This window comes from Aquarana catesbeiana, linkage group LG03 (assembly GCF_042186555.1).
Source record: "Aquarana catesbeiana isolate 2022-GZ linkage group LG03, ASM4218655v1, whole genome shotgun sequence".
Lineage (NCBI taxonomy): Eukaryota > Metazoa > Chordata > Amphibia > Anura > Ranidae > Aquarana > Aquarana catesbeiana.
Window position 1 is genome coordinate 719081027 of NC_133326.1, and position 72089 is coordinate 719153115.

General features: G+C 45.6%; 1 protein-coding gene across 1 annotated transcript; it reads left to right on the forward strand.

The window, feature by feature from the left end:
- Positions 1-8965: 8965 nt before the first annotated feature.
- Positions 8966-29729, forward strand: LOC141133713 (C-reactive protein-like). Its single transcript, XM_073623233.1, has 3 exons — positions 8966-9090; positions 16932-16993; positions 26601-29729. The coding sequence occupies exons 1-3, from the start codon at positions 9032-9034 to the stop codon at positions 27245-27247; spliced, it is 768 nt and encodes a 255-aa protein (XP_073479334.1). The 5' UTR covers positions 8966-9031; the 3' UTR covers positions 27248-29729.
- Positions 29730-72089: the final 42360 nt, after the last annotated feature.

A 72089-nucleotide genomic window follows, 5' to 3' on the forward strand; every position in this document is an offset into this window, starting at 1 on the left:
TCAATAAATATTACTTTTTCATTTTTAATCATTATCTGATGATTTTTGGATAGTCCCTACATAGTCCCAACACCAAAGGGTCATTCTTTTGGCCAGAGTTTATCCCAACCCCTTAATCCATTTCCATAATAATACAACTAATGTCCTCCTTATTCATTTCATAATTATATTTTATGTATACATATAATGTGTGTGAATTGTGGGCTCATGTAATGAGGACATCTAGTAGCCAAATCATTTAGTGTATTTTTTTTTCAGAAAGATTTTATAAAGATATAAAAAGCAAAGCATAATAACAAAAGAAAAGCATTTGTAAGGACATTTTTTACAAAGTAATTTGAGGTAACAATGTAGCAATCTAGGGGTTGTAGACGTTTATACCAGGGTGAGGTAATTAAAGCAGATGTACATAGCACAACCGGGTAAAAGTTATCAACAAAAGAAGATACCTGGATGGATCTGCGTAAATTAGCTATATCAGAAAACCCCTATGGTTGCAGGAAAATGCGAGGGGGGAACAGCTGGAATTGGGAGGGGTGGGTGGGGTGGAGTAGAGGGGGTAGGGAGGTGTAATAAGTAGTGTTAACTTCAACTTTAAAGTAAGGAGGGGGGCTCCATGACCGAAATGGGAGTTTAAGGTGAGATTCTGCACACTGTTGGTAGAGATGGATGGTTTAGTCGGGTAGACATCCTGAAGAGAGATTTGCGTAGCAGGCCGAAGCTGGAAAGAGCTAGAGACCATTGGTTGTGGGTTTCCCAATGGGAGGGTCCATGGCCTCTAGATTTGGGGTTAAAGTTCTGCAGTATGGGAAAGTAAATTGATTGAGGTTGGCTTGTTCCTCTGGGGAAAGAGCTGAAAGCATAAAGGTTTGCCATCTGGAAAAGAAGCAAGAGCAGGATTTGACATGGTTGAAATCGGTGTTGAGACGATCCTTAAATAGTAGAAAAAGGAGCTTTAGTTTTATTTAAGCAATGGTAGGAGAGTGAGAGGAAGTCCAGCATTTCAGTATAGTTCTCCGTGCAAGTAGGAGACAGAAGACCAGTCCTTGTGGGAGACGGGCTCTTTGGGGATTTCACTGGTATTCGTTTTGGTAGTTTGAGACCATGACAGCAGTTGAGGGTCCCAATGACCGAAGATGAGCAGCAGTTGGTCCTTAGGTAGCTTTAGTAGGGTAACTTCAAAAATGTAGGATAGGACTTGGTCCCAGAAAATGGATATGGAGGAGCAAGTCCAGAAGGGATGTGTCAGGGATGGTCTCGGTTGGTGGCAGAGGGGGCAGAGGGGGCAGAAGGCTTTGCTCTGATCTGTTTTGATGGCTAAGAAAGGTATGTGGGCTCGATGTGTGATCTTTAGTTGAGTTTCTCTCCATACTTCATTGGGGATCAGCTGATGTATTTTGTTAAGGCCTTGTAGAATTTTGTGCACCAGGTCCGGGTCCAGGAAGTCTTTTTTCCAGTTTGTTACAGATGAGGAAGTCAGAGGGGGGACGATCTCTCATAAGAGAGGTTGGTAGATGTCAGAAATTTTATAAGAGTCGTCCAGGAGCGTTCGGTCCGTAATATTAGGTTTGAACCTCTTGTTTTCCTCTTTGCATGCGGCCTTTAAGAATGCGATGCATTGACCATAGTGGAATGCATGGGCTTGAGGAAGAGAGAAAGATTCTGCAATGGTTGAGAAGGGGAGAGGACGTCCTGTTTTCATGTCACATAGAGAAGAAAATTTTGTGAGTCCTTTTTCCTGCCAGATGGTGAAGGGTTTATGGTCCATCCCAGGGGGGGAAGCAGGGGTTCCCTTGAATTGGTATTTGGCTGGACATGAAGGGAGACAGTTTGAGGAGTTTTCGGGCTTCTCTCCATGCTATAGCTGTGTCTCTCAGGAGGAGGTTGTGTTGGTAAAGAGGGGGGACTGATTTCCATTTGCAGTGAAGAAGGGCCACTAAGGAGTAGGGGTGAGCCATTTCAGTTTCCATGTGATAATTGGAGTAGCGGGAGGAACATGTTATCCAGTCCAAGCTGGTTCTTAATAAGCATGCCAAGTTATAAGTTCTAATATTTGGGAGACTAATTCCCCCATCGCGTCTGGGAAGATTCAAAGTTTTTAAGGCTATATGTGGTCGTTTGTTTTGCCATAGGAATTTTGAAATGGCTGAATATAGAATTTTGATATCCTTGTGTTACAAGAGTAGGGGAATAGTTTGCATCGGGTATAGCAGTCTTGCAAAACTAATCATTTTTACTAGATGACATCTTCCCAGGAGCGAGAGGGGCAGATCCATCCAGTTTACCAGTTCCTGAGATATTTAAGAAATCAGTGGGGGGTAATTGAGGAGATACAAAGAGGAGGGTAGTTTCCCTATTTTGACTCCTAGATAAGTGATGTGGGACTTGGCTACCGAGAAGATGGAGTGTTGAGTCCAGGGTGGATTGGAGAGGGTACCTAGAGGGAGGATTTTGCTCTTGCTATAATTGATACGCAGGCCTGAGCAGGATCTAAATTCATCGAAAATCTTTTTGATGGCGGGTATGTCAGAGGAGGGGTCGGATGAGAATATAAGAACATCATCCGCAAAAAGGGATGTGCGCAGGTCGTGTTTACCAATTTTGATGCCATGAAGTGTGGCTGGTTGGGCTAGATATCTGGATAGTGGTTCTAGTGCAATGTTGAAAAGGAGCGGGGACAGTGAACAACCTTGCCGCGTTCCTTTATGGAGCCGAAAGTTTTCTGAGAGTAAGCCTGCCGCCACCAGCCTAGCTGCAGGGGCTGTATAAATGGTATTAATGAGATGGCAGAAGGGGCCTGTGAATCCCATTTTTGACATTGCCAAGGAGAGCCATTCGAAGCTGACATTATCGAAGGCTTTCTCCGCATCTAACGTGATGATGGCATAATCTCCGCTTGGGTTATATTTTGCATGTTCTAAAGCTAGCATGACTTTGCGTATGTTCAGGGTGGCGGTCCTGCCTTTTACAAAGCCAGACTGGGCTGGGTGGATCAGTGAGGGGATGATAGCAGCGAGTCTGGTGGCAATGATCTTAGATAAGATTTTGACATCCAGATTCAGCAGTGAAATTGGTCTATATGAGCCTGGCTCTTGGGGGTCTTTGCCTTTCTTGGAGAGTAATTTGATGATGGCCTGATTTCCCGTTTGAAGGTATGATTCGCCGGACCAAATACCGTTGTATACCGATATGGAGAGTGGGTTCTATGATTTTTTGTAGAGTTTTGTAGAATTCGCTAGTGAAATCGTCAGGTCCAGGGGCCTTGGAAGGAGTTAGGTTGCGGATGGTGGTTGAGATTTCTGGGAGAGAGATGGGCGCATTGAGAGTTTCTAGTTGTAGGGGAGTGATTTTGGGCATGTCGATTTTCTGTAAAAAAGACTGTGCTATTTGTCTATCTCTGGGATCAGGGGTGTATAAGGCTGAGTAGTATTTAAGCATGGCATTGTTTATTGGTTGCGGTGTGGAGTGTATGTTACCGGTACTGTCTCGAAGAGAGGTGATATGGGTCAGGCGGAAGGGACCCTTACAGAGTCCGGCTAACAGTTTGCCTGCTTTATTTCTGAATTTATGAAGAGTGGCATCCAAGTGTGCTTTTTTGGTAGATTCAAGGGTTTCCGCCCATAAATCAAAAGCTCTCTTGGCTGCCTGCTATTCGTTTCTACTGACAGGGGAGTCGTTGGTAATCAGGGAGCGTTGTGCCTGATGTAGTCGTGCGCTGGCTGATTTGTAGTTTGTTAAAATGTTTCGTTTGAAGGAGGTGGCATAGGAAATGATCCGTCCCCTAAGATATGCTTTACCGGCATCCCAGAAGAGATTCGGATCATTGATGTGGGGTGCATTGGCCGTGGCATATTCAGACCAAGCTTTCTCAATGAACTGTTGGAAATCAGTGTTGTTGTGTAGGTAGGAGGGGAAGCGCCAGATATTGGGGTGGGGAGGTAGATCTAGGTTGCCGAGTGTTACCTCGATGGGCACATGATCAGAGATGGCAATGTCATGTGTGGCTGCCCCGGACAGCATAGGGATTAGGTTGTCGGAGCCAAAGATGTAATCGATCCTGGTGAGGACCTGGTGGGGGTTAGAATAAAAAGTGAATTCCCGGTCAACTGGGTGCGAGAGTCACCAAAGGTCTTGGAAGCGAAGAGATTCCATAGAGGATGCGAAATGCGTAGGGGTAGTGGGGATGGATCCTGCCCTGGGACGTTTGGGTGGTGATCTGTCGTCAGTCTGGTGGAGAATGTCATTTAAGTCTCCTCCTATTAAGTGTGGAAGATGTGTATTGCTAAGCAGCCATGTAGAGAGTTTGCTATAGAACTGTTTGTTGGGGTTATTAGGGGCATAAACATTAGATATTACTAGGTCCTTGTTGCCTATTTGAACATGTGGTGAAAGGAGACGACCCTGGGTGTCTGCTGTTACGGAGAGAACTGTGCAAGGGAGATTTTCGTGTATTAGCAGAAGAACTCCTGCTTTACGCCCAACTGCATCTGAGCCTATGACTGTGCCCACCCATAGCTTTTTCATACGGTGGAAGTCTTGGGACAATAAGTGGGATTCCTGGAGTAGGGCGATGTCAGCTTTAAGTCTTTTAAGATGTCTAAGGATCTTCATTCTCTTGTTAGGGGATCTGAGGCCGTTAAAGGCCTCAGATCCCCTAACAAGAGAATGAAGATCCTTAGACATCTTAAAAGACTTAAAGCTGACATCGCCCTACTCCAGGAATCCCACTTATTGTCCCAAGACTTCCACCGTATGAAAAAGCTGAGGCCTTTAACGTTCCAGGAGACTATTTTCATATTGGGGGGGTGGAGAGAGGGATTTGGGCTGCTGTTCTAGATTTATCAATGTGTAGGCGGTCAAGTGAAGTAGTGGTTAATTTGATATCAGGATGGTAGATTCTGGTCTTGTGATAGTAGTGTAGTGGATGGGAGTTAAGGGTAGTGCATGAGCCCCGGGTTTTTTGGGGAAGGGGGGAATAGAAGTAGGAGGGGGAAACCTGGAAAGAAAACATAAAAATCAAACATGTGAACTTCTCTTTTTTCCGCATGGGGACACTGTGTAGGTCAGCTCCCAATACAAGACACTAGTAGTGGCATGTGAGCCCCCACTTTAGCGAGAGGAGTATGCTCGGCTGCCTCGGGTCATGTACAGGTGGGGAGATAAAATGTGAAAAGAAAAAAAAAAAAAAAGGTACACAGTGAGGCCAGGAGGAGAAGTAGAGCAAACAGAAGCATTTTATAACCAAAATAGTATTAATTGCTTAATAACATAACATGGAGCATAGTAGTTGTCATGTGGTCGCCTAGGAGCAAAATGGTGGTTACCACACAAGTAGAGCTTGTAGGCGCCCTTGACGGAGAGAATGACAGAGACATGGTATGTGACTCCCTTTCAGCGAGGGGTGACACGATGGTGTTCTGGGGCTGAGGCCCTGAAGCGTTTAGGGGAATCCTTTTGCGGGCTCCTTTGGTCCAGGGAGCGGTTGAAAGGGGCAGCCTTGGAGGGGGTATGGGGGTGTAAGTCTGCATGCTGACACCGTAAAAAGGCTTCCGCTTCAGAGGGGTCTTGGAAAGATAATTGCTCTCCATTTGGGGTCTTGAGGCGGAGGGTGGCCGGGAATGCCAGTGTGAACTTTATTTGTTGTTTTTGCAGTTCTGTGCACACCTGCTGGAAAGCTTTCCGCTTTTTTGATACCTCAATTGAGTAGTCAGCAAAAATCAGCACCCTTATTCCATCAATTTGGAGTGAGCGGGTTTGTCTGAATTTTTGTAGGATAAGGGCTTTATCTGAATAATTCAGGTATTTAGCGATTATTGGCCAGGTGTTTTGCGTTCAGTGTTAAAGGATCCCATGCGGTGGGCCCGTTCCACGGTGCAGGGGCCTGGAAGGCCTAGTGCTTCAGGGATGCGCCTGGCGCAGAATTCAGAGAGAGCCTGTGTTTGCAGCGATTCAGGGACCCCCACAAATCGCAAGTTGCTCCTTCTGGACCTATTCTCTAAACCATCCAAATTTTGGATAATATATTGATTGGTCTTGTCCTGCGTTTCTTCAGTGGCCTGGGCCTGGTAGAGCTTCTCTTCCACGCTAGATAATCGGTGCTCCAAATCGTTTAATCTGGTGGTATGCTCTCCTAACTGGGCCTTGATTTGCTTCATCCCTGCATTCACTGCTTTCTCCACAGAGGCAGCAATCATGGGGGATAGCAGAGCTGCCACAGCCTGTGCTATGCGGTCTGTGTCACTGTCTCCTGTGAATTGTGAACCAAGGACCTGTGGATAAATGGCCTGTGGAGTGGAGGCATGTGGTATGGAGGCAGGGATGGATGAGGCATGCAGGGAAGCCTGAGGGGCCGAGCAGCAGCTTACCTCCATTGCGGACGACTGTGTTACTCCAGGAGGCTCCGTGTAGGCCGAAGCCAGGGCCTCGATTTGCGATCGGTTGCCGGTTTTCTCCACAAACCGGTCCATGTGTGGGCGGCAGTAGCCTGGAGGATCCTGTGGATGATTGGGGCGGCTCAGGCTGGTCTTTTAGGCCGATTTAGGGTCTTTCTGCGGGAGCCGAGGAAAGGAGCAGCTACTCCATGCGGCGCCGGAACCGGAAGTGTTTCAGGTTTTAATCTCCAATATAAAGAGGTGGAAAGGATAATTAAAACCTACTGGCCAATATTACAAAAAGACCAAACCCTTAGAAAGATCCTTCCTAACAAACCTAAGTTTATTTATAGAAGAGCCCCAGGTTTACGCAATATGTTGGCCAAAAATGTAATCCGGCCCCCTAAGAAACCCCCCACTTTTTTGGACCGCACTGGGTTCTATAAATGTAAGAGATGCAAAGCATGCAGAATTACTAGGGACAAAACTAGGAAAGCAACTAGCTTTCCATCAGTGGTTACAGGTGGGGAATATGACATTAGGCAGTTCATCACCTGTGACACTAGATATGTTACTTACCTGCTCATGTGTCCATGCAATTTCCAATATGTTGGCAGGACCACTAGAACCATGGCCAAAAGAGTGGGAGAACATATAGATAATATAAAAAATGGGTTCAAACACCACAGTGTATTGAACCACTTCAGGTTGATGCACAATAAGGACCCCTCCTTACTCGGGTTCTTCGGCATTAATAGGCTTTGCCAGCATTGGAGAGGAACTGACATGACCAAAAAAGTGTCGCAGATGGAAACGCAGTGGATATATAGACTTCAATCTCTCCAGCCTTTGGGATTAAACATCGTTATTGATCTAAAATGTTTTTTAACTGATTATTGATTGCATTAACATATTTGTTTTTAGCAAGTTTGTTTCTTTTAGATTAGAGCCCTGGTTTCTCAGGGTTTCTATCTTAATACCCATTTTTTAGTTAATGTATTTTCAGAAGTTTTTATTGATATTATATAAACTGTCTTTGTGTATTATATATATAAAAAAAAAAAAAACTTTTTTTGATCTGTTAGTATAGGCGTGGTTGTATTGGCAATTTTGGCCATATGGATTTTCACCACTAGATGGTGTTGTTCTAATTGTCTCCTTCATATAGAAGATTAGAGGCATGGTTATTTTGGTCATTTGGATATTCACCACCTGATGGTGCTGTCCTAAGTTTTTCCTTTAAGCCTCAATACACCCATTTGACCTTACTCAGCTCTATATTGCATCCATGCACCCAAATAGTCCATTTATCACTGTTTGGGTGATGGTTGACTTTAAATACATTGTATGTATTAGTTTATTCATTAATCCCTTTGTAAGGTTAGCTATTTATGTGCAGTGTGGGCAGCGTGTGTGCATCGACACTCCTTGGAGGCAGGTTCTGTATTATGTTTTTGTCTTCTCCTCCATTTTGGAGGAGCCCCACCAATAGCAGCCTTTCCATTCACATAAAAGCAAGCAGTAGGTGGCGCGCCATCACTTCCTGAAGAGCCATTCACGGCAAAACATATGTCAGAGTGGAGGCTCCATCATTTCCGGGTCCATTTTTTGATACACCACACCAGGCTTTGCACCTTCGGAGTGAGACCTGGAACGCACCCTACCTCCAGGGATCAGTTGACTCACACACGCTGTTTACACCTAGTGCCAGGCCAGGCACTATCGCATGTAAGTGTAACTGTTATTATTGCTGCTGTTTTTATTCCATTAAAAATTACTACACTATGAGACTTTCATCTGTGTCTCCTGTGGAGTCTTATTTTATATTCTAGCTCCTTCCTGAGTGGCCATTGGAGTGGATTCATGCCATTAGTGGAGCCAATTTGGGGTTCCCAAAGTGTTTCTTGACCATCCTGTAAAAAGGGGTCAAACAGCTCTGGTGAGTGGCCATCTTCATATTGAGCACTCGTGGTGGAAGATCTAGAAGTTTTATCTCAGAGCATTTCGTTTTGGTGTTGGGATTTATTCACCTAAAGACTTTATGCTTGCTTATTTTCTCATTTACGTGCACATTTGACTTTGATGCAGTGTTTTCTTTGTGATAGTTTTTTTACAGGAACATGTATAGTGCCTTATTCTTTATTTTGTAATTTTGCACATCTTATAATGGAATTGAAGGAATGTTCCATCCTAGGAAGGGCCGGAGAGTCACATCCTTTAATGGAATTGGAGGAATGTTCCATCCAAGTTTGGGTCAGAGAGTCACAACTAATATAGGAATTGAAGGGATGTTTCATCCTGGGAAGGGTCAGAGAGTCACATCTTCTAATGGTATTGGAGGAATGTTCCATCCTAGGAGGGGCCGGAGAGTCACATCTTCTTATAGAATTAGACAAATGTTCAGTTCTAGGAGGAGCTGGAGATTCACATCTTTTAATGGAATTGGAGGCATTTTCCATCCTAGGAGGGGCCTGAGAGTTACATCTTATAATAGAATCAGAGGAATGTTCCATTCTAGGAGGGGCCTGAGAGTTACATCTTATAATAGAATTAGAGGAATTTTCCATTCTAGGAGGGGCCGGAGATTTACATTTTATGATGGATTTGGAGGGATGTCCTATCCTAGGTGGGGCTGGAGAGGAACATCTTAAATACTTGTAATGAGAAGTGTGTGCACTCTTTTGTCTATGGTCCCGTATTCCAGCTGTCTGATTTTCAGGTGAGACTTGACTTTATTTGAAACACTTTTCTGTAGTCTTTGTCTATTATCCTTTTTTCTGCGTATAAGTAGATAGAGTTCTGGTGCTCTGCAGATCTTCTGCAGAACATTCCTCTTCATGGAGATGGGTGGAACATGAAATAAGGATGATGATTATCTGGTGGAGACGATCATAAAGAGTAATACTTAACCACTTGCTGACTGGGCCATAGCCGAAAGACGGCTGCAGCGTGGTCGGCTAGTTCTGGGTGGACGTCCATGGGACATCATCCCAGAATCCTGCTCTCGCGTGCTCCCTGGGGCGCGCACCCGCGAACTTCCGTGACCACCGGGTCCAGAGGAACCAGCGCATCACGGATCACGGATCACGGTAAACGGCCGTTTACCATGTGATCACTCCGTCAAATGACGGAGCGATCACATGTAAACAAATGACATGACGCCGGTTCCTCCCTCCCCTCTGTGTACCGATTGGTACAGTGCGAGGGGAGAGGGGGAATGATCGGATGGTAGCACTGCTGTGGGCTGCATGTGTAGTGCCCACAGCGGTGCTCAGTGACAATTGCAGTCACATCCATCCATCCCTCCATGCTCAGCCATCCCTGCAATATGCCCAGCACTACTCTGCAATATACCCAGCACTACTCTGCAATATACCCAGCACTACTCTGCAATATACCCAGCACTACTCTGCAATATACCCTGCACTACTCTGCAATATACCCTGCAATATACCCTGCACTACTCTGCAATATACCCTGCACTACTCTGCAATATACCCTGCAATATACCCTGCACTACTCTGCAATATACCCTGCAATATACCCGGCACTACTCTGCAATATACCCGGCACTACTCTGCAATATACCCGGCACTACTCTGCAATATACCCGGCACTACTCTGCAATATACCCGGCACTACTCTGCAATATACCCTGCACTACTCTGCAATATACCCAGCACTACTCTGCAATATACCCTGCACTACTCTGCGATATACCCTGCACTACTCTGCAATATACCCTGCAATATACCCTGCACTACTCTGCAATATACCCAGCACTACTCTGCAATATACCCTGCAATATACCCTGCACTTCTCTGCAATATACCCTGCACTACTCTGCAATATACCCTGCACTACTCTGCAATATACCCTGCACTACTCTGCAATATACCCAGCACTACTCTGCGATATACCCTGCAATATACCCTGCACTACTCTGCAATATACCCTGCACTACTCTGCAATATACCCTGCACTACTCTGCAATATACCCTGCACTACTCTGCAATATACCCTGCACTACTCTGCAATATACCCTGCACTACTCTGCGATATACCCAGCACTACTCTGCGATATACCCTGCAATATACCCTGCACTACTCTGCAATATACCCTGCACTACTCTGCAATATACCCTGCACTACTCTGCAATATACCCAGCACTACTCTGCAATATACCCTGCACTACTCTGCAATATACCCTGCACTACTCTGCAATATGCCCTGCACTTCTCTGCAATATGCCCTGCACTTCTCTGCAATATGCCCTGCACTTCTCTGCAATATGCCCTGCACTACTCTGCAATATGCCCTGCACTACTCTGCAATATGCCCTGCACTACTCTGCAATATGTCCTGCACTACTCTGCAATATGCCCTGCACTACTCTGCAATATGCTCTGCAATATGCCCTGCAATACTCTGCAATATACCCAGCACTACTCTGCAATATACCCAGCACTACTCTGCAATATATCCTGCACTACTCTGCAATATACCCTGCAATATACCCGGCAATACCCTGCAAAATACTCTGCAATATACCCTGCAAAATACTCTGCAATATACCCTGCACTACTCTGCAATATACCCTGCACTGCTCTGCAATATACTCTGCAATATACCCGGCAATACTCTGCAATATACCCGGCAATACTCTGCAATACACCCTGCACTACTCTGCAATATACCCGGCACTACTCTGCAATATACCCGGCACTACTCTGCAATATACCCGGCACTACTCTGCAATATACCGGGCACTACTCTGCAATATACCCTGCAAAATACTCTGCAATATACCCTTCAATACTCTGCAATATACCCTGCACTACTCTGCAATATACCCTACACTGCTCTGCAATATACCCTGCAATATACCCTGCAATATACCCGGCAATACTCTGCAATACACCCTGCAATACTCTGCAATATACCCGGCAATACTCTGCAATACACCCTGCAATACTCTGCAATATACCCGGCACTACTCTGCAATATACCCGGCACTACTCTGTAATATACCCGGCACTACTCTGCAATATACCCGGCACTACTCTGCAATATACCCGGCACTACTCTGCAATATACCCGGCACTACTCTGCAATATACCCTGCAATATACCCTGCAATACTCTGCAATATACCCGGCACTACTCTGCAATATACCCTGCAATACTCTGCAATATACCCTGCAATACTCTGCAATATACCCTGCAATACTCTGCAATATACTCTGCAATACTCTGCAATATACCCTGCACTACTCTGCAATACCCCGCAATTTTTAACCAGTTCCCACCCGCCGTCATATGACGTCCTTGACTTTGTGTGGGGATATCTGAATGATGGGTGCAGCTACAGGCATCATTCAGATATCAGCTTTTTTAGCCGGCGATTCCCTACACCATAAGAATGATCATAGCGGCTGTTCCACTGCTTGATCATTCTTATGGGAGGCGAGAGGGGATCCCCCCCTTCCCGCCACCCTCCGGTGCTTCTACTGACTCACCGCTATGATCAAAGTCAGGATCGTTTTTTTTTTTTGTTTTTTTTTATTTCACGCTTCCCAGCCTAGAGGTGAGATGTGAGGTCTTCTTGACCCCATATCTCACTGTAAAGAGGACCTGTCATGCCATATTCCTATTACAAGGATGTTTACATTCCTTGTAATAGAAATAAAAGTGATCAAAAAAATGTTTTGGGGGGAAAAAAGTGTCAAACTAAAATAAATAAAGTAAAATGAACAATATAAAAAAAAATTTTTTAAAGCACCCCTGTCCGCGTGCTCGCATGCAGAAGGGAACACATACGTAAGTCCCGCCCACATATGAAAACGGTGTTCAAACCACACATGTGAGGTAACACTGCGAACGTTGGAGCGAGAGAAATCATTTTGGCCCTAGACCTCCTCTGTAACTCAAAACATGTAACCAGTAAAAAATTTTAAAGCGTCACCTATGGAGATTTTTAAGCAGCGAAGTTTGGCACCATTCCACGAGCGTGTGCAATTTTGAAGGGTGACATGTTAGGTATCTATTTACTCGGCGTAACTTCATCTTTCACATTATGCAAAAACATTGGGCTAACTTTACTGTTATTTTTTTTTTTTTTTAAAGCACAAAACTGTTTTTTTCCCAAAAAAACGCGTTCGAAAAATTGCTGCGCAAATACCGTGCCATTGTATTCTCTAGGGTCTTTGCTAAAAAAAAATATATATATATATGTTTTGCGGTTCTATGTAATTTTCTAGCAAATAAATGATCATTTTTACATGTAGGAGAGAAATATAAGAACTGGCCTGGGTGCTCCAGAACGCCTAGAGGTGCTCCCTGCATGTTGGGCCTCTGTATGTAGCCACGCTGTGTAAAAGTCTCACATGTGGTATTGCCATACTCGGGAGTAATAGCATAATGTGTTTTGGGGTGTAATTTGTTGTATGCATATGCTGTGTGTGAGAAATAACCTTCTAATATGACAATTTTGTGAAAAAAAAGAATAAAAAAATCTTGATTTTGCAAAGAATTGTGGGAAAAGATGACAATTTCAAAAAAACTCACCATGCATCTTTTCAAATACCTTGGAATGTCTTCTTTCTAAATAGGGGTCATTTGGGGGGTATTTGTACTTTTCTGGCATGTTAGGGTGTCAAGAAGTTAGATAGGCCGTCAGTACTTCAGGTGTGATCAATTTTCAGATATTGGCACCATAGCTTTTGGACTCTCTAACATTCACAAAGACCAAATAATATACACCAAGTTGTACTTATTTTTACCAAAGACATGTAGCAGTATAAATTTTGGCCAACATTTACGAAGAAAAATTACTAATTTGCTAAATTTTTTAACAGAAACAAAGAAAAGTTCATTTTTTTACCAAATTTTCAGTCTTTTTTCTTTTATAGTGCAAACAATAAAAAACCCAACGGTGATTAAATACCACCAAAACAAAGCTCTTTTTGTGTGAAAAAAAGGACAAAAATTTCATATGGGTACAGTGTTGTATGACTGAGTAATTGTCATTCAAAATGTGAGAGCACCGAAAGCTGAAAATTGGTCTGGTTAGGAAGGGGGTTTAAGTGCCCAGTGGTCGAGTGGTTAAAGTAAACCTATCATTAGACAAATGCAATACCAACCACCAATGAACTCTTCTTCTGAAAATTCTAATGCCCCGTACACCCAAGCGGAATTTCCGTCAGAATAATCTTGGATGGTTTTTCCGACGGAATTCCGCTCAAGCTTGGCTTGCATACACACGGTCACACAAAAGTTCTCGGAACTTTCGACCATCAAGATCGCGGTGATGTATAACACTACGACAAGCCGAGAAAATAAAGTTCAATGCTTCCGAGTATGCGTTGAATTGTTTACGAGCATGCGCCGGAATTTTGCACGTCGGAATTGCCACAGACGATCGGAATTTCCGATCGGAACTTTTTCCTTCAGAAAAATAGAGAACCTGCTCTCAATCTTTTGCTGGCGGAAATTCCGCCAGCAAAAGTCCGATGGAGCATACACAGTCGGAATTTCCGACCAAAAGCTCACATCCGACTTTTGGTGGTGGAATTTCCGATCATGTGTACGGGGCATAATTGACTGGCTGTATGATCAGTCCCTAGTTTTTAGGAAAGGTCAGAAATCCTTATCTGAATACTTATACCAGGCCAGTGACTCAAAGTATTAAAGCCAAACGATTATAATCAAGGCAAAGACTATCATTTTCAGAAGGTCAGCATGTATATTGCCCACAGGTTTCTTTTGAAGGCACAGTGCAAAAACAAAGGCAGCCTTGGAACAATTCTATATTAGATAATTCTCTGTGACTATCTATATTAGGTCATTTAAAATGATATACAGTACTAATAAATATATACAGAGGAAAGTGTATCTAGGCGCTAGGGATGAGCTTCAAGTTCGAGTCGAACTCATGTTCGACTCGAACATCTACTGTTCGCCAGTTCGCCGAACAGCGAACAATTTGGGGTGTTCGCGGCAAATTCAAAAGCCGGGGAACACCCTTTAAAAGTCTATGGGAGAAATCAAAAGTGCTAATTTTAAAGGATTATATGCATGGTATTGTCATATAAAATGTTTGGGGACCCGGGTCCTGCCCCAGGGGACATGGATCAATGCAAAAAAAAGTTTTAAAAACTGCCGTTTTTTTGGGAGCAGTGATTTTAATAATGCTTAAAGTGAAACAATAAAAGTGTAATATTCCTTTAAATTTCATACCTGGGGGGGGGGTGTCTATAGTATGCCTGGAAAGGGGCGCATGTTTCCCGTGTTTAGAACAGTCTGACAGAAAAATAACATTTCAAAGGAAAAAAAGTCATTTAAAACTACCCGCGGCTATAATGAATCGTCGGTCCGACAATACACATAAAAGTTCATTGATAAAAACAGCATGGGATTTCCCCACAGGGGAACCCCGAACCAAAATTAAAAAAAAAATGATGTGGGGGTCCCCCTAAATTCCATACCAGGACCTTCAGGTCTGGTATAGATATTAAGGGGAACCCCACGCCAAAATTAAAAAAAAAATGGCATGGGGGTCCCCCCTCAAAATCCATACCAGACCCTTCAGGTCTGGTATGGATTTTAAGGGGAACCCCGCACCATTTTTTTTTTTCTTAAATGGCGTGGGGTCACCCAAAAAATCCATACCAGACCCTTATCCGAGCACGCAACCTGGCAGGCCGCAGGAAAAGAGAGGGGGACGAGAGAGCACCCCCCCTCCTGAACCGTACCAGGCCACATGCCCTCAACATTGGGAGGGTGCTTTGAGGTAGCCCCCCAAAGCACTTTGTCCCCATGTTGATGAGAACAGGGGCCTCATCCCCACACCCCTTGGCCAGTGGTTGTGGGGGTCTGCGGGCAGGGGGCTTATCAGAATCTGGATGCCCCCTTTAACAAGGGGACCCCAAGATCCTGGCCCCTCCTGTGTGAATTGGTAATGGGGTACAAAAGTACCCCTACCATTTCACAAAAAAAGTGTCAAAAAGGTTAAAAAACACAAGAGACGGTTTTTGACAAGTCCTTTATTTCTTCTTCTTTCGGCTTCTTCTTCCATCTTCTTTCTTCTGGTCTTCCTTCGGTGTTCTTCTTCTTCCTCCATCTTCCTCTTCATCTTCTTCTTCATCTTCTTCTTCCTCCGCTCTTCTTGTCCCGCATCTTCCTCCAGGCTTCTTCTCCGCTCTGTCCACACGATCCGCTTCAGTGGGAGTCTTCAGCCGTGTGACGCTTCACTTCTTCTGACATTTCTTATATAACGGAGGGTGGGGAACCCGGTGACCCTGCCCTCCTCTGACGCTCGGGGAATTCACGGGACTTCCCTGTGGCTTTCCCTGTGTTGTCAGAGGGGGGCGGGGACTCCGTTATATAAGAAATGTCAGAAGAAGTGAAGCGCTACGCGGCTGAAGACTCCCACTGAGACGGATTGTGCTGACGGAGCGGAGAAGAAGCCTGGAGGAAGATGCGGGACGAGAAGAGCCGAGGAGGAAGATGGAGAAGAAGAAGAAGATGGAGAAGAAGAAGAACACCGAAGGAAGATCAGAAGAAAGAAGATGGAAGAAGAAGCCGAAAGAAGAAGAAATAAAGGAATTGTCAAAAACCGTCTCTTGTGTTTTTTAACCTTTTTGACACTTTTTTGTGAAATGGTAGGGGTACATTTGTACCCCATTACCAATTCACACGGGGCGGGATCTGGGGGTCCCCTTGTTAAAGGGGGCTTCCAAGTTCCGATAAGCCACCCACCCGCAGACCCCCACAACCACCGGCCAAGGGTTGTGGGGATAAGGCACTTGTCCTCATCAACATGGGGACAAGGTGCTTTGGGGGGCTACCTCAAAGCACCCTCCCAATGTTGAGGGCATGTGGCCTGGTACGGTTCAGGAGGGGGGCGCTCTCTTGTCCCCCCTTTTCCTGGGGCCTGCCAGGTTGCATGCTCGGATACGGGTCTGGTATGGATTTTTGGGGGGACCCCAAGACATTTTTTTTTTTTTAATTTTGGCGCGGGGTTCCCCTTAAAATCCATAGAGAAGTCTGACCCTGGACCATGGGGTGAAGAGGTTTATAGAAGAAAAACATGGTTTGGTGAAAAGTTTATGGTTGTGGCTGGGTAGAGGAGATGGGGTGGTATCTGATAATGGACTATGAGGAAAACAGAAGAGAAGAGGAGCTTAACATGGATGGGGACTGAGTGGAAAATAAGTGCAGTCTGGGTGAAAGGAGGTGAGAATTAATCTTGGACAGAGGAGAGAGCAGGCAGTTTATGATCTGACCATGGCACGTGAGGAAAATAAGTTGAGAGTGACTGAGTATGGTTAGGGGAAGAGGGGTAGATGTGGTCGGGTGGAGTGAGCAGAATTGTATTATGGCAACCATGTTGGTTGCTGGCCATGTCTAAATAACGAGCTTAGTCTGGAATTTCTGATCTCTGATTGACTATATCCAGCCACAGTACTAGACAGCTCTCTATTCTGCTAATATATACTGTAAATATGGCTGAGCGGAGATTCACACCATTCCAGCCAATAATTGATGTTTGTTATTCAGGGGCATGGAGCTACGTGTGCTGCTATTCCTAGTGGTTATCCCAGCTTCTTGGGCACAGGAAGGTAGGTGATATGACTGAAGAAAAATTACTGTTGTCGATAACATGTCTCTAGCATAGGAAGGTGGGTGGTAAGACCTAGGCAAAATTACTATTGGTGATCCCAGGGTCTTTGGCACAGGAAGGTAATTGCAATGGTCTGTGGAAAATTACTGCTGTGTGTATCTTAAAGAGGGTAGAATCAGTCCTTAAGGATTTTATGATACAATTGGAGTTCAAAAGGCCAACTGCTTGTGCTGTCAAGAGACTAATAAGAAGATGTGGTGAGGCTCTTCATAATCTGCAGGGAGGTGGGGAACACAATACACCTTTCCAGACTTCTATTCAACAGTCAATAGCTTAGCCCTCATTACCTAGTTATGTATGGCAGCAGCCCCCTAACAACCAATGTGTCCCAGAAAGGATGACTGTGAAAAGGTCTTGGCTCTTCACTCCTCCATGGAAGAATATGAGTTTTGCCCAGACATCTGCTCCCCACTGCATATCACCTTTTCAATAATTAATGGCCATGAGCCCCCACTAAGCGCTCTATATAAAGTGTTCTTTGGCTGACATCAAATGACTCATTGCTATGGCACCAGGAGCCATGATTATTATGGTACTATAAAATGATGGAACCACACTGCTTGAAGCCGTCTTTATAGAAGAGAGAGCAGAGAGCACTGATCTCTACACAACCTAGTCACCAGTGATTGGTGGTGGTGGGCTCTTGGGATTGGAGCCTGCAGATGGCCAAGCCTAAGAAGTTTTGTTAGACATGTGTGGGAAGTGTAAGGAGATCTGTCTTTGATCAGAGACACCACTTACCCTGAGGAGTATTAGACTGAGCCCTCAGTTAAAAGTAGTACGATTTTTATAAGAGAAAGTTGATCCAGGCACTCTTGGATTGGTTGCTCTCTTCACACCAGGCTAGGAACAGTTAAAGCCGACCACTTAATATGTCCAGAGTGTTTTCTCAGGGTGTTCAGATCTTCTTCTGCTCACCTGTTTAACTCTTGATGGGTTAGTATCATTTTAACCCTTAACTTTCCAAGCTCAGTCTTTCTATCCTCATTCAATACAGAATTCTTCCTGAAAGATAAATGAATCCATCTTCGAACCCAAACTATTCTGTTAGAGCTCACTGAAAACAATAGTGTCACAGGGAAGACCCCAGTTCTATCATGTCATTGGGGGGGGGGGGGGTCAGAGCCTCACTCTGTGACATTAATTTTGCTTCCTCCTCTAGCAGTATCTTCCTTCTATCACCCTCTTTATTGGATTAATATAAATAATGATTGTCATTAAATCTTCCCTCTGGCCTTCTCTTCAGTCTTGCACAGTTGTACGGCTCCTCTCGTGGACTGAAATGACTTACTCTGATTCACTGCACACTATGAGCTTTCTCACAAAGTGCTTTGGAAGCTGCAGCAATGCAGATAGAACCTGCCTCATTTCCTGGCTGGAAATCATCAACCCCCAGGCTGTGGACCGGTGCCAGTCCTTGGCCTGCTTGGAGCCAGGCTATGAGGCAGAGGTTGGTGGCAGACAGAACAAGCCAAAACAACCTGCGCTGCCCCCCTCCAACCACAAGAAGGCACCTACTCCCCTCCTACTAGCACCACTACTTCCTTCCCTCTCTGTGGTCATGAAGGAGAAGGGGAGGGAGGTAAGCCAGGCCAGGGACAGGATCTAATAGCACTGGTAAGACCCAGGCTGCACCACCAAACCCCCCCTTTGCCCCCAGGTGACAGGCTGCAACCACCACAAAAATGACCAGCAACTCTCCCCTCAGTCCATGGGGGGATTGACTTCTGAGCGGCCGGTCCCTGGTGCCAGGGAGGTTGGGGACCATTGATGTAACTCTTTCCTCCTCAGCCTGACTGCCCTGGGCCACTGTTTTTATTTCGTGGATGTCAGTTCTGTTGTTAATGGAAGCAGAAAAAAGTCGCCTCTAAGTGTAGAAGTTAAAACAGTTTAATATCCCCAGTGGTATTAAAAACACTTACAAAATCAGAAGATGAAGAAAGCACATCATGGAAGATGGTTGGATGGTTGGTTATTTAGCATCAGAAGGGTTCACAGCAGAAAGATATCCCAGAACTATTTTTTGTGTTGTCCCACCGAATCCAGTCAAATTCAGCAGTGGATTATCCAGGACGCTGGGGACACCGGCAGAAATTAAGTAGCCCGAGACCAGGAAGAGGAGATATAGTAAAATAGTAACATAGTTAGTAAGGTTGAATAAAGACACCAGTCCATCCAGTTCAACCATGAGACCCGGAAATGATGTCAGCAGTGAGGGACAGCAACCAGCCTGGACTGCAAACCGGATGTGGTCACAAGAAAGGGACGCGTTTTGGAACTCCATCTGGTTCCTTTATCAACCTATGACTGCAGAAATAACCATACATAATTTATACTCTCTGGGCCGGTCGTGGGTGGGAACAGGAACAAAAAAGGGAGGAATGGGCAATTATATACATCGTTCTTACCATTTGATGCAGATCTTACACATCACTAAAATAAATCAATGGAAAAGAGGAAATATATATTAAAAAGTAAAAGAAAATGTATATGTGAGTACATAATAAAGATAAAAATATATTAATAAAAATATAAGTGAGAATATATATAAAACACCAGCAGCAATCAGTTAAATAAAAAATGTGTAAACAGATATATTGTGCAGACTCATGAAAATGATATATATTAAAGGTATATGTATATATGAAAATGATGTATGTTATGGGTATATGTATATATGTATATATATCTCTCTAAACTTCTGCGGGCAGGTGTGTTCAGCATCCACGGTCGCATGCACACAAGTCCTGTAGTGCCTCCTGGAGGAAAGGATAGTATATGAGGTCTGAAGTATATAAAGTCTAAAGTATAGCACTAATTTCAAAATCCTCATTTAACCCTCCAGGGGCCAGAACATTTCACAAAAAAATCCAGTACATTTCTCTGTGACAGAGCCTCCTAAAAAGCTCAGCTGGAGGGTGCTCCCTAGACATTGCCTCAATGACCCAGATCCTAAGGCCATCTGTAGATTTGTCATGATGTTGGAGGTAATGCCTGGGGACACTATGATTGTCCAATCCACCAGTAATGAAACGCGATGTTCACTAAAGCGGCTGAATGGTTCGCCCCACATAAAAAAGGCCACAAGGGCATGTGGGGCATAGGGATGAGCCGAACACCCCCCTGTTCGGTTCGCACCAGAACATGCGAACAGGAAAAAAGTTCGTTCGGACACGCGAACACCGTTAAAGTCTATGGGACACGAACATGAATAATCAAAAGTGCTCATTTTAAAGGCTAATATGCAAGTTATTGTCATAAAAAGTGTTTGGGGACCTGGGTCCTGCCCCAGGGCACATGGATCAATGCAAAAAAAAGTTTTAAAAACGGCCGTTTTTTCAGGAGCAGTGATTTTAATAATGCTTAAAGTTAAACAATAAAAGTGTAATATCCCTTTAAATTTCGTACCTGGGGGGTGTCTATAGTATGCCTGTAAAGGGGCGCATGTTTCCTCTGTTTAGAACAGTCTGACAGCAAAATGACATTTTGAAGGAAAAAACTCATTTAAAACTACCCGCGGCTATTGCATTGCCGACAATACACATAGAAGTTCATTGATAAAAACGGCATGGGAATTCCCCAAAGGGGAACCCCGAACCAAAATTTAAAAAAAAAAATGACGTGGGAGTCCCCCTAAATTCCATACCAGGCCCTTCAGGTCTGGTATGGATATTAAGGGGAACCCCGGCCAAAATTTAAAAAAAAAAAAAAATGACGTGGGGTTCCCCCTAAATTCCATACCAGACCCTTCAGGTCTGGTATGGATTTTAAGGGGAACCCCGCGCCAAAAAAAAAAAAAAAAAACGGCGTGGGGTCCCCCCAAAAATCCATACCAGACCCTTATCCGAGCACGCAACCTGGCAGGCCGCAGGAAAAGAGGGGGGGACGAGAGTGCGGCCCCCCCCCCTCCTGAACCGTACCAGGCCACATGCCCTCAACATTGGGAGGGTGCTTTGGGGTAGCCCCCCAAAACACCTTGTCCCCATGTTGATGAGGACAAGGGCCTCATCCCCACAACCCTGGCCGGTGGTTGTGGGGGTCTGCGGGCGGGGGGCTTATCGGAATCTGGAAGCCCCCTTTAACAAGGGGACCCCCAGATCCCGGCCCCCCCCCCTGTGTGAAATGGTAAGGGCCCTACCATTTCACTAAAAAACTGTCAAAAATGTTAAAAATGACAAAAGACAGTTTTTGACAATTCCTTTATTTAAATACTTCTTCTATCTTCCTTCATCTTCTGGTTCTTCTGGTTCTTCTGGCTCTTCTGGTTCTTCCTCCGGCGTTCTCGTCCAGCATCTCCTCCGCGGCTCTATCTTCTTCTCCTCGGGCCGCTCCGCACCCATGGCATGGGGGGAGGCTCCCGCTCTTCTCTTCTTCTTCATCTTCTTCTCTTCTTCTCTTCTTCTTTTCTTCTCTTCTTCATTTTCTTGCGTGGTTGCGTGCTCGGATAAGGGTCTGGTATGGATTTTTGGGGGGACCCCACGCCGGTTTTTTTTTTGGCGCGGGGTTCCCCTTAAAATCCATACCAGACCTGAAGGGTCTGGTATGGAATTTAGGGGGAACCCCACGTCATTTTTTTTTTTTATTTTGGCCGGGGTTCCCCTTAATATCCATATCAGACTTGAAGGGCCTGGTATGGAATTTAGGGGGACTCCCACGTCTTTTTTTTTTTTATTTTGGTTCGGGGTTCCCCTTTGGGGAATTCCCATGCCGTTGAACTTCTATGTGTGTTGTCGGCAATGCAATAGCCGCGGGTAGTTTTAAATGAGTTTTTTCCTTCAAAATGTCATTTTGCTGTCAGACTGTTCTAAACACAGGAAACATGCGCCCCTTTACAGGCATACTATAGACACCCCCCAGGTACGAAATTTAAAGGGATATTACACTTTTATTGTTTGACTTTAAAGCGGATCTTCACCCATCTAATGTTTTTTTTTTTTTTTTAGGAGTTCATTCAGAAACTTTTCTAATCATGATAATTTACTCACATGTTCTGTGAAGTAAGTCCGATTGTGGGCGATTTCGTTACAAAGAATAACTTTTAAAAATCACAGACAGCGGTTCCCATCTTCGTTGTGGGCATTTGAAACCCACAAGCACGAAATTCCGGGATGCAGTGAATGCTGTCCTCCCAGCATTCACCGCTCGTTCCCACGCATGCCCAGTGTCATCGCCGTCTGATTCTGGGATGCCATGACAACGGGCGGCGTCGTCGGAAGTTCCCGCCCCGTTGTGATGGCAACCAAAAAGTCTCACGAGATTTGGCGGAGGTTATCCGCAATGTCTCCTGGGATGAAAGACAATGAGATCCCAGGAGACATTGCGGGGAACGAAGGATATGACGTCAATACCCGCAAAGTCCACGCCCACAGCCGCAGGGACAGAAAAAAAGAAAGACAGATAACGTAAGGTAGGTAAAAAAAAAAAAAAAAAAAAAAAAGCTCCATATGGCACTCGGTGTTGCTTTTAGAAGCCACCGAGATGCTGATTTAAAAATGGGTGAAGATCCGCTTTAAGCATTATTAAAATCACTGCTCCTGAAAAAACGGCCGTTTTTAAAACTTTTTTTTGCATTGATCCATGTCCCCTGGGGCAGGACCCGGGTCCCCAAACACTTTTTTATGACAATAACTTGCATATTAGCCTTTAAAATTAGCACTTTTGATTTCTCCCATAGACTTTTAAAGGGTGTTCCGCGGCATTCGAATTTGCCGCGAACACCCCAAATTGTTCGCTCTTCGGCGAACTTGCGAACAGCCAATGTTCGAGTCGAACATGAGTTCGACTCGAACTCGAAGCTCATCCCTAGTGGGGCAATAGACAACATGGTCAGAGGAACAAGTGTGGAAGCCCTTAATTTGATATGTTTTTCCTTTCACACAAAAATCCTTCTGGCCATGCATCACAAAAGTTTTACATAAAGGCTTGCGATATTGGTACATCCCAGAAATAGCTAAACAGGTAGGTATAAAATGACTGGGGGGGTTCTCCTTGAGTTTGCTAGTTGCTATTTTAGCTATTTCTGGGATGTACCAATGTCGCAAGCCTTTATGTAAAACTTGCCGTTTTGTGATGCATGGCCAGAAGGATTTTTCTGTGAAAGGAAAAACATATCAAATTAAGGGCTTCCACACTCGTTCCTCCGACCATGTTGTCTATTGCCTCACATGCTCTTTGTGGTCTTTTTTTATGTGGGGCGAACCATTCGGTCATTACGTAAGCGCTTTGGTGAACATCGCCGTTTCATTACTGGTGGATTGGACAATCATAGTGTCCCCATGCATTACCTCCAACATCATGACAAATCTACAGTTGGCCTTAGGCTCTGGGTCATTGAGGCAATGCCTAGGGAGCTCCCTCCAGCTAAGCGTTTTAGGAGGCTCTGTCACAGAGAAATGTACTGGATTTTTTTGTGAAATGTTCTGGCCCATGGAGGGTTAAATGAAGATTTTGAAATTAGTGCTATACTTTAGACTTTATATACTGTATTTATTGGCGTATAACACTCACTTTTTCACCATGAAAGCTGGGTGCAAATAGCGTGTGCGTGTTATACGCCAATATTTCAATTTTAGCTGCCTTGGAGGGGACAGGGAGGGGGGCGGGACAAGCGCCATCAGATTATATACAGTGAGAATCTCCTGTTTACTTGGCAGCCTCTGTAATAGGAAGTCCCGTCTCCTGGGCTGCCATTGGACCACTGTTCTGCCTATCATAGGAGATTCTCACTGTATGTAATCTGTCGGCACTCGTCCCGCCCCACTCCCTGTCTCCTCTAGGCTGCAGATGGGCATTGTTCAGGCTGCACTGATGGCAATGGTGAGGCTGCTGCATTGATGGCACTGGTGAGGCTGCATTGATGTGGACTGATAAGGCTGCATTGATGGCACTTGTGAGGCTGCAGACGGGCATTGATCAGGCTGCATTGATGGCAATGGTGAGGCTGCAGATGGGCACTGACCCTTATTTTGCTTCAAATTTTTTTTAAAATTTAAGTTTTTTTCCTAAAACTTCCCTCTTAAAATGAATGTGCGTGTTATACACCTGTGCTTGTTATACGCCGATAAATACAGTACTTCAGACCTCATATACTATCCTTTCCTCCAGGAGGCACTATAGGACTTGTGTGCATGCGACCGTGTATGCTGAACACACCTGCCCGCAGAAGTTTAGAGAGATATATATACATATATACATATACCCATAACATACATCATTTTCATATATACATATACCTTTAATATATATCATTTTCATGAGTCTGCAAAATATATCTGTTTACACATTTTGTATTTAACTGATTGCTGCTGGTGTTTTATATATATTCTCACTTATATTTTTATTAATATATTTTTATCTTTATCTTTATTATGTACTCACATATACATTTTCTTTTACTTTTTAATATATATATATATATATATATATATATATATATTTCCTCTTTTCCATTGGTTTATTTTAGTGATGTGTAAGATCTGCATCCCTTGGTAAGAACACTGTTCATAATTGCCCATTCCTCCCTTTTTTGTTCCTGTTCCCGCCCACAGCCGGCCCAGAGAGTATAAATTATGCATAGTTATTTCTGCAGTCATAGGTTGATAAAGGAACCAGATAGAGTTCCGAAACGTGTCCCTTTCTTATGACCACATCCGGTTTGCGGTCCAGGCTGGTTGCTGTCCCTCATTGCTGACATCATTTCCGGGTCTCCTCTTCCTGGTCTCGGACTATGTCATTTCCGCCAGTGTCCCCAGTGTCCTGGATACTCCGCTGCTGAATTTGACTGGATTCGGTGGGACAACACAAAAAACAGTTCTGGGATTTCTTTCTGCTGTGAACCCTTCTGATGCTGAATAACCAACCATCTTCCGTGATGTGCTTTCTTTATCTTCTGATTTTGTAAGTGTTTTTAATCCCGCTGGGAATATTAAACTGTTTTAACTCCTACGCTTAGAGGCGCCTTTTTTTCTGCTTGTGTTTTATAGAGATGGCTTCTAACTGTAAGTTGCAGCCTTAAGTATTGAAGAAAAATTATTATTATCATTGCAATCGCCATCATCATTGGACTTTTGCTTTTATAGAGACATTGTCTGTTTAATCTCGAAGCCCTGAGCGCCCTTTAATTTTTTGCATCTGTTGTTAATGGAGGCTCACATGCGGGTTTTACTTTGGGCAGTCTGAATGCGAATACAACCTGCATAGGAAAGCCCACTCATCCCACTCATAACTCCAATAGCCAACCCACTGCTTGCAACAGGGTTGTGGGCTCTTGGGAGGAGTACTGAGGCTGGGTGCTGTGAAGTTTTCAGGAATCTATGCACCCTGCCAGCCCCTCCCACTAGGCATGATCTGCCTCCAGCGCATATAGAAGCACAGAGACTCTTTGATGACATCACTGGATCTAAGATAAGGTATGTAACCCATTTAAAGGGTTATTAGCATGTTGATAGATGAAGGAGGAGCCAAGGAAGGCAAAATATAAGCTGATTAAACTTCAGTTTTACAGCCCAATACTTCTAACAGTAAATCTCCCCTCCATGAGCTCCTCACACATGTTCAATTAAATGAGGTTCTGGAATCCCCATATTAACCTGACCTGCAATTTTCCTTATCTGTTAAGCATACAAACTACCCATTATAATAAAATCTACATGGGAATATTATGGAGTGTATTGTATTTGGTTCTGCAAGGTAGGCATGCTTCTCTTGGGACTTGGCCAGCACTAGTGGAGGGGTCAACCAGGGTTGCATACACACAGGTATTTTAACAATATAAACTTATTCATGGCACTCCTCATTCACCAACACAGCTTTGTAGGACCAAGCTCCTTGTGGCCTCCAAGAGTTGGTTGGCCACAGAGAACTGTCCCTATAATATCGACATATACAGTAGCTCAGAACATAAACCATTCACCCATCAGCGAGGTTCAGCACTACCTCACACACCTACACTGACAACAACAGAAGGCTTATGCCGCATACACACGAGCGGATTTTCCGTCGGAAAAATCTTGGATGGTTTTTGCGACGGAATTCCGCTCAAGCTTGCCTTGCATACACACGGTCACACAAAAGTTCGCTGAACTTTCGACCGTCAAGATCACGGTGACGTACAACACTACGACGAGCCGAGAAAATTAAGTTCAATGCTTCCGAGCATGCATCAAATTGTTTCTGAGCATGCGTAGGAATTTTGCACGTCGGAATTCGTACAGACGATCGGAATTTCCGACCGAAAAATTGAGAACCTGCTCTCAATCTTTTGCTGGCTGTAATTCCACCAGCAAAAGTCCGATGGCGCATACACACAGTCTCATTTTCCGACCAAAAGCTCTCATCGGACTTTTGCTGGCGGAATTTCCAATCGTGTGTACGCGGCATAAGAGAAATCTCTCAACTGTCTAAGAGGAAGCGATATCCTCACAGAGATTTCAACCATCCACACTCTATCCATAATGGACAAATAACAATTTAGGCTTTAGGTACACTTAAAATGTATACATTGGCTTGCAGCAGTAATGTGTTTTATGTTTTTCTTTGTTTTCCAGACTTGGAGGGTAAAGTGTTCATCTTCCCTAGAGAAGGCAGCTTAGATCATGTCATTCTGAAACCTACAATTACAAAGCCATTGCAGAAAGTCAGCCTCTGTCTAAATGTCTACAGTGATCTTTCACGTGCTTATAGTCCCTTCTCTCTCACTACTACAGAAAGTAGAAATGCTTTTGTATTCTTGTCAAAATCTCCAAACCTCTATTTTGTAGCTGTAAATGGACAACAAGTCAATATTAAGACAGACTCGGATTCCTTGAACTGGAGACACATCTGTGTGACCTGGGATTCTGACACTGGTGTGGTCCAATTTTGGGCCAATGGAAAACTCTACCCCAGAAGAGTCTTATCAAAAGGATCTTCTATCAATGGTGTAACCAGCATTGTTCTGGGACAGGTTCATAATAATTTGGGGGAAATTTCTGCTTCTTCTTATTCATTGTTTGGAGAAATAAGTGATGTCCACATGTGGGATGTTGTTCTGACTCCAAGAGACATCCAGAAAGTCATCTCTGGTGACCGCTATGGAAATGTCATTAGTTGGAAGTCTCTAGTCTATGAAATGAAAGGGGAAGTTCTTCTTCAACCTAAACTTCAATGCAAGTCTTGCGGGTCCGTCAGCTCATTATGTACACCATGTTATTAAAGTGTAAATAAAAATCCACAACTTTTTGGGGGTTTGGATAGAGTAGGAAAGGGTTAAAATAAACATCAGGTTCTTGTTGCTGCCTGTGTCCTGCTGGAAGATTTATCTGCACTTCCTCCCTCAGAGAAACAATAGGAAATGTGAAGAAATCTCCACATAGTCACCAGAACATTGGTGCCCATTGGAAGATTTCCTCTTACCTCTTGCTCTCTAAAATTCCAAAAACAACGTCCACCAGGACCAACACAAGGAATGAATCTCCCCAGCGGAGATACAGACAGCCATGAACACTTGTTAGAGGGTCTAACCCTTCCCCACTCCATCCAATACAAAGAAAATGTTTTGTCTTCACCTACGCTTGAAGTGGTGGCAGGTTCTGGAAATTGGCATGGGTTTTGTGGGTATCAGTTTCTGAATTAAAAATATTAGCATGCAAATAACAATCACAGATAACAGCTATTCCAAGCTTTGTATACTTAGGATGCATCATAACCTGAATTAAAGATGTAATATTCGCTTATTGACCCTACTCCTCAATGGAACCACCAATCCCAACACATAACCATGATATGAAGGCTGTTATTGCTGATCCACTGAAGAACAACTTATTATGGATCCAAAATTTACTGCCTACATTTACATTATTGTCCCTATAAGGAAGTATTGGGCTTCCTTCCTAATTGCTCTTCTAATAAGGTATATTGTTACTTATTAGGGCAGTGATATCATACAGGGGGTGGTGATGACATCACGGGAGGTTGGGAGTTTCTCTGAATGTTCTCAATGGAGCAGCCTTTTTGTCCTTCTCACAGTGCTGATCTTTTGGACTATAAGGTCACTCATCCAGGTGAAGTGAAGTTTGGCTGGTTGGCCCTAGCTTATGTCTGCTGGGACTTAAATGAACCGGCCCACTCATCTCTATGAAAAATCTCGGGGTCACTGACCAGGAGCGAACACACAGCATGTGACCTGATCTGCATGCTTTCTCCAATGAAAGTTTTTAAAGTTGAAGTCCAAGTATGGGTATTTTGCATAGTTATATTGGTCCAGCTTGAGCAAATTGAAAGTATACATGTATCACACCTGTGGGTTTTCCTGTGGAAATGGACAATAACTTTAGTATCCTCCTCTAATACCAAGATCCCCCATGCCTTCTGGGTCCCGTGCTGAGTTTTTACCCTGCTGCATATCAACCACAGGGGGCCTCTCCCTTGGCACGGGCGGGAATTCACAGAACGCCCTGTATTTTCTCAATGAATGCAAAACATTCTCTGATTGGACATGAAGGGGATTATTATATCATCCTCCTGTCTACATGCCTCATCCAGTCAGAGAACTTGTATTTATTGAGGAAAATGCATGGTGTTCTGTGAATGGACCCATTAGATGGTGGGATCACTGCAATAGTGGTGAATACAACCATGGCTGCTGTTAGAAATCACAGGGCCCAATACAGCTTACCAGACAGCCCCCCCGGCCCAAAAGTGACTGAGGACATAGATTTATCATTCCCTTTCTCTACAGCCCCGGCTGCACAGATGAATAAATAGGAAGCGCTCTGAGGCTTCCTGTTCATTTACAAACTGAATCATAGTAATCACAGTACTATGATTCAGAGATGAATGGACACAGGAGCGATTGGTACCGATCGCTCACTGTGTTCATTCAGGAAAGCAAGGGGCCAGTAAATTACATTCCCCTGTGTGCCTGAAGCAGCTGCCGGCAGATAAGGAGGGAAGCAGATGGAAGGGGTGCATGGGCTAGAAATAATCCCCTTGCAGTGCAGCCGGTGGGACGGAGAGGAAGAGAAGCTGTCGGTGCTGCAAGGGGAGACAGAAGAGGATTGGCATCTGCAGTAAGACAGTACAGCAGGTCCTCCTACTCAGCAGGTGCCTGGGTCCCCATTTTGAACTGATGGGTCCCGGGCACAGTACAGGAGGGCTGGCTGTACTGCCTTATTAGAGGCCCTGACTACAACACTGATTTTCACAGGTACTACATATGGACCAATGTAATGTGCAATAAAATGACAGCCAGGGCAGTGATCAGCAATGGCAGCTTTTGTAGTCATAATCCACCAATAACAGGAACATTTTTAAAAGCTGTACTCTACCCACCTCCATTCCAGCTATGTACATGGGCTGTCTCATTTACGTCTTTGAGGTTCAATATCTTTACCATCTTGGTCAGGCTGGGGGGTGACATATCTCCCACTCATGTGCAAAGGTACTAATTTGCCCCAGCACCCAGCCTATGCCAGGAACATATGCCAATCTGCACACGCGCTCATATGGAGCTCAGTATAATCAATCCCTGTCATTTAAAACACGTGGACCATTCCACACACTAATAGCAGCAAGACTCACTATAACCAGCCTCTGGAAATCCAGGAATGCACCCAACTTATCGACGGTTATAGCCAGAATCAATGCACAGGCCCAGTACGAATTAATGCTGGCTTATAAAAACTACTCCACCATTACATTCAGAAAGAAATAGATTGCTTGGTTCTCCCATCCCAGAGCATTCAAATACTTAAAAAGAGTGTAATATGTAATCTATTGACTAGTTTGAAGTACACTGAAGTCATATATATGCATACTCCAGATGTAGTATATCATCCTGGACCCACTTTATTAATCTACAGTGGGGAAGGAAAATATTCAGACCCCCTTAAATTTTTCACTCTTTGTTATATTGCAGCCATTTGCTAAAATCATTTAAGTTCATTTTTTTCCTCATTAATGTACACACAGCACCCCATATTGACAGAAAAACAAAGAATTGTTGACATTTTTGCAAATTTATTAAAAAAGAAAAACTTAAATATAACATGGTCCTAAGTATTCAGACCCTTTGCTCAGTATTTAGTAGAAGCACCCTTTTGATCTAATACAGCCATGAGTCTTTTTGGGAAAGAAACTACAAGTTTTTCACACCTGGGTTTGGGGATCCTCTGCCATTCCTCCTTGCAGATCCTCTCCAGTTCTGTCAGGTTGGATGGTAAACATTGGTGGACGGCCATTTTTAGGTCTCTCCAGAGATGCTCAATTGAGTTTAAGGGTCATTGTCTTATTGGAAGGTAAACCTTCAGCCCAGTCTGAGGTCCTGAGCACTCTGGAGAAGGTTTTCATCCAGGATATCCCTGTACTTGGCCGCATTCATCTTTCCCTCTATTGCAACCAGTCGTCCTGTCCCTGCAGCTGAAAAACACCCCCACAGCATGATGCTGCCACCACCATGCTTCACAGTTGGGACTGTATTGGACAGGTGATGAGAAGTGTCTGGTTTTCTCCACACATACCGCTTAGAATTAAGGCCAAAAAGTTCTATCTTGATCTCATCAGACCAAAGAATCTTATTTCTCACCATCTTGGAGTCCTTCAGGTGTTTTTTTTAGCAAACTCCCTGCGGGCTTTCATGTGTCTTGCACTAAGGAGAGGCTTCCGTCTGGCCACTCTGCCATACAGCCCTGACTGGTGGAGGGCTGCAGTGATGGTTGACTTTCTACAACTTTCTCCCATCTCCCGACTGCATCTCTGGAGCTCAGCCACAGTGATCTTTGGGTTCTTCTTTACCTCTCTCACAAAGGCTCTTCTCCCTGATAGCTCAGTTTGGCCGGACGGCCAGCTCTAGGAAGGGTTCTGGTCGTCCCAAACGTCTTCTATTTAAGGATTATGGAGGCCACTGTGCTCTTAGGAACCCTAAGTGCAGCAGAATTTTTTTTGTAACCTTGGCCAGATCTGTGCCTTGCCACAATTCTATCTCTGAGCTTTTCAGGCAGTTCCTTTGACCTCATGATTCTCATTTGCTCTGACATGCACTGTGAGCTGTAAGGTCTTATATAGACAGGTGTGTGGCTTTCCTAATCAAGTCAAAAAAAATGTCAACAATTCCTTGTTTTTCTGTCAATATGGGGTGCTGTGTGTACATTAATGAGGAAAAAAATGAACCTAAATTATTTTAGCAAATGGCTGCAATATAACAAAGAGTGAAAAATGTAAGGGGGTCTGAATACTTTCCGCCCCCACTGTATGTAGCAAGTTTTGTTCAGTTATTTTAATTATATATTTTTTTCTGTTTTCTTTATAATTTTCTGTATTCAACTAATTAGCGCAATAGGTGGCCTATCCATGCCTACAGTTTGAACCCAATAAGGGTAGGCTGGTATAGACTATCAAATACTGTATCTTTATAAGAATAATCTTATGAACCAATGTAACTAAGTTGGTTACAATGACTATGACAATGTTAATCTGTATTGTTAAGAAAATTCCTTCAATAAAAATCTATTGTTTAAAAAAAAATAAAATAAAACACGTGGACCAGGAAGATTCACCTGCAGAGAATGTGTGAAGAATGTCACCTCCTCTGTATATGGCAGGGGTTAGGCAAGCTCGGCCCTCTAGTTGTGCTGAAACTACAAATCCCATCATGCCTCTGCCTCTAGGAGCCATGCCTGTGATTGTCAGGGTCTTGCAATGTCTCATGGGACTTGTAGTTTCACCACAGCTGGAGGGCCGAGGTTGCCTATCCCTGGTATATGGCATAGTATGTCTCTTCTGAAATATTAAAAAAACCTTACTGTTTATATATATATATATATATTTTTTTTTTTTTCTTTCACCTAAGTTTGTACGCCAAATCCTTCTACTGTAACACAAGCTGTACAGCGACACCAAATAAAATGCATGGATCCAATGTACAGATAGTGTGTCCTCTGTGAGCTTTCTTCTCCAGAGCGGTCAAAAGAAAGAAGACATTCTGTACCAACCAGTCAGAAGGTTTCTTTTGTCTTCAAACCTGAGCAGCTTCAAATTTGATTGGCTGTTACAATATGCCCTCCCAGTCCCGTTGCACATGGCTGGCAGCTCACGAAAGTTAAATAAAATAAAAGTCTATATAAAGCCCAACAAATGGCAGTTTATTCATTTGGGAATGCGATGAGTTACTATAAAAGATTGGTTTGACATATGAACATTGTTACATTGTGACAGATGGGTTTAATTTGTGAACTGCTGCATATTCTGGTCATCTTTCCTGGCTCCAATCTCCGTCCCGGCAGATGTCTGTGTCCGGTGCACTGGCCTTTCATTCTGGGCTCTCTGGTTGGCCGTGAATCCTGGTGATAATTGTAGATAGCAGGAATATTAATATGGCCACCCCAACATAAGGGGAGGATCCATGATCTCCACCTATAATCATGCACCAATCCTGATATTTTACAGCATTTGTCAGTGGACTTCAGTGTCCATATCTGTGGTGAGGAACATTTACTGTAGGACACACCCGGGACTACATCATCAGGGGACACAATACCAATGGCCATCACATCAGGGGACACAATGTCAATGTCCAACACATCAGGGGGCACAATGCCAATGTCCAGCACATCAGGGGACACAATGTGAATGTCCAACACATCAGTGGACAAAAAGCCGATGTCCATCACATCAGGGGACACAATGCCAATGTCCAACACATCAGGGGACACAATGCCATTGTCCAACACATCAGGGGACACAATGCCAATGTCCAACACATCAGGGGACACAATGCCAATGTCCAGCACATCAGGGGACACAATGCCAATGTCCAGCACATCAGGGGACACAATGCCAATGTCCAGCACATCAGGGGACACAATGACAATGTCCATCACATCAGGGGACACAATGCCAATGTCCATCACATCAGGGGACACAATGCCAATGTCCATCACATCAGGGGACACAAAGCCGATGTCCATCACATCAGGGGACACAATGCCAATGTCCAACACATCAGGGGACACAATGCCAATGTCCAGCACATCAGGGGACACAATGCCAATGTCCAGCACATCAGGGGACACAATGCCAATGTCCAGCACATCAGGGGACACAATGACAATGTCCATCACATCAGGGGACACAAAGCCGATGTCCATCACATCAGGGGACACAATGCCAATGTCCAGCACATCAGGGGACACAAAGCCAATGTCCATCACACCAGGGGACACAATGCCAATGTCCAGCACATCAGGGGACACAATGCCAATGTCCAGCACATCAGGGGACACAAAGCCGATGTCCATCACATCAGGGGACACAATGCCAATGTCCTTAACATCAGGGGACACAAAGCCGATGTCCATCACATCAGGGGACACAATGCCAATGTCCTTAACATCAGGGGACACAATGACAATGTCCAACACATCAGGGGACACAAAGCCGATGTCCATCACATCAGGGGACACAATGCCAATGTCCAGCACATAGGGAACAAAATGCCAATGTCCATCACATCAGGGGACACAATGCCAATGTCCAGCACATAGGGAACAAAATGCCAATGTCCATCACATCAGGGGACACAATGACAATGTCCAACACATCAGGGGACACAATGACAATGTCCACCACATCAGGGGACACAATATTATTGTACAAACAAATCGCAACTGCCCCAACCCATAACTGGTCTTATCAGCAAGGAGCACATAGAAGGGTGATGCATGTCAAACAAAAACAAATAGAAATTTCCAGCTCAACTTACCAGCAAGCCTGCAACAGAGTTGTCCTGTCTAATGCCCCGTACACATGGTCGGACATTGATCAGACATTCCGACAACAAAATCCTAGGATTTTTTCCGACGGATGTTGGCTTAAACTTGTTTTGCATACACACGGTCACACAAAGTTGTCAGAAAATCCAATCATTCTGAACGCGGTGACGTAAAACACGTATGTTGGGACTATAAACGGGGCAGTAGCCAATAGCTTTCATCTCTTTATTTATTCTGAGCATGCGTGGCACTTTGTCCGTCGGATTTGTGTACACACGATCGGAAATTCCGACAACGGATTTGGTTGTCGGAAAATTTTATAGCAAGCTCTCAAACTTTGTGTGTCGGAAAATCTGATGGAAAATGTGTGATGGAGCCCACGCACGGTCGGAATTTCCATCATGGTCCTATCATACATTTTCCGTAGGAAAATCCGACCGTGTGTACGGGGCATAACAGTTCTTGTTGAAAACAAGGGGTTTATTTTGCACACATTTGCAAATACATGCTTAAGCTATAGAGGCCGGGACAAGGCACTCCAGTACTATCCGTAGTTCTAATTTTGAGAGCCTCCATAGTAGGAGCTCATACTGTATATAATAATGGATGGATTGAGGACAGGTATGCCGGGAGAGAGCTCAATCCTCCTTAAAGGCACAGGGATGCACTGGACACCCAGCAAATAGCACAATGGCAGCAAAGGTGTCCAGTGAGCCCCATAACTGAGGAGGAGTGGACTTCCATCCAGGCATATCTGCCCTTGATCTATCCATTATTATATATGTGCTCCTACTATGGAAGCTCTTAAAATGTATAAAATTAGGACTGCATATAGTACTAGGATGCCTTGTCGTGGCCTCTGCAGCTTACGCATGTATTTCAAATGTGTGCAAACTAAACCCCTGTTTTTAATGTGAACTGCTGGACAGGACAATTAGGTTTGTGGCTGGTAGGTTGAGCTTGGAAATTTTCTTTGTTGTTGTTTGACACATAAAATTGTCCAACACATCAGAGGACACAATAGCATTGTCCATAACTTTGGGGGACACAATGCAATCTTCCAACACATCAGAGGACACAATACCATTGTCCAACACATTGGGGAACACCATGCCACCGTCCAACATATCGAGGGTCACAATACCATTGTCCAACACATCCGGGACACAATAACATTGTCCAATTGGGGGGACACAATAGCCGTTTCAAACACATCAGGGGACAAAATACCCTTTCCCAACACATTGGGGGGCACAATGCCATTGTCTAACATATTGGGGGGCACAATGCCATTGTCTAACATATTGGGGGGCACAATGCCATTGTCTAACATATTGAGGGGCACAATGCCATTCTCCAACACACTGAGGAACACAATACCATTGTCTACTATATGGGGGGACACAAAACTTTTGTCCAACACATTGGGTGACACATTACTATTGTTCAATTCATCGGGGGACACAATACCAATCTCCTCGAAAGTAGAGAACATGATGCTAAGGTCCAGCACATCAGGAGACACAATGCAATTGTTCACCACATTGGGGGAGACTGAATGTCATTGTCCAGCATACATTATGTCCTATATAGACCTTCACTCACTGAGATTATCTGATATCTGCCACCAGTTATTAATGATGGCCAGTAATGGACCGTTATGTGTGGAGAGGTCAAGGATCTTCACCCCCACTAGTTGGGATCCTATTCATGTCCTCTTTGTCATATGTCATCTCCCGATATTCGACTCGGAAACTAATTGTCTTCACAGGGGGATAGGATTTTCTCTTCCTTCCCTGGAGCTGCAGCTGAGATAATAAAAATGACACACAGAATGAAAATATAATACTCTCTTTTACTTAATATATCAGAAGCATCAACAATATACACTCAACGGCCACTTTAGCTACACCAGTTCAATTGCTTGGTAACACAAATTGCTAATCAGCCAATCACAGGACAGCAACTCAATGCATTTAGACATCTAGACATGGTGAAGACGACTTGCTGAAGTTCAAACCGAGCATCAGAATGGGGAAGAAAGGGGATTGAAGTGACTTTAAACGTGGCATGGTTGTTGGTGTCAGATGGGCTGGTCTGAGTATTTCTGGGATTTTCACACACAACCATCTCTCGGAATTACTAGAGAATGGTGGGAAAGGAGAAAATATCCAGTGAGCGGCAGTTGTGTGGAGGAAAATGCCTTGTTGATGCCAGAGGAGAATGGGCAGACTGTTTGGAGATTATAAAAAGGCAACAGTAACTCAAATAACCACTCGGTACATCCAAGGTATGCAGAATACCATCTCTGAATGCACAACACATCCAACCTTGAAGCAGATGGGCTACAGCAGCAGAAGACCACACAGGGTGCCACTCCTGTCAGCTAAGAACGAAAACTGAGGCTACAATTGGCACAGGATCACCAAAATTGGAATAAGAAGACTGGAAAAATGTTGCCTGGTCTGATGAGTCTGAATTTCAGCTGTCACATTCAGATGGTGGGGTCAGAATTTGGTGCATGGATCCATCCTGCCTTGTATCACCGGTTCAGGCTGGTGGTGGGGGTGTAATGGTGTGGGGATATTTTCTTGACACACTTTGGATCCTTAATACCAATTGAGCATGGTTTATACACCACGGCCTACCTGAGTATTGTTGCTAACCATGTCCATCCCTTTACAGTGTACCCATTTTCTGATGGCTCCTTCCAGCAGGATAATGTCACAAAGCTCCAATCATCTCACCACTGGACAATGAGGTCCCTGTACTCCAATTGCCTCCACACTCACCACATCTCATCCAATACAGCACCTTTGGGATGTGGTGGAATGGAAGATTGGTATCATGGATGTGCAGCCAACAAATCTGCAGCAACTGCGTGATGTTATTATGTCACTATGGAGCAAAAATCTCAGAGGAATGTTTCTAACACCTTGTTGAATCTATGCCACCAAGAATGAAGGCAGTTCCCAAGGCAAAGGGGGGTCAAACCTGGTACTAGCAAGAAGTAGCTAATAAAGTGGCCAGTGAGTGTACATTTTACTATTGTGACACATTATAATATATTATCTATTCTGCTGCTAAGAAATAAGAAAGAAGGGTGTGAAGTCAGGGGCATTGCTGAGGCCCTAAAAGACCTAGAATTCCCTGGACACCTAGACTGATATATTGGGTGATAAGGAGTGAGGTTAAGGGCATTGCTTGGGTTCTAAAATACCTGAGGCCCCTAGACTGAAATGTGGAGTGATAGAGGAATGAGGTAAAGGGCATTACTGGGGTCCTAAAAGATCTGGACCCCTCCTGACATTTAGACCAAAATATGAGGTGATAAGGGGTGAGGTCAGCGACAGTGCTAGGTTCTAAAAGACCTGTGGCCCTCAGGACATCTAGTACAAAATGTGGGGTGATAAGGGGGTGAGGTCTAGGGCATTGCTGATGTTCTAAAATACCTGACGCCTCTAGGTCACCTAGACTGAAATATTGGGTGATAAGCAGGTTAGATCAGAGATTTGCTAAAGTCTGAAAAGACTAGGGCCCCCATAACTTAAATATTGGGTGATAAGGGGGAGGTTAGTTGTTTTGCTCGGGTTCTAATAAAAACTGGGTTCCTCAGGGCACCTACAGTATACTTAAAAAATAGGGCGATAAAGGCAGAGAAGTCAAGGGCATTGCCTAGGTTCTAAGAGACTGACTGAAATGTGGGATAAGGGGGTGAGGCCAGGGCATTCCTGGGTTCTAAAACACAGAGGGCCCCCAAGATACCTATTATGAAATATGGGATAACAAGGGGGGTAAGGTTAGGGGAATTGTTGAGGTCCGAAACAACCTGGGGCCCATAGGGCATGTAGCCTGAAATATGGGGTCCTAAGAGAGTGAGGTTAGGGGCATTTCTGGGGTCCTAAAAGACCTGGGGTCTGCAGGAGCCTAGACTGGGTTGGGGTGATAAGGGGGTGAGGTTAGGAACAATACAGGGGTTCCAGGGCACCTAGACTGGAATGTGCTGATAAGGGGTTGAGGTCAAGGGTCCCTTGGGGCACCTAGACTGGAATGTGCTGATAAGGGGATGAGGTCAGGGGTTCCTTGGGCACCTAGACTGGAATGTGCTGATAAGGGGATGAGGTCAGGGGTTCCTTGGGCACCTAGACTGGAATGTGCTGATAAGGGGATGAGGTCAGGGGTTCCTTGGGCACCTAGACTGGAATGTGCTGATAAGGGGATGAGGTCAGGGGTCCCTTGGGCACCTAGACTAGAATGTGCTTATAAGGGGATGAGGTCAGGGGTCCCTTAGGCACTAATGCCGCGTACACACGAGCAGACTTTACGGCAGACTTTGCCCGGTGGACTTTTCGACAGACTTTACGACGGACTTTCTGAATGAACGGACTTGCCTACACACAATCCACCAAAGTCCATCGAATTCGTACGTGATGACGTACGACCGGACTAAAACAAGGAAGTTCATAGCCAGTAGCCAATAGCTGCCCTAGCGTGGCTTTTTGTCCGTCAAACTAGCATACAGACGAGCGGACTTTTCGACCGGACTCGATTTCGACGGCTTGATTTAAAACATGTTTCAAATCTAAGTCCGTCCAACTTTTGAGAAAACAAAGTCCGCTGGAGCCCACACACGATCGAATTGTCTGACGAAATCCAGTCCGCCGGGCAAAGTCTGCCGTAAAGTCCGCTCGTGTGTACGCGGCATTAGACTGAAATACGGTGATCATGGGGTGAGACTATTTCCATGTTTTTGCTCTTACCGGCCAGCCGTAGGCGTACAACCAGGATGACCAGGAACAGGACAATAGCAATCACTGTACAAACCGCGGCCGTTCTCCTAATCCTGGAACCTGAGGAAAGGCAAGGGAACATCATTTAGGAGGGAACATGACAGTGTCTGCTGTTTACATTGTACTAGAAAAAACCGTCACAGAGGTCCAAGCGCTCAACTCACTGGGAGCTATCATCAAGTCAGGAGACTCAGATGACTCAGATGGGAGTTATAGTCACCCGTATATTGGCACATAGACCTATCTGATCTCTGTAAGGTCACACAATTGTCACATCCAGAAGATTAATAGTTAATAATTCTACGATTCCCTGCAGATTGGAGAAAATGGCTGTCCCCTTATCTGGGGTCTCCAAATTCAATGGATTTCCTGTGCCCCCCCCTTCTTTCTCAGGAAGGTTAAGTGAGAGTCAATAATTTCCATTTCTTTCATTGAAAAGTGACTGTGACAGAACTAGCCTCTTGCCTTTCGACTATGGGCCCTGGATTTTAAGGGAACAATAAGCTTTGTGAGGTGTATGCCTGAGGACCCTGAACTAATGTTACTTTGGATTCAAGTCCATGTCCCCCCAAAACACAAAGCTCTGGGAACCCCATGTGTGCCATATTATAAATACTGACTGCTTCACAATGTTGTATATATATTGTGTGTTGTCTCATTCTGTTGTGTACTGTTTGCTGTGCTAGTTTGGGGTGGGGCTGCATTCCAATGTTCTATTGTGGTTGTCTGCCTTGGATCACAGGATGTGTATTTCTATGGAGGGAGGAGGGATTCCTCCAGCAGCTCTCCTTGCTGATAAGACTTTGTGCTGATGAGACATTGGACACACCTGACCTGTGTGTCCATTGTCATTGGACAGTTTGGCCCGCCCGATTTTCCAAGGGTGGGGAGAAAGAGTCTCTGAGTTATTTTATCTGTTGTGTCCATGTGTGAACATAAATGAGTTGATTCCTGCTTGAAACCTCAAGACAGAGCATCTTGTCTCGCATTTTGAGGGAGAATTATTTGTATGATTTCCTTGTTCGGCTGATTGGAGTGTTCGGTAGCTGCCTTTGTGTTTGGGTATGAAATGTCCTAAACGACTTTAACCCCTTTCATACTCAGGGTGTCGTTACAACTGGTGATAGCGGTGGGATCATTCCCACAGCCCAGAAGGACAGCTACAAGAGGACACAGGACAATGGAAGCACAGTATGAACGACTAAAGCTCTCTTCCCTCAAGGACTTACTGGAGAACCGGGGCCGACCGGTCAACAACCGTAAGAAGAGTGACATTATCACAGAACTAGTCAAAATGGATAGAGCGGAAAGACCCAACATAACCGAAAGGCGCAGCATACTAGACAGGACACCCGAAGAGGCATGGTTTGATCGGGCTGTTAAAATAAGACTGGCACATTATGGTCCTAACCCTACAGCGGAGATCATAGACCTAGTTATAGCGGCTGTGGATGCAGATTGGCACAGCAAAGAGGTGCTGCAGCAGCAGAAGTCACAGCAGCACCAACTGAAAGGAGAGGAGAGGTACAGATACCAGCCGCCAAGGAAGAGGAATTCAGAAGGAGGTTGCGAGAGATGCAGATACAGCATAGAGGACCAGTATCAGAGCAGGTCCTACTGGGATGGTATGATTCTATCTGATGCAAACTCTGGAAGAAAGTGCTAGCCCGTGAGCAGCGACACCAGGGAAAAGTTCTCCCTTCCATCCATGTAAGGTACTAGTCGCAGTATGAAGTATGAATGCTGTTATTGGGAGAACAACCGAAGCAGGAGTGGACAGCTGAGTTAAGCAGGCTATTCCAGGCAGAGAAGCAGTTGGATGAGAGCTACAGAGCCCTCCGGTGGTATGTAGCACAAGAGTGCCCGTGGTCAGCGGATGACAGCCCCACGGAAGGCTTTGACTATGATGGCCTGGGATTGTTGTATTGGGGCCTGTCCAGGGACCCTGACTTTGGGAGTGATCGGGAGTGGCGTTTGAAGGAAATAATGGAGCGCAGAGAGCGAAGACTGAATGTCTCGGAAGCACACTGGGCACAGGAAGATTTGGAGTTTCTGACCGTTCAGGAATGGGAGCTGGAGATCGCCTACAGACAGCTGCTAGACTCTGCTTAGCAGCAGGGTTGGGCTCCCTTTGCCTGGGACTATCAGGAATTACCAGCTGACAACTCTGAAATCCTGGCTGAAGAATCGGCAGTGGAAAATTTGGAGATTGCCATCCCCAAAGCTGAAGTACTTACAACAGGGAAGAGTTCTGCTAACCTCTTCCCAGCACTGATAGCATCTTCCGGGTTCCACGGCATGAGATTGTGAACTTCTATCCCCAGACACCAGTTGCAGAGACAGGGGATTTGATAGACTTTTCTGCTGAGGAAGAACAACCTGATGAGCCTCCAGCAGAAGAGCTGGTATTAGGGCCAAACTTCACTGTGCTCTGCCCAGCACCAACAGCAATATCTGTGGACTTACAAGGAACTTCCCCAGCTGAAGCACTGGCCACCAGACAGAGGGTCCAAGACCTCTGCCCTACACCTGCGGCGGTTCCGGAGGCCCAGGGTGCGAAGGAGATAGGGAGTTTCTGTGGTAGTGGATGGGGCTTCGGTCTTCACTGACACAACCCCAAAAATTAGTGCGGCACTGGGACAAGAGGATGGCAGCCATGCTTTTGCAAGCACTGGTGGATTTTCACCTACCAAAAGTGGATGGAACTTCAGTCTCCACTTGTATACCCCAGAGATGCTGGGCGGTCGGCCCAGATCCCCAACAGCATGACGAAGTAAGCCCAGTCACCCTGTCTTCTCTCCAGTGGCTGAAAGGACTTCAGGGAGAAGGGCCAGTTCAGGCCTCTCCCCAGTGGCGGGCATGTTCTCTGGGGGGAGGCAGAGGTTGGCTGGGTGAGTAATGCTATGTTAGGGACAATTTATTTGGAGTACTGTCTGGATACCAGCATTGGGGGGCTGGAACTACTAACTTCGGAGTCAACCCGTCTGGGGTCTCCTCCTGTGTTAGTCTCCTGCCAAAATGTGACAGACCTAGCCAGGACTATTCGACTATGGGCCCTGGATTTTAAGGGAACAATACGCTTTGTGAGGTGTATGCCTGGGGACCCTGAACTAATGTTACTTTGGATTCAAGTCCATGTCCCCCCAAAAACAAAAAAAATTCTGGGAACCCCGTATGTGCCATATTAAAAATAGTGACTGCTTCACAATGTTGTGTATATATTGTGTGTTGTCTCATGCTATTGTGTACTGTTTGCTGTGCTAGTTTGGGGTGGGGCTGGATTCCACTGTTCTATTGTGCTTGTCTGCCTTGGATCACAGGATGTGTATTTCTATGGAGGGAGGGGGATTCCTCCAGCAGCTCTCCTTGCTGATAAGACTGTGTGCTGATGAGACTTTGGACACACCTGACCTGTGTGTCCATTGTCATTGGACAGTTTGGCCTGCCCAGTTTTCCAAGGGTGGGGAAAAAGAGTCTCTGAGTTATTTTATCTGTTGTGTCCATGTGTGAAAATAAATGAGTTGATTCCTGCTTGAAACCTCAAGACAGAGCATCTTGTCTCGTATTTGGGCGGAGAATTATTTGTATGGGTTCCTTGTTCAGCTAATTGAAGTGTTCGGTAGCTGCCTTTGTGTTTGGGTATGGATCCTAAACGACTTTAACCCCTTTCATACTCGGGGTGTCATTACAGTGACCCATTTGTACGCATTGCCACACTATTGCTGAGGACTACACCCTGAGGAGAAATGTTGGCCCACCCTGTCCCTGGAGGCTCCATGTGCCTTTGGAGGTCAGGGAGTGCCACATTTTTGGCATCTGATGTGGGGGCTTAATGCTACTTTTGTCATGATTGACCCAGCAACACACATAAATTGCACAACAATTTATTATTAGTTCTGTTGGAATGTGTAGAACATCAACTAAAGCCTGTGAGATTTTAACATCTTCCTAAGAATTGTGGGGAAGAGCCTGTTTTTTTTGTTTTGTTTTTAGAGCATTGTCTGGTTTTGTCATCTTTGGCAACACTGAGTTAAAACTGAACTCCAGAAGATGCAAGGCACCTCTCTGGAAATATGAAGTGAGTGCCTGAGGGTTCCAGAGGATACCAGACCAATCAGCAATGTGGGAGCTCTAAAAAGTGAATTGTAGCCTGTGTGAATGAGAAGATGCACGTGCAGTGGAGCTACTGTGACTGACCTTCAGGTGAAGGAGGAGAGAAGCATGATGGAATTCACCAACCCCAATGTGCCCTTTTCAGCCATTGATAGTTTCTGTCCCAGGGATCACCACCTGGTTGGCTGTGCAGTGTCACCATATCATGGATACCGGCATACGAATGCAACCCAAGGGAAGCTTGGCACTGTATACTATGAGAGGCTATATCATCAGGTAGCTTGCTGTCTCTGCTCAGGACAAGCTGTGACTAGGAATTAGCTAATCATACCTAGGTTTTGTTTGAGTTTGATGAACATTAGATACATTCAGATACAGAATCAGAACCCCATTGAAATCAATAGGAGTCAAATGTTAAAAATCTGTTCTGGCCATTTTCTCCTGGCAATGACACCTCCAGCCTTGCCATTCCAGCTGTTAAGCGTGGATTGGACCTCAGGTAGGCTGGGAAGCAAGCTTTGGGTTGTCAGGCTGGAGAGCGGGCACATCAGGCTGGAAAGCAGGCACTGGCACCTCCGGCTGGAACACTGGCACCTCCGGCTGGAACACTGGCACCTCGGGCTGGAACACTGGCACCTCGGGCTGGAACACTGGCACCTCGGGCTGGAACACTGGCACCTCCGGCTGGAACACCTCCGGCTGGAACACTGGCCCCTCAGGCTGGAACACCTCCGGCTGGAACACTGGCCCCTCAGGCTGGAACACCTCCGGCTGGAACACTGGCCCCTCAGGCTGGAACACCTCCGGCTGGAACACTGGCACCTCTGGCTGGAACACCTCCGGCTGGAACACTGGCACCTCCGGCTGGAACACTGGCACCTCAGGCTGGAACACTGGTACCTCAGGCTGGAACACCTCCGGCTGGAACACTGGCACCTCCAGCTGGAACACTGGCACCTCCGGATGGAACACCTCCAGCTGGAACACTGGCACCTCCGGCTTGAACACTGGCACCTCTGGCTGGAACACTGGCACTTCCGGCTGGAACACTGGCCCCTCAGGCTGGAACACTGGCCCCTTCAGGCTGGAACACTGACCCCTCAGACTGGAACACTGACCTCTCAGGCTGGAACACCTCTGGCTGGAACACTGGCACCTCCGGCTGGAACACTGGCCCCTCAGGCTGGAACACTGGCACCTCCGGCTGGAACACTGGCCCCTCCGGCTGGAACACTGGCCCCTCCGGCTGGAACACTGGCCCCTCCGGCTGGAACACTGGCCCCTCAGGCTGGAACACTGGCCCCTAAGGCTGGAACACTGACCCCTCAGGCTGAAACACCCCCAGCTGTAACACTGGCCCCTCAGGCTGGAACACCTCCAGCTGGAACACTAGCACCTCCGGCTGGAACACTGGCACCTCCAGCTGGAACACCTCAGGCTGGAACACCTCCGGCTGGAACACTGGCCCCTCAGGCTGGAACACCTCCAGCTGGAACACTAGCACCTCCGGCTGGAACACTGGCACCTCCAGCTGGAACACCTCAGGCTGGAACACCTCCGGCTGGAACACTGGCCCCTCAGGCTGGAACACTGACCCCTCAGGCTGGAACATTGGCACCTCAGGCTGGAAGGCGGGTACCAGGACATCAGGCTGGAAAGCGGACATCAGGACTTTAGATTGGATAACAGGCACTGGGACGTCAGACTGGATAACAGGCACTGGGACGTCAGACTGGATAACAAGCACTGGGAGGTCAGACTGGATAGCAAGCACTGGGACTTCAGACTGGGTTGCAAGCACTGGGACGTCAGACTGGATTGGATTAGCTGGTGCGGGGGCAGGTTGGGTTACTGGCAGGATCATCTCGATTGGAAAAAAGTTTTTTCTTGGGTTTAGTCACTGAGGCTCTGTAAGTGGGGGGTGGAGCAGACTGGAAAGGAGGCTTGGGATATGGTGGAGAAGAGATAACAGTAGCTGGGGGAAGTTTTTGTGGATTAGTAGGCAGCTGAGAAGAGGCAGGTGGGTTGAATGCAGGATAGGTACAGGGAGCAGAGACCGGATATAAGTATCTGGTTGGGAGCAATGTATACCGAGTTGCAACTGAGTTTGGCGTGGGTGATGGGGAGACAGACTTGTGGGCAGGTAGGTGTCTGATGGCAGAGGTGGTTTGTTGTGGATTGGTTGGGGCTGGTTGTAATATATCAGACCATGCTGAGAGTATGGGTTGGACAAAGGACGGATCACATGCTGCCTGTCTAACAAGGATCTGTACTGAGTGAATACACTCCAAAAGCTTCTGCTGAGAACAGATGCAATAGTGCTCAAAAAAGCATGCGGAATCATCCTCTAACAGCCACACCAGAGACTCCACCTGATCAGCACTGAAAGGGGGGGGAAAATCATCACTGGTCTTAGGAACACAGGACAGGGCTAGCTCAGCACATATTTGGATCAAAGGCTGCACATCCCCAAACAACATACAGCCCTGGTCAACCAGGGAGTGAGCCAAACGGATGAGCTCAAGTAGCTGGTCATTGGTCCACTCTTTTAGTGACTGGCGGAGATACTCGCCACTTTCTGACGCCAGAAGAGCATAATATGGGATCACATTGGGATTCATTCCAACAAAGCCAGCAGAACCAAGATGGTTCCTCTGTGCAGCCACTTCTGGTCAGGGATATCCCTGGTATTCTGTCATGTACCAGATAGGACCAGAACTGTGTGGACTGCAACAGAAGAAACCCAGACATGTATAAGTGAAAATATATATGATTTATTAAAGATAAATGAATAAATATAACACAACCACCTCCAATATCACTCAGTGCACCACAACCAATACAAAACAGAACCCCACAAATAATAATAATAATAACAGAACAAGTATATACAAGTAAGTGAAATTGCGATCGTAAACAGAGCCAGGCCAGGGTCGTCAACAGGAGGTCAGCAGCTGGGAAAGGGAAACAAACAGGACAAAGAGAGGATGGATGGATCACAGGAAGGACGGGTAAGATACAAGGCTCAGGGTCCAGGGTTCAGGTAACAGACAGGGAACATGATCCACAGGTTCTAGGAATCCGGTTTTAGGGATCAGGTAATCAGGATGCAAGCTGCGGGTCAGGGCTCAAGGAAAATACCAGGGCAAGATGAGTGTGCACTTGCCGGGTATTTATACTGCAGCTGCTAATTAAGGTCAGGTGACACCTGTCTGCAGAGGGGAATACCTGCTCCATACTGACAGGATTCCTCCGCTGGTGGATGCCAGTACTGCGGCCCAAAGGTGACAGGATAACAGCAGGAAAAAGGTCTTCTGACAGCTCCAAACTGCCAGGAGACACCTGCTGGAGGACCTCAGTACTGCGCGCCAAATGATCGATATTACCAGTGGAGGGGACCTTTCCTTACAGGAATAGAGGGACAGCAGGCCCAGATCCTACACCACAATAGAAATATGTGTATTTCAGAAAGTTTAACAATCAGCAGATAAAGATACTCCAAACACCTGGTGTTAGTGCTTCAATCATCCTGGCACCATGGTTGTTATGGTGTCAGGATGATTGAAGCGCATTATTTATATTATTGCATTGTAATATAAAATGAAATCATTCAACTCACCATAATGTAGAATTAGTGGGAGCCCTGAGTGTGTCACTTGCCACCAGATGCCATCAGCTTTCCCCAGCAGAGTCCCTTTTTACACCAGGCATTCTCAGCAGAGTCCCTCCTTACATCAGGTGTCCCCAGCGGAGTCCCTCCTTACATAAGGTGTCCCCAGCGGAGTCCCTCCTTACATAAGTTGTCCCCTGCAGAGTCCCTCCTTACATCAGGTGTCCCCAGCAAAGCCCCTCCTTACATCAGTTGTCTCCAGCAGAGTTCCTCTTTACACCAGGCATTCCCACCAGAGTCCCTCCTTACATCAGGCATTCCCAGCAGAGTCTCTCCTTACATCAGGCATTCCCAGCAGAGTCCCTCATTACATCAGGTGTCCCCAGTGGAGTCCCTCCTTACATCAGGTGTGCCCAGCGGAGTCCCTCCTTACATCAGGTGTCCCCAGCAGAGGCCCTCCTTACATCAGGAGTCGCCAGCAGAGTCCCTCTTTACATCAGGCATTCCCAGCAGGGTCTCTCCTTACATCAGGCATTCCCAGCAGAGTCCCTCCTTACATCAGGTGTCCCCAGCGGAGTCCCTTCTTACATCAGGTGTCTGCAGCGGAGTCCCTCCTTACATCTGATGTCCCCAGCAGAGAGCACCTTACATTAGGTGTCCCTAGCAGAGACTCTCCTTACTTCAGATGTCCCCAGCAGAGTTCCTCCTTACATCAAGTGTCCCCAGCTGAGTCCCCCTTACATCAGGTGTCCCCAGCGGAGTCCCTCCTTACATCAGGTGTCCCCAGTGGAGTATCCTCCTTAAATCAGATGTCCCCAGTGGAGTCCCTCCTTACATCAGGTGTCCCCAGTGGAGTCCCTCCTTACATCGGGTGTCCCCAGCGGAGTCCCTCTTACATCAGGTGTCCCCAGCAGAGTCCCCCCTTAAATCAGGTGTCCCCAGCGGAGTCCATCCTTACTTCAGGCATTGCCAACGGAGTCCCTCCTCACATCAGGAGTCCCCCAGTGGAGCGTCCCCCTTACATCAGGTATCCCCCTGCAGCGGAGACTCTCTCCACCACCATAACAGAACACCAGATTGAACTAATTAACAGTCAGAGTGGAACAAAATAGACGGAGCCGGCCATGTAGCTGCCAATAGAAATTGAGCTACGGCTCTGCCCACCCCCTGCCCCTTCCCACATCAGGTCACAGACAGACTGGCAGAGGGGTGGGAGGTGGGCGGCGACGCAGCTCAAATTAAATTGGCAGCCATCCGGCCTCTCGGCATTCTGGTCTTCAGGAAAATGGTGGCCCGTGGAGACATTGCCTCTGCCAGGCGCGGACCTCTGGCGGCGGTGAAAAATTGGGAAAACAAGGATTTTCCAGGACATTTCTCGGCAATCGCGAAAACCGGGAAAAAGGTCTAAATCCCGGGAATGTCCCAGGAAATTTGGGACAGTTTGCAAGTATAGTCAACAGCATCTGTTGTAGAGGGAGGAGTGCAGTCGGACAGGCCAACAACATCTGTTGCAGAGGGAGGAGTGCAGCCTGGCCCCAAGAGGCAAGACCTCTTCCAAGTTAGCAGGCCCCTTACCTCTACCTCCTCATGAGGAAGCTTTCCCTACCGCTAGTTACTTTCCCTAGCAAGCGTGGTTTCTCTGACTACACTTGCCTCTCGCAAAATGTGTGCCAACACTTAGGGGCAGGAACTTATATAGGCCCTGCTAACCCAGGATGGCCACTATAGGTCACATGGCTGCAGTGTAGCCAGCCGAAACACTGCTCCACTGACCCAAGAAACCATAGAGAAACTATTTTTCCCTTACTCTCCAGGCTTTGATACCACTCAAATTGAACGCCACCTACAGTGCAGAAAACAGACTGCATCAGTTTATAGGCTTTATATACCAGCTTAACTACTAGACCTCCAGTACTATTGGCATATCTCCCAACTTTCAGAAAGGGGAATGAGGGACACCTATTAGCAAAATTATGTAGGTATATGACACACCCACCTGCCACATCTCCCTTAAAGGAGAATTGTACAAAAAAATGATTGGCTAAATCCACAAGTGCTTTTTTACCATTACTATTCCTTTATTTTGGCTTTTGAAATTGACAAATGTAGCAATTTAGAAATTGGATGAAAGGTTTAGCACTGGGAAACAATTCTTGATAAATAAGTAGTGCATTTTATATACAACTATATAGATCAGACCAACATGAGGGACACATGAGGAGGAAAGAGGGACAGATGGACTTTGCTTGGGAGCTATGCTGTTGGCAACTGTCTGATTTTGTTGCTTTAATATTTTGGAGGACACAGCCAGGTTTTGTTCAATAGCAACAAAGGAGTGATGTGTATAGATGAGCACCAGTTCCATTTAGATGCAAGAAATGGATTTTCATTGTCTCTCACTCAACACTCCTGGGAGAACGGGTGAGGACACAGGACACCCATGGACCTGGCAGAATCCAGATGAGGACAAAAGTACTTCTAGTCTTCACAGATGAAGAACCTTTAACCACTTCAATACCAGGCACTTAGACACCTTCCCGCTCAGGCCAATTTTCAGCTTTCAGCGCTGTTGCAATTTGAATGACAATTGTGCGGTCATGCAACACTGTACCCAAACAATTTTTTTATCATTTTGTTCCCACAAATAGAGCTTTCTTTTGGTGGTATTTGATCACCTCTGCGGTTTTGATTTTTTGCGCAACAAATAAAAAAAGACCAAAAATTTGGAAAAAAATCAAGTTTTTCTTTTTTTGTAAATAAGTATGTTTTCTTCTTCAATGACGGGCACTGATATGACTGCAATGACAGGCACTGATACGACGGCACTGATGGGCACCGATGAGGTGACACTGATGAGGTGGCACTGATGAGGTGGCACTGACGGGCACTGATGATGGGCACTGATAGGCGGCACTGATGGGCACTGATAGGTGGCACTGATGGGCACTGATAGGTGGCACTGGTATGCAGTACTGATGGGCACTCATAGGTGGCACCGATGGGCACTCATAGGTGGCACTGATGGGCACTCGTAGGTGGCATTGATGGGTACTTATGGGTGGCACTGATGGGTACTTATGGGTGGCACTGATAGGTGGCACGGATGGGCGCTGATGGGCACTGATAGGTGGCCCCTGGTGGGCATGGATGGGCACTGATAGGTGGCACTGATGGGCACTGATAGGTGGCACTGGTATGCAGCACTGATGGGCACTCATAGGTGGCACCGATGGGCACTCATAGGCGGCACTGATGGGCACTCGTAGGTGGCATTGATGGGTACTTATGGGTGGCACTGATGGGTACTTATGGGTGGCACTGATAGGTGGCATGGATGAGCGCTGATGGGCACTGATAGGTGGGCACTGGTGGGCACGGATGAGCACTGATAGGGGGCACAGATGGGCACTGATGGGTGGCACTGTTGACACTGATTGGTGGCACTGATCACATTGATGGGTGGCATTGCTGGGCATCCCTGATTTAAAATGGTGCCAGTCAGTGCCCATTTGTGGGCACTGATTGGCACAGATTGGGCACATTGGGCACATGTGGATGGCCATGGGGTACATACCTGGCCATCCACATGTTGCCCGGCTCCCTGGTGGTCCTGGCGGCTTTCCTGGTGATCTAGTGTGGGCATCCGAGGGGAGCTGCGCTGATAAACAATCAGCGCAGACCCCCCTGCCAGGAGAGCCGCTGATCGGCTCTCCTCTATTCGCGTCTGTCAGAAGCGAGTGAGGAAAAGCCCATCAAAGGCTCTTCCTATTAACATCGTGATCAGCTGTGATTGGACACGGCTGATCACGTGGTAAAGAGCCTCCGCCGGAGGCTCTTTACTAAGATCGGTGGAGCGGTGTGCCAGATTGACACACCGCTCCACCGATCACCGCAATGCATGCCCCCGTGGGCGCGCGGCAGCATGTTATCCTGCTGGACGTCATATGACGCCTAGTCAGGATAACTGAACCACCGCCCGGCCAACATCTGCTATGGGCTGGGCGAGAAGTGGTTAAACTGATCCAGCAAAGATCAGCTCCTGACTGTAAGACACTTGTGGGAAGTGGTAACTGAACATATAATTATCACTATGAATGGCCTTTTTATTACATTAGTGGCCACAGCTGAGGCATACCTCCCACCGTTTTGAGATGGGAATGAGGGACACCTATTAGCAAAAGTATGCAGGCATTGGACACATCCCTTACCATGCCCCCTTAAAGGAGATTTGTACAAAAAAACAAGATTGGTTAAACCTACAAGTGCTTTTTTTACCACTACTATTCCTTTATATTGGCTTTTGGTATTTACAAATGCACCAATTTAGAAATCAGGTGAAAGGTTTAGAGCTGGAAAACACTTTTTAATAGATAAAAAGTGCATTTTATATACAACTATGTAGATCAGACCAAAATGAGGGACAAATGAGTAGGAAAGAGGGACAGAGGGACATTGCTCCAAATCAGGGACAGTCCCTCGAAATCAGGGACAGTTGGGCGCTATGGCTGAGGTTCTTATACCTTGTTGGCTGACAACCACTTCCTTATACCATGACCTAAGTACATGAGAACCTTATTAGACATCAAGTCACATCTTTGAATCGGGGAATTTGTGGTTCAATATTACCTCCTGAACACTCATCAGTCTCTGCACCAGAGGAGCTTACACTCCAATATCACACACTATTATTATTATACATTTATATAGCTCTGACATATACCGCAGTGCTGTACAGAGAACACAGTCTCCTCAGTCTATGACATTTGGAGTGTCAGTACAGACAGAACACTGACCTGGGTCCGGTGTGTCTCCTGTGTGGGGTGGATTGGGGGGTCTCTGGGGCTCAGACATCCCTCCGTCTTTCTGATGTCAGTGATCTAAATGGAACATTCTCAGTATATTTCATCTCATTATGTGACCACAAGAAGTACAGACAGGACATGGTCAGACGTTGTGTGGTCACCTCTGAAGTCTGCACTCATACTTCTCACAGTTATCAGGAAATGAGAGCACTGAGGTCTGTATTACACTCTGCTACTATTCTTCTAAATAGACACTAGTAATTCTTTTGAGCACAACATGACAATACCTCTGAATTATCTCATATTTTTCACACTCACCGGCCACTTTATGAGGTCCACCTTGCTTGTAGCAGGTTGGACCTCCTTAATTAGGTGCATCTTGCTATTAGCTAGTTGGACCCCGTTTGTTAGGTGCACCTTGCTAGTAGCAGGTTGGACCCCCTTTATTAGGTGCACCTTGCTAGTAGCAGGTTGGATCCCCTTTATTAGGTGCACCTTGCTAATAGCAAGTTGGACCCCCTTAATTAGGTGCATCTTGCTAGTAGCGGGTTGGACCCCCTTTATTAGGTTCACCTTGCTAGTAGCAGGTTGGACCCCCTTTATTAGGTGCACCTTGCTAATAGCAGGTTGGACCCCCTTAATTAGGTGCATCTTGCTAGTAGCGGTTTGGACCCCCTTTATTAGGTGCACCTTGCTAGTAGCATGTTGGACCCCCTTAATTAGGTGCATCTTGCTAGAAGCGGGTTGGACCCCCTTTATTAGGTGCACCTTGCTAGTAGTGGTTTGGACCCCCTTTGGCCTTCATTCTTTGTGGAATAGATACAACAAGGTGTTGGAAACATTACTCAAAGATTTTGCTCCATAGTGACAGGATAACATCACGCAGTTGCTGCAGATTTGTCAGCTGGTGCTCTATTGGATGAGATGTGGTGAGTGTGGAGGCCATTGGAGTACAAGGACCTCATTGTCCAGTGGTGAGATGATTTGAGCTTTGTGACATGGTGCATTATCCTGCTGGAAGGAGCCATCAGAAGATGGGGACACTAGTCATAAAGGGATGGACATGGTCAGCAACAATACTCAGGTAGGCCGTGGTTTTTAAAGGATGCTCAGTTGGTACTAAGGAGCCCAAAGTATGCCAAGAAAATATCCCCCACACCATTACACCATCACCACCAGCCTGAACCGGTGATACAAGGCAGGATGGTTCCATGCACCAAATTCTGACCCTACCATCTGAATGTCGCAGCTGAAATCCAGACTCATCAGTCATCAGTCTGAACTTCCAAATGGAACCAATAATTGAAGCTTTAGGATGGATTCAACCATAACAGAAATGAATATAAACTGTAATGAATGTAATTCTGGGGCCTTAATTCTGTGACAATGAAGAGACTGGGGGGGTATGATTAACTGGTGGTTGGAGAAGGGTTGAATCCTAGACGGGTCTTCCAAATGCACAGTGATAGTTCCATTTAGTACAACCAAATGCTGTGAAAGGGGATAATCTAGGGTCACCTAATAGGTATATGGGGTGTATGGCAAGGTAAGGGAGAAGGGAGGTAAGGAGATAAATATTGAGAGGGGTGGATAAGGAAGAAAGTAAAGTCACCTCCTCAGTCTCGGTGATAAACAGAACCAAGTCTATTAGGTAGAAACATAGACGCATAGTAATGAGAATATGCTTGAAAGTCATGATATGTACTATATGTTGAGTATTAGTAGTAGTCCTCCTCGACAGGGGGACCTCCCCGACTTATCCCATGGGTAGGGGAGGGAGGCCCAACATCTAGAGTTAATGATAATGCCTGAATCAGGTTTTAATGTCTCAAGTCTGCGTTTAATTTGGGGGTCTGGCATCCAGTCCCGTTAGAACAGTGGTTCTCAACTCCTGTCCTCAGGACCCACTAACAGGCCAGGTTTTAAGTATTACTTTGGGGAGATGCAGACTAGAATACTGCAGTCACTGAGCAGAAAATATCACCTGTGATGTATTTCAGTAATCTTGGCCTGTTAGTGGGTCCTGAGGACAAGAGTTAAGAACCTCTGCATTAGAGTCATGGATATGTCTGTGGTCTGAAAGTAGGTCCAACAGGCCCATGTGTATGAGAATTCCACAGGGGTATCTCAAGCTATGCAATTAATTCCTTTATCTCTGCTATTTTTCTTATACATTTAAGCCATTCGGGTATAGTCAGGGTATGAGGTGAGCCCCAGTGAGTTAAAATACAGAGTTTGGCCACATTGATCATGTAAATAGCTAGGGATTTGTGGTAGGAATGTGCAGGTGTAGTTGAGTGATGGAGTAGCATACCTCCCAACTTTTGAACTTCAGAATGAGGGACACTGGAGGAGTAAAAAAGCATGCAGTGTGCTATGTCACAGTAAATTGTGGGCGTGGTCAAGCACCTAGCAGTGGGAGGGGCTTAAGTTATGTTGTTAAACAAAACCCATGCTGCCTTGTACCTAGAAAAGATGCTTTCATCAAAATAGTCAGAGACTGCATAGCAGAGGTATGGACATATCACAGAAGATGGTCAGAGACTGCAGACATGATATAAGAGATGGTCAGAAACTGCATGTTTTTTTGTTTTATTTTTTTAAAAGCCAGTGCAGTGCAAACACACCCAAAAACTTCCACCCGGTGCCAAAAAGCGTGCACACACATAAAGAGCGAAACACAAAAACGTGCAACGGATGTTTACACTGTTCCTCCACTGGAGAAGGACCTTACCCTGATCCCCCGGGGCGTTAGGCTCCAGACAGGGACTGAGGTACTTCACTTGGGTCCATCCAGCCGAAACCAGACGGACCCCCGTTCTCTGGAAGGTCTGCCGAAACAGACCCACCCAAGTAGATATCATACAAGAGGTGGTCAGAGACTGCAGACATGGTACAGGAGATGGTCAGAGATTGCAGACATGCTCCAAGAGACTGTCAGAAACTGCAGACATGCTCCAAGAGACTGCAGGCATGCTCCAAAAGTCTGTCAGAGACTGCAGATGCACATATGCTGAAAGTATGGTCAATAAATCCAATGTGCGAAAGGAGCGGGCTGGGTGAAACCAGAAGTGTTTTTATTAAAAAGTTTCTGCAATGACACAAACACATGACCTTCAGACTGATAGACTGGGTAATGATAATAACATTCACATATACAGGAATAACTTCCTCATAGAAAATAATAAGCAATTGCACATGTGTTGATATGTTAATTAATCACACAGCAGCCTTTACTGATCACAGGGGTGTAAATGAAATCACTTTCACCCTGTTTATAGCCTTAAATATGCTCCCTCTTACCTGCAATGACACAAACACATGACCTTCAGACCATGACCTATCATGTCTGCAGTCTCTGACCATCTCTTGTATCATGTCTGCAGTCTTTGACCATCTCTTGTATCATGCCTGCCGTCTCTGACCATCTCTTGTATCATGTCTGCAGTCTCTGACCCTCTCTTGTATCATGTCTGCAGTCTCTGGCCATCTCCCATATCATGTCTGCAGTCTCTGACCATGTCTTGTACCATGTCTACAGTCTCTGACCATTTTCTGTATCGTGTCTACAGTCTCTGACCATTTTCTGTATCGTGTCTGCAGTCTCTGACAATCTCCTGTAGTATGTCTGCAGTCTCTTACCATCTCCTATATCATGATCAGAGACTGCAGACATGATACAGGAGATGGTCAGAGACTGCAGACATGATACAGAAAATGGTCATAGACTGTAGACATGGTACAAGAGATGGTCCGAGACTGCAGACATGATACAAGAGATGGTCAGAGACTGCAGACATGATACAAGAGATGGTCAGAGACTGCAGACATGATACAAGAGATGGTCAGAGACTGCAGACATGATACAAGAGATGGTCAGAGACTGCAGACATGATACAAGAGATGGTCAGAGACTGCAGACATGATACAGTAGATGGTCAGAGACTGCAGACATGATACAAGAGATGGTCAGAGACTGCAGACATGATACAAGAGATGGTCAGAGACTGCAGACATGATACAAGAGATGGTCAGAGACTGCAGACATGATACAAGAGATGGTCAGAGACTGCAGACATGATACAAGTTGGTCAGAGACTGCAGACATGATACAAGAGATGGTCAAAGACTGCAGACATGATACAGGAGATGGTCAGAAACTGTAGACATGATACAGGAGATGGTCAGAGACTGCAGACATGATACAGGAGTTGGTCAGAGGCTTCAGGCATGATACAAGAGATGGTTAGAGACTGCAGACATGATACATAAAATGGTCAGAGACTATCGACATGATACATAAAAGGGTCAGAGACTGCAGACATGATACAGAAAATGGTCAGAGACTGCAGACATGATACAGGAGATGGTCAGAGACTGCAGACATGATAAAGGAGATGGTCAGAGACTGCACACATGATACAAGAGATGGTCAGAGACTGCAGACATGATACAAGAGATGGTAAGAGACTGCAGACATGATACAGGACTTGATCAGAGACTGCAGACATGATACAAGAGATGGTCAGAGACTACAGACATTATACAGAAAATGTTCAGAGACTGTAGACATGATATAGGAGATGGTCGGAGACTGCAGACATACTACAGGAGATTGTCAGAGACAGCAGACACGATACAGAAAATGGTCAGAGACTGTAGACATGGTACAAGAGATGGTCAGAGACTGCAGACATGATATGGGAGATGGTCAGAGACTGCAGACATGATACATGAGATGGTCAGAGACTGCAGACATGTTATAGGAGATGGTCAGAGACTGCAGACATGATACAAGAGATGGTCAGAGACTGCAGACATGATACAAGAGATGGTCAAAGACTGAAGACATGATACAGGAGATGGTCAGAGACTGTAGACATGATACAAGAGATGGTCAGAGACTGCAGACATGATACAGGAGATGGTCAGAGACTGCAGACATGATACAAGAGATGGTCAAAGACTGCAGACATGATACAGGAGATGGTCAGAAACTGTAGACATGATACAGGAGATGGTCAGAGACTGCAGACATGATACAGGAGTTGGTCAGAGGCTGCAGGCATGATACAAGAGATGGTCAGAGACTGCAGACATGATACATAAAATGGTCAGAGACTATCGACATGATACATAAAAGGGTCAGAGACTGCAGACATGATACAGAAAATGGTCAGAGACTGCAGACATGATACAGGAGATGGTCAGAGACTGTAGACATGATACAAGAGAGGGTCAGAGATTGCAGACATGATACAGGAGATGGTTAGAGACTGCAGACATGATACATAAAATGGTCAGAGACTATGAACATGCTACAGGGGTTGTTGGAGACTGGGGTCATGCTTCAGTGGTCAATCATAGACTGGAGACATAGTACATGACACATTACAGATAAGTGTCTACAGGGGACCAATGGGCCACACACAAAGTGGCAATGGGCTACATGTGGCCCCAGTCACTAAGCACTGCATTGTACATTTGGAGGGAAGTGCACATGCTTTTTTGAAATCCCCAAGAGCTAGCACTCTTCTCCAGCTCTGGCAACACTGCCAGGATGCTTGCTATGAGAAATGAAATACAATCTATTGCTGAGATCGGGCACATGCAAGGTCCAGTCTTCACTAGGGACCACATTTCCAAACTGCCATTCAGAGACACCCCCCTGCCCCTCTTCCCAAAAAAAGCTGGGGGGGGGGTTTGGTGGAATGTAGTCTCAGGGTTGACGGAGGATGCGGGGGCGGGGGTAATTTTTCGGGCAAATGGCTGGTGTTGTACTACATTGTAATATATAATGAAATAGTTCAACTCACCGTAATGCAGAATCAGTGAGAACCATGAGCTTTTCACTTGCCGCCAGATGCAGTGTGCCATTTGCCACCGTTGAATGCCACTAGATGCTGCTTGTTACTTGCCACCGTAGAAAAGAACAGAGAGAAGCACACCGCTCCAGGCAAACTCAGGTGCAGGATGGATCACAGGTGCAGACCTCGGCTCACCACTGTGGAAGACAAACAAGACAAGGAATTGGTCTCACACTGGAACTCCAAACTATCTTGATGTCATCTTTATTGTCAAAAAAGGGTCAGACAGACACAGGCAATGGTAGACTTTTCACAAGCGATAGCTTGCTTGTTCACAACCTGTAAACAAGCAAGCTATCGTTTGTGAAACCTCTACCATTGCCTGTATCTGTCTGACCCTTTTTTGACAATAAAGATGACATCGAGATGATTTGGAGTTCCAGTGTACTTGCCACCGTAGCCTGCCACCAGATGCAGCATTTCACTTGCCGCCAGATGCAGTGTGCCACTTGCCACTGTTGCCTGCCGCCAGATGCAGTGTGCCACTTGCCACTGTTGCCTGCCGCCAGATGCAGTGTGCCAATTGCCACTGTTGCCTGCCGCCAGATGCAGTGTGCCACTTGCCACTGTTGCCTGCCGCCAGATGCAGTGTGCCACTTGCCACTGTTGCCTGCCGCCAGATGCAGTTTGCCACTTGTCATGTCTGCTTTGTATTATGTGGTATTCCTCGCTTGCAGGTGTGCTGCGTGTCTTGCTCCCCCCGGTGGCTGTGCAGGTTTTTCTTTCCGGGGGCTGCAATGCTGATCCATCATCCACTGTCCCCGCTCGTCTCAATTTGGATGGGTGGCGCCAGTGAATGCATCAACCTCGAGTACAGCGTCTGAAACATGGTACCCGCCTAGCCGACGTGTCATGGTGCCGAATCCTGTGAAGTCTGTCACATGATGCTGTGGAGGTGTTCGCATCTCTGCGTTGTCCTTTCCCCTATGGCGACCAGGGCTGGTGGGGTTAATCATCTGTCCCACCCTCTCCCTGGGCGTCGACTACCCGGCGTTGGGGGGGAACCTTTGATGGGTCTGGGGAGCTATAAATAGGAAGGCTCAAACACCAGTCTATGCAATGCCTCCCGGGTGGTTGGACACACACAATTTTTGGTTAGCATTTTTTTTAATCTGGTAAGTATAAATCTTTTTTTTTTTTCAAACTTTTACTTTTTAAACCTGTTTTTGACCTTTCATATTGGGGTATTCCCAGGCACTGGTGTCACTGCTTCACCAAGTTGCACTATATACTATATAACACTTATGCCCTGTACACACGGTCGGACATTGATCGGACATTCCGACAACAAAATCCTAGGATTTTTTCTGACGGATGTTGGCTCAAACTTGTCTTGCATACACACGGTCACACAAAGTTGTCGGAAAATCCGATCATTCTGAACACGGTGACATAAAACACGTACATCGGGACTATAAACGGGGCAGTAGTCAATAGCTTTCATCTCTTTATTTATTCTGAGCATGCGTGGCACTTTGTGCGTCGGATTAGTGTACACACGATCGGAATTTCCGACTACGGATTTTGTTGTTGGAAAATTTTATAGCATGCTCTCAAACTTTGTGTGTCGGAAAATCCGATGGAAAATGTGTGATGGAGCCTACACACGGTCGTAATTTCCGACAACAAGGTCCTATCACACATTTTCCGTCGGAAAATCCGACCGTGTGTACAGGGCATTATACTTCATTCAACTCGGCTGTGCAGGTCATTCTTAGTATTCCCAATTGTACTATGTGGCTGCTTCTGCCTTCTATCATACGTTATTTCTTGTTACTATTTTACCTTATACAGTAGCTCACAAAAGTGAGTACACTCCTCACATTTTTGTAAATATTTTATTCTATCTTTTCATGTTACAACACTGAAGAAATGACACTTTGCTACAATGTAAAGTAGTGAGTGTACAGTTTGTATAACAGTGTAAATTTGCTGCCCCCTCAAAATAACTCAACACACAGCTATTAATGTCTGAACCGCTGTCAACAAAAGTGAGTACACCCCTAAGTGAAAATGTCCACATTGGTCCAAAAGTGTCATAATAAAAAATAATGGTGGCCACACAAAATATTGACACTTTTGGACCAATGTGGACATTTTCACTTAGGGGTGTACTCACTTTTGTTGACAGCGGTTCAGACATTAATAGCTGTGTGTTGAGTTATTTTGAGGGGACAGCAAATTTACACTGTTATACAAGCTGTACACTCACTACTTTACATTGTAGCAAAGTGTCATTTCTTCAGTGTTGTCACATAAACAGATAATAAAATATTTACAAAAATGTGAGGGGTGTACTCACTTTTGTGAGATACTTTAGATCATGTCTATGCATCAACCCCTGAAGAGTGAGACTGAACTCACAAAACATGTTGGGTCACCATAGATGCTATGACACACCTACTATGGATTATTTTATGACTGCATGTAACGATGTAATGGATTTTTACATTTGGGCCAACTGTTTGACATTTTGACATTTTATCCAGTCCTATTGCTGGCATATTCAATAAATCTATGCTATGTTTTCATTACTGACTGTGTGGTGCTTCATCTAAAGTCTCAATGGGCAAAATTCTGTATTTATATCTAGATGCAGCTTGTCACTTCTCAGTCACTCACCAGTACTTTAGAAGGGACAGACTGCACCTAAATGAGGAATGTGCAGATCTGCTGGGAGTGAAGATGGTTTGAAAAGTTGGAGGGGCTTTTAAACTAGGCGATGGGATGGGTTCAGAGGTAGAGATAGTCAGAGTGGAACATATTCCTGGGGGTAATATTGGGGGCATTAGTGGAAGGTTGACTAAAGCACATAAACCCAAGGTAAGTATAGTTACAAGTCATATTTGCAACCTCGGAACAGCCAATAGGAGGACAGTATGTGACTGGTCTAAACTACATGACATGTTCACCAATGCCAGGAGCCTGGTGGACAATGGGTGATCTAGAGATACTGTTGTACGAGGAGGATTTAGATTTTGTGGGAATTTCAGAGACTTGGTTCAACAGCTCTCATGATTGGTTGGCAACCATTCAAGGCTATACCCTTTATCGCAAGTATAGAGAGGGTAAAAAAGGGGGAGGGGTATGCCTATATATAAAGAATAATGTACAAGGGAATGTGAGAGATGACATCACTAGGGGAGCTAGGGAGGAGGTGGAATCCTTATGGGTAGAGCTCCAAAGGGATGAAGCTAAGGGGAAAATAATACTGGGAGTATGTTATAGGCCTCTTAACCTGAGGGAGGAAGTGGAGACAGATCTCCTATCACAATTTGGATTAGCAGCAAGGATGGGAAGTGTTATCATAATGGGGGATTTTAATTATCCAGACATAGACTGGGCGGAATGAACCGCGCATTCATCTAAGGCTCGCCAGTTCCTAAATGTCTTGCAGGACAATTTCATGGTTCAGATGGTAGATGCACCAACTAGAAATAAAGCGTTACTGGATCTACTGATTACCAACAATAAAGACCTGATGTGGAAATACGGGGCAATTTAGGTAACAGTGATCACAGGTCAATTGGCTTCAGTATAAATCACACAAATAGGAAACATAAGGGGAATACAAAGACACTGAATTTCAAAGCCAACTTCCCTAAACTATGAACCTTGCTAGAAGGCATAAATTGGGGTAAAATCTTAGGAACAAAGAATACAGAGGAGATGTGGGTTTGCTTTAAGAGCATATTAAATAAGGACATTAGCCAATGCATCCAATTGGGAAATAAATTTAAAAGAGCGAACAAAACATTCTGGATGACTTAATTCCAATGTTGAAATGCATATAAAAGCAAAGGAGAAGGCCTTCAAAAAATACAAGGCTGAGAGATCATCATTAGCATTCAGACTTTACAAAGAATCCAACAAGAAATATAAGGGTGCAATTAGGGCGGCTAAGATAGAACATGAAAGACACATAGCGGTGGAGAGCAAAAAAAATCCCAAGAAATTCTTTAAAGTGGGGTTCCACCAAAAAAAAAAAAAAAAAACTACATGAAAAATCCTAAAAAAAAATACAAAAAAACATTTGGATATATATATTTTTTTACTTACCTCTAAATGCCTGTTGCTAGGGGGTCCCTCGTAGTCTGCCTCTTCCAGTGCCTGGGCTGGTGACATCACTTCCCCCTCGGCACAGGAAGGGCTCAGCTCTGCTCCCTCCCTCCTGTCAATCATCTGGGATCCATTACAGGTCCCAGGTGACTGAGCGGCCAGTCACGGCGCGCGGTGCCGCTCGCGTATGCGCAGTGGGTGCCAGGCTGTAAAGCCACAGCCCGGCGCCCACAGTTGCAATGCCGGCGCCGCTGAACGGAGGGGGAGACGAGCGTGGCTTCGGTCCCCCACATCGCTGGACCCTGGGACAGGTAAGTGTCCAATTAAAAGTCAGCAGCTGCAGTATTTATAGCTGCTGACTTTTAATTTTTTTTTTTTTTTGACTGGACCTCGGGTGGAACTCCTCTTTAAGTATATAAACAGTAATAAAGGGAGGACAGAGCATATTGGCCCCATAAAAAATGAGGAAGGAAATCTGGTTACTAAGGATGGGGAGATGCCGAAGGTATTGAATTTATTCTTCTCCTCAGCCTTCAAGAGGGAATCAGGGGGCTTCAGTAACCAAAACTGCAGTGTTTATCCTCATGACAGTTCACAGGAAGCACCCTCATGGCTAACAGAGGACATAATTAGAAATAGACTTGCAAAAATCAACATTAATAAGTCATGGGGACCAGATGGCTTGCACCCGAGGGTCCTTAGGGAACTGGGTCAAGTAATTGCCAGTCCATTGTAGCTAATTTTTATTGACAGTCTACTGAATGGAATAGTACCAGCTGATTGGGGAAAAGCCAATGTAGCTCCAATATTTAAAAAAGGCCCAAAATACATCCCTGGGAATTACAGACCAGTTAGCCTAACATCAATAGTATGTAAACTCTTGGAGGGGATGATAAGGGAATATATACAAGATTTTAGTAATGAAAACGATATCATTAGCAGTAATCCGCATGGACTCATGAAGAATCGTTCTTGCCAAACCAATCTATTAACCTTCTATGAGGAGGTGAGTTGCCATCTAGATAAAGGAAGGACCGTAGACGTGCTGTATCTGTATTTTGTAAAAGCATTTGACACAGTTCCCCATAAACGTTTACTGCACAAAGTAAGGTCAGTTGGCATGGACCATAGGGTGAGTACATGGATTAAAAACTGGCTGCAAGAGCAAGTTCAGAGGGTGGTGATAAATGGGAAATACTCAGAATGGTCAGGGATGGGTAGTGGGGTCCCCCAGGGTTCTGTGCTGGGACCAATTCTGTTTAATCTGTTCATAAATGACCTGGAGGATGGGGTAAACAATTCAATATCTGTGTTTGTGGACAATACTAAGCTAAGCAGGGCAATAACTTCTCCTTGCAAAAAGATCTGAACAAATTAATGGGGTGGGCGACTACATGGCAAATGAGGTTCAATGTGGAAAAATTAAAAATAATGCATTTGGGTGGCAAAAATATGAATGCAATCTGTACACTGGGGGGAGAACCTCTGGGGGAATCTAGGATGGAAAAGGACCTGGGGGTCCTAGTAGATGATAGGCTTAGCAATGGCATGCAATTCCAAGCTGCTGCTAACAAAGCAAACAGAATATTGGCATGCATCAAAAAGGGGATTAACTCCAGAGATAAAACGATAATTCTCCCACTCTACAAGACTCTGGTCCAGCCGCACATGGAGTATGCTGTCCAGTTCTGGGCACCAGTCCTCAGGAAGGATGTACTGGAAATGGAGCGAGTACAAAGAAGGGCAACAAAGCTAATAAAGGGCCTGGAGGATATTAATTATGAGGAAAGGTTGCGAGCACTGAACTTATTCTCTCTGGATATGCTTGAGAGGGGATATGATTTCAATTTACAAATACCGTGCTGGTGACCCCACAATAGGGATAAAACTTTTCCGTGGAAGGAAGTTTAACAAGACATGTGGCCACTCATTAAAATTAGAAGAAAAGAGGTTTAATCCTTAAACTGCGTAGATCCTTTAATCCTTAAACTGCGTATACTGACATATAATCATACCAGACCCTTATGCAAGCATGCAGCCTGGCAGGTCAGAAAAGGGGGGGACAAGCGATTGCCATACCAGGATACATGCCCCCAAAATGGAGGGGTTGGGTGCTTTGGGGCGGGGGGGCCCTGCCCCCCCACCCCAAAGCACCTTTTCCCCATGTTGATGAGGACAAGGGCCTCTTCCCAACAACCCTGGCCATAGGTTGTCGGGGACTGTTGGCGGGGGCTTATCAAAATCTGGAAGCCCCCAGATCCCGGCACCCCACCCTATGTGAATGAGTATGGGGTACCTACCAATTCCTAAAGAAAAGGAAAAGGGGCCAGAGTGATCCCAAGAATGCCAACAGAGGGAGAAGCTACCACGTACTGAGATCAGGATTATATAAAAAACTGTATTGAAAAAATTGGATAAAAGCATAAAGTAAAGGATCCCACGTCTGTGGATCTAGTCCACACAGGTGGGGTCCGTTCCTCTACAATATCAAGAGACCATGAAAAATAAAAAAGCAATGAACAAAGTTGTTTTAAAAATAGAGAGTGGTGGGTCGACCCACCTCTCCCTCAACCCCCCCCCCCCCCAGACCACACGCCGACTGGGGTCTCTGAGCAAGGATATGCTGGTAAATAAATTGGATCTTGTGATCGGCTGAACAGGATGTCATCCACTGGGGGAAGCACAGACAGATTCAAGGATGTTGGCAAATATTGCCCAATAATTAAAATGCCCGTGCCTGGGCTAGTGTGCATAAGTGTCCTCCCTGTCTGTCGGAGAATCGTACAGGCATGCTATATGCAGCTGCTGAGATAGCAATGTATAGTCCAAGTCCTGTCAGTACAGTGGTGTAATTTGAATATAGGTGCTTGATATATCCACCATGAGGATGAAGCTGTATGTCAGTGTATAGCAGGGTACACACAATGGAATCTCCTGACCCAAATGTTGACCAGGGCAATTGATCCCGGCCGGAACTAGGATGAATGTAAATGCAGTGGTCTACTCTGATGGAATGTATGGACTAAATCAAAGGTAGTCTCACAAACGTCATTGCTTCAACATACACATGTAGTCCCTGCACTCAGTTTGGGTAGGTATGATATCTTAAGTAGGGATGAGCCGAACACCCCCCTGTTCGGTTCGCACCAGAACATGCGAACAGGAAAAAAGTTAGTTCGAACACGCGAACACCGTTAAAGTCTATGGGACACGAGCATGAATAATCAAAAGTGCTAATTTTAAAGGCTTATATGCAAGTTATTGTCATAAAAAGTGTTTGGGGACCTGGGTCCTGCCCCAGGGGACATGGATCAATGCAAAAAAAAGTTTTAAAAACGGACGTTTTTTCGGGAGCAGTGATTTTAATAATGCTTAAAGTCAAACAATAAAAGTGTAATATCTCTTTAAATTTCATAGCTGGGGGGTGTCTATAGTATGCCTGTAAAGGGGCGCATGTTTCCCGTGTTTAGAACAGTCTGACAGCAAAATGACATTTCAAAGGAAAAAAAGTTATTTAAAACTACTCGCGGCTATTAATGAATTGCCGGTCCGACAATACACATAAAAGTTCATTGATAAAAACGGCATGGTAATTCCCCACAGGGGAACCCCGAACCAAAATTTAAAAAAAAAATGACGTGGGGGTCCCCCTAAATTCCATACCAGGCTCTTCAGGTCTGGTATGGATATTAAAGGGAACCCGGCCAAAATTTTTTTTAAAAATGACGTGGGGGTCCCCCTAAATTACATACCAGACCCTTTAGGTCTGGTATGGATTTTAAGGGGAACCCCGCGCCAAAATTAAAAAAAAAAAAACGGCGTGGGGTCCCCGACAAAAATCCATAATTGACCCTTATCCGAGCACGCAACCTGGCAGGCCGCAGGAAAAGAGGGGGGATGAGAGAGCAGCCCCCCCCTCCTGAACCGTACCAGGCCACATGTCCTCAACATTGGGAGGGTGCTTTGGGGTAGCCCCCCAAAACACCTTGTCCCCATGTTGATGAGGACAAGGGCCTCATCCCCACAACCCTGGCCGGTGGTTGTGGGGGTCTGCGGGTGGGGGGCTTATCGGAATCTGGAAGCCCCCTTTAACAAGGGGACCCCCAGATCCCGCCCCCCCGTGTGAAATGGTAAGGGGGTATTTTGTACCCCTACCATTTCACTAAAAAACTGTCAAAAATGTTAAAAATGAAAAGAGACAGTTTTTGACAATTCCTTTATTTAAATGCTTCTTCTTTCTTCTATCTTCCTTCATCTTCTTCTTCTTCTGGTTCTTCCTCCGGTGTTCTCGTTCAGCATCTCCTCCGTGGCATCTTCTATCTTCTTCTCCTCGGGCCGCTTCTCACCCATGGCATGGGGGGAGGCTCCCGCTCTTCTCTTCATCTTCTTCTCTTCTTCATCTTCTTCTTCATCTTCTTCTCTTCTCTTCTTCATCTTCTTCTCCGGGCCGCTCCACACCCATGCTGGCATGGAGGGAGGCTCCCGCTGTGTGACGCGTCTCCTCTTCTGATGGTTCTTAAATAAGGGGGGGCGGGGCCACCCGGTGACCCCGCCCCCCCTCTGATGCACAGTGACTTGACAGGACTTCCCTGTGACGTCACGGAGAATGCCACAGGGAAGTCCCGTCATGTCCTGTGCGTCAGAGGGGGGCGGGATCACTGGGTGGTCCCGCCCCCCGTTATTTAAGAACCGTCAGAGGAGGAGACGCATCACACAGTGGGAGCCTCCCATCATGCCAGCATGGGTGCAGAGCGGCCTGGAGAAGAAGATGAAGAAGAGAAGAAGATGAAGAAGATGAAGAGAAGAGCGGGAGCCTCCCCCCATGCCATGGGTGCGGAGCAGCCCGAGGAGAAGAAGATAGAAGATGCCGCTGAGGAGATGCTGGGCGAGAACACCGGAGGAAGAACCAGAAGAGCCAGAAGAACCAGAAGAAGAAGAAGATGAAGGAAGATAGAAGAAAGAAGAGAGAAGAAGCATTTAAATAAAGGAATTGTCAAAAACTGTCTCTTGTCATTTTTAACATTTTTGACAGTTTTTTAGTGAAATGGTAGGGGTAGTACCCCCTTACCATTTCACACAGGGGGGGCCAGGATCTGGGAGTCCCCTTGTTAAAGGGGGCTTCCAGATTTCGATAAGCCCCCACCCACAGACCCCCACAACCACCAGCCAGGGTTGTGGGGATGAGGCCCTTGTCCTCATCAACATGTTGACAAGGTGTTTTGGGGGCTACCCCAAAGCACCCTCCCAATGTTGAGTGCATGTGGCCTGGTACGGTTCAGGGGGGGTCACTCTCTCATCCCCCCTCTTTTCCTGCAGCCTGCCAGGTTGTGTGCTCAGATAAGGGTCTGGTATGGATTTTTTGGGGGACCCCACGCCATTTTTTTTTTTAATTTTGGCGCGGGGTTCCCCTTAAAATCCATACCAGACCCTTATGGGGACCCCCACATCATTTTTAAAAAAATTTTGGCCGGGGTTCCCCTTAATATCAGGTCTGGTATGGAATTTAGGGGGACCTCCACGTCATTTTTTTTTTAAATTTTGGCCGAGGTTCCCCTTAATATCCATACCAGACCTGAAGGGTCTGGTATGGAATTTAGGGGGACCCCCACGTCATTTTTTTTTTTAAATTTTGGTTCGTGGTTCCCCTGTGGGGAATTCCCATGCCGTTTTTATCAATGAACTTTTATGTGTATTGTGGGACCGGCAATGCAATAGCCGCAAGTAGTTTTAAATTACTTTTTTCCTTTGAAATGTCATTTTGCTGTCAGACTGTTCTAAACACGGGAAACATGCCCCCCTTTACAGGCATATTATAGACACCCCCCAGCTACGAAATTTAAAGGGATATTACACTTTTATTGTTTGACTTTAAGCATTATTAAAATAACTGCTCCCGGAAAAACGGGCGTTTTTAAAACTTTTTTTTGCATTGATCCATGTCCCCTGGGGCAGGACCCAGGTCCCCAAACACTTTTTATGACAATAACTTGCATATAAGCCTTTAAAATTAGCACTTTTGATTTCTCCCATAGACTTTTAAAGGGTGTTCCGCAGCATTCGAATTTGCCGCGAACACCCCAAATTGTTCGCTGTTCAGCGTACTTGCGAACAGCCGATGTTCGAGTCGAACATGAGTTCGACTCAAACTCGAAGCTCATCCCTAATCTTGAGCCCTCGGAGTAGCAAGCATAGGGTGTGTGAAATCCCATTCTCAAAGCTGGCTCCTGTGGTGGGTGTTTGATCACTGCCTCAGTGCTTCTGCGCTATACAGTGCTATTCTGCTGGAGGATCTAAGCATGGGGGGTAAGGTATATTGCAGTGCAGCAGAAAATCTGTCAGTCCAAAAAAGGGTTCTTACCCCTCCTGCTGTTCAGCGTAATAAGCGACCGAATCCCTCCATGCGACCAGCGTGTGTAAATTCGGGACCAACTTGCATCTGAACACACATCTAACTTCCATCAGGGAAGATCAGCTGAGCGTGCTGGGACTTCTGAGTAGGTGTGCTGTTGATGTGCTGTTAGCTGTATGAGTGGATGGCCACTGGAGGGCACTGGTTCACACATCCATAGCGGTACCGCTGTCAGGGATATCCATACACGGAAGACACGGTCAGGTCCCGATGAAGTGCTCGTTGTGTAGCCCAAAACGCGTCGACAATTCAATGCCATAGACGCTAGGGGTCCCCCCTCTCCCCCTCCCCTTTACTGTCCTGGAGCAAGTCTTCAAATTTTACAGATTGGCTCTTCTCTTACAGCTAACAGCACATCAACAGCACACCTACTTGGAAGTCCCAGCACGCTCAGCTGATCTTCCCTGACGGTTAGATGTGTGTTCAGATGCAAGTGGGTCCTGAATTTACACACGCTGGTCGCATGGAGGGATTCGGTCGGCTATTACGCTGAACGGCAGAAGAGGTAAGAACCCTTTTTTGGACTGACAGATTTTCTGCTGCACTGCAATATACCTTACCCCCATGCTTAGATCCTCTGGCTGAATAGCACTGTATAGCTCGGAAGCACTGATTCAGTGATCAAACGCCCACCACGGGAGCCAGCTTTGAGAACGGGATTGCACACACCCTATGCTTGCTACTCCGGGGGCTCAATATATCATACCTACCCAGACTGAGTGCAGGAACTACATGTGTATGTTGAAGCAATGACAATTGTGAGACTACCTTTGATTTAGTCCATACATCCCATCAGAGTAGACCACTGCATTTACATTCATCCTAGTTCCGGCCGGGATCAATTGCCCTGGTCAACATTTGGGTCAGGAGATTCCATTGTGTGTACCCTGCAATACACTGACATACAGCTTCATCCTCATGGTGGATATATCAGGCACCTATATTCAAATTACACCACTGTACTGACAGGACTTGGACTATACATTGCTATCTCAGCAGCTGCATATAGCATGCCTGTACGATTCTCCGACAGACAGGGAGGACACTTATGCACACTAGCCCAGGCACGGGCATTTTAATTATTGGGCAATATTTGCCAACATCCTTGAATCTGTCTGTGCTTCCCCCAGTTGATGACATCCTGTTCAGCCGATCATGAGATCCAATTTATTTACCAGCATATCCTTGCTCAGAGACCCCAGGGGGCTTGTGCTTTGGGGGGGGGTTGAGGGAGAGGTGGGTCGACCCACCACTCTCTATTTTTAATACAACGTTGTTCATTGCTTTTTTATTTTTCATGGTCTCTTGACATTGTGGAGGAACAGACCTCACCTGTGTGGACTAGATCCGCAGACGTGGGATCCTTTACTATATGCTTTTATCCAAATTTTTCAATAAAGTTTTTTTGTATAATCCTGATCTCAATACGTGGTAGCTTCTCCCTCTGTTGGCATTCTTGGGATCACTCTGGCCCCTTTTGTTTTTCTTTAGGTTCACTGTTTATTGCTACCTGGGAGGGAGCCCGTCATATTGACAAACCGTATAGATCTAACCTTATATACAATCCTTTTTATTACATGAGTTGATTCATATTAGAGAGGTGGTCTTTAGCACCATTTGTGTACCTACCAATTCACCTAAAACAAAAAGTGTCAAAAATAAACATGATTCACAGGTTATTAACTTTTTTTTTTTTTTTTTTTTGTTTATTGAGTATGTTTCATATTACAATCCATAGTACAAGTAGTACAAAGGATACAAAGGGTAGAAATTCAAAAGGTATACAATTGTAAAGCTATCTCTATAAGGCACAAGTGTGCATACATCAGCAGTCATAGGGTTACCTAAAACGAGAACTAGACATGTTCCCTTGAACATTAACACTAGAAGGGGGGAAGCTAAGGTGAAAGAGGAAGAGTACATACCAGAAAGTAGTATTGGTAATAACAGAACAATAAAATAAAATAAATATAATAAGTGAAACCTAAATTAAGGTTAAACAAATTAACAGAAGAATAAAGGTTGGTCTGACTCATAAATGATTGTGTGAAAGCAAATGTTGGAGGGAAGTTGCGATCAGAATGGGGTAGGTATCAGTTTACTTTAAACTGTTCTTTCCATAGTTTCCAGTTGATATCAAACTTCTTACTAGTACCACACTTACTGGCCAGGAATGATTCATAAACATAGCGAGTCTGAGTAATCTCAAGCACTTCAGAGATGTTAGGTGTCTTGTCAGTTTTCCAGTATTTCTTTATCAGGAATCTCGCTACTAGCAGAATATGTGTAACCAGAGTGCAGAAGTCAGAAGGGAAATTCTCGATACCTGTATTTAGCACTTCCATACTAGGGTTAGGGGGCATCAATATTCCTGTGATGTCAGAGATAAACCTGAATATATTTTGCCAGAAACTGGTGAGATGTTGACAAGACCAAAACATATGTAGTGTATTACCCACTGCTCTGCAGTTTCTCCAGCACGGTGGAGAATTAGTTTGGCAGAATTTGGACATCTTGTAGGGTGTGTAGTACCATCGTAAAGCTTTTTTTGGGGGGTAGTTCCCAGTGGTTTACACATTTGGAAGCCTTGCAGATTGTTTTGAATGCGTATTGCCATTGGGAAGTTGTGAAGGATTTTCCTATGTTAGATTCCCATTTTTCATAGGGAAGGGTTTTATTAAATGTAAGTTTGTGCTGAAAGAGGTTGTCGAAAAGAGCTATGCCCTTAGTAGTTGTGGGAGATCTTGTGTAGAATTTCCATACTGTGTTTGGCAAATATATATGATGGGTTTTAATAGATCTTAGGAAGTGAGTAATTTGGTAATATTTATAGGAATTTATGGGTAGAAGGTTGAATTTTTTCCTGAGAACACTAAACGGTCTGAGGGTGTCGTTGTCGTATAGGTTGTCAGTCCAAGTGATCCCTCTGGAGTGTCAATCTATGCTGGTGATGTTTGGAATTGCATTTGTTAGGACAGAGGAAGGTATAGGAATGTCTATTCTATTGGAGGATAAGGACGAGAGCTTACAGAGGTCTCTCCAAGCCATAAGAGAGGCTTGTATGGTAAGTGGGAGATGTTGTAAGGGAAACGGTTTCCATACATCTAGGAACAGTAGAAAAAGTAATTTTAAAGGCTTATATGCAAGTTATTGTCATAAAAAGTGTTTGGGGACCTGGGTCCTGCCCCAGGGGACATGGATCAATGCAAAAAAAAGTTTTAAAAACGGACGTTTTTTCGGGAGCAGTGATTTTAATAATGCTTAAAGTCAAACAATAAAAGTGTAATATCTCTTTAAATTTCGTAGCTGGGGGGTGTCTATAGTATGCCTGTAAAGGGGCGCATGTTTCCCGTGTTTAGAACAGTCTGACAGCAAAATGACATTTCAAAGGAAAAAAAGTTATTTAAAACTACTCGCGGCTATTAATGAATTGCCGGTCCGACAATACACATAAAAGTTCATTGATAAAAACGGCATGGTAATTCCCCACAGGGGAACCCCGAACCAAAATTAAAAAAAAAAATGACGTGGGGGTCCCCCTAAATTCCATACCAGGCTCTTCAGGTCTGGTATGGATATTAAAGGGAACCCGGCCAAAATTTTTTTAAAAAATGACGTGGGGGTCCCCCTAAATTACATACCAGACCCTTTAGGTCTGGTATGGATTTTAAGGGGAACCCCGCGCCAAAATTAAAAAAAAAAAAACGGCGTGGGGTCCCCCCCAAAAATCCATAATTGACCCTTATCCGAGCACGCAACCTGGCAGGCCGCAGGAAAAGAGGGGGGATGAGAGAGCAGCCCCCCCCTCCTGAACCGTACCAGGCCACATGTCCTCAACATTGGGAGGGTGCTTTGGGGTAGCCCCCCAAAACACCTTGTCCCCATGTTGATGAGGACAAGGGCCTCATCCCCACAACCCTGGCCGGTGGTTGTGGGGGTCTGCGGGTGGGGGGGCTTATCGGAATCCGGAAGCCCCCTTTAACAAGGGGACCCCCAGATCCCGCCCCCCCCGTGTGAAATGGTAAGGGGGTATTTTGTACCCCTACCATTTCACTAAAAAACTGTCAAAAATGTTAACAATGAAAAGAGACAGTTTTTGACAATTCCTTTATTTAAATGCTTCTTCTTTCTTCTATCTTCCTTCATCTTCTTCTTCTTCTGGTTCTTCCTCCGGTGTTCTCGTTCAGCATCTCCTCCGTGGCATCTTCTATCTTCTTCTCCTCGGGCCGCTTCGCACCCATGGCATGGGGGGAGGCTCCCGCTCTTCTCTTCATCTTCTTCTCTTCTTCATCTTCTTCTTCATCTTCTTCTCTTCTCTTCTTCATCTTCTTCTCCGGGCCGCTCCACACCCATGCTGGCATGGAGGGAGGCTCCCGCTGTGTGACGCGTCTCCTCTTCTGACGGTTCTTAAATAAGGGGGGGTGGGGCCACCCGGTGACCCCGCCCCCCCTCTGATGCACGGTGACTTGACAGGACTTCCCTGTGACGTCACGGAGAATGCCACAGGGAAGTCCCGTCATGTCCTCTGCGTCAGAGGGGGGCGGGATCACCGGGTGGTCCCGCCCCCCGTTATTTAAGAACCGTCAGAGGAGGAGACGCATCACACAGTGGGAGCCTCCCATCATGCCAGCATGGGTGC

Excerpts from the sequence above, each read along its gene's own strand:
- LOC141133713 (XM_073623233.1), top strand. The coding sequence starts at position 9,032 with ATGAGAAGTGTGTGCACTCTTTTGTCTATGGTCCCGTATTCCAGCTGT. Across the intron at positions 9,091-16,931 it reads TCCAGCTGTCTGATTTTCAG|GGGCATGGAGCTACGTGTGC; the intron begins GTGAGACTTGAC and ends TTTGTTATTCAG. Across the intron at positions 16,994-26,600 it reads AGCTTCTTGGGCACAGGAAG|ACTTGGAGGGTAAAGTGTTC; the intron begins GTAGGTGATATG and ends TTTGTTTTCCAG.